The sequence below is a fragment of the Amia ocellicauda genome, chromosome 6 (assembly GCF_036373705.1).
Source record: "Amia ocellicauda isolate fAmiCal2 chromosome 6, fAmiCal2.hap1, whole genome shotgun sequence".
NCBI lineage: Eukaryota > Metazoa > Chordata > Actinopteri > Amiiformes > Amiidae > Amia > Amia ocellicauda.
In genome coordinates, this window is record NC_089855.1 from 48613826 (window position 1) to 48667018 (window position 53193).

Sequence of the window (53193 nt, forward strand, 5' to 3'; positions counted from 1 at the left end):
GGAATGTCCTACTGAGCGACTGAGGAACTGAACCTTTTCACCCTGGAACAGAGGAGACTACGTCGGGACTTGATCCAAGTCTTCAAAATCATGAAAGGCATCGACCACATCAAACCAGAGGAGCTTTTCCAGATCAGCAGGGACACACGCACCCGGGGACACAAATGGAAATTGGGCTTCAAGGCATTCAAGACAGAAAACAGGAGACACTTCTTCACACAGAGAGGCGTCACAATCTGAACAAACTCCCCAGCGATGTGGCTGAAGAGACAATTTGGGTTATTTTTTTCAAAAAGTGGACTTTTTTGCAGTTTTTCCCCTCATTTTGTATTTAATTATGAGGTTCAAATACTTAATTTTGGTTACTTTTTATGCACTAATTGGCGCTGGATTAGCTTGGCTGCTGGTATCTTAACGAGGACGCTTTTTGATGCACCAATGTTGTCAAATTGCTTACCATGTACCACCTTTTTCAGTCCAAACACACACACACACGTGAATGGAGCACCGACACAGAGGAACACACATCACACATATTCAGGGTAAAAACCTTCTGAATCGGTCACTGTAGCTAGCTAGTTCCACTGGACGGATAATGGTCAGAATTGACTGTGTTGTTCCTTGACCCATGCTACACCCATGCTGATTTGTGAAAATCAGTCTTGTAGTTTTTGCGAAATCCTGACAGACAGACACACACGAGTAAAAACATTAGCTACCTTCTGCTCCTGTGGGGTTGACGACTGTTAGCTAGCACGTAGATAGCATTAGCCGTCTCAACTGTTAGATTAGGTAGTAAATATAACAACCTTACCCTGTTTGGCAGTGTTTTTGAACATATGTTCAATATTCTGCGACAATGACGCTGCTGCCTGCTTTCTCTCCCGTCTCTCCTGCTCTTTTCGCCCCATACTCACTATCCAGCTGGATGTCGTTGGCCTCACAGGTTTTGCTATGAGTGCATAACGTCAGTTGCTGCACATCCACTCTGAAGGTTTAACTGGTGCCCCCTGCATCGCAGTCAGTTCCACCACAGATCATTGTGTTCATACACTCACAGACTGCATAGCTTTATGTCTTTGAGATTTTCTTTATTTTAGAAACAAAAAACCCCACACAAACAGTATAAAAACAGTATTAAAGAAACAAGTGACATAAAATGAATTATAAATACAGAATAAAAAAGTATTGCACGAAAAAACGATATTACAGACACCTTCGTGCAATATGCATAATGTAGCAATGTTCTACAGCAGGGGTAGTCAATTATGTTGTGTCAGGGTCCACATTTCTTGGTCAAGGTATAGTCAAGGTCCAGACATGGACTAAATCTGTGAATTAGTAATATACCCCGTTGCTTATATTTAGTACATTCATTTCACAAAATACAAAAATAAAATGGTTAAATAAATGTATATATTTGTATTAAAACTGTTTGAGACCACTTACATTTTAATTTGTTAAAGATTAAGTCATATAGATAAACATAATAGAAACTTTCAAGCATTTTGTGTCTTAATAGATTAAAGTCTGTACCATTTCCCTTTGTCCCACTGTGCACTGCACAAAATTAGTGTTGAAAAATGAGGGCGAAGACGATTGAGTAATTCAGGGTGCGGGTTCTGGGGGTCTGGGGAAGATTTTAACAACTGGAGACGTGATATGGCGCGAATCTGAGTCATTTCGAAGTCAAAAAACAGCTCAAAATCTCCATGAAATCAGGCAGATTTGGACTCAAACATATCTTTGCTTCACAACCACACATCAGCAGCGGAAAATCCCATATCAAGCAACATTATACACGCAACCTGGACGCGGTGCCGGTGCTGCTCAGTCACAGATCTGTGCCGGCGGGTCTGATGGACACGGGGAGGAGCAGCTCTGACGTGTCGCTGCTGAAACCCGCCGTGTCCGCCGCTGATGGACGAGTTTCTATGTGATCACAAAGCTATGGCACTGGTCGTGTGCGCACTTTTATATTTTAGAGGCGAGGTTGACAATGTCCAATTTGAGCTGCTTATGTATAGAAATCAGCAAAACCCAATAGCTGTGTTTGTGTTGTTTTTGACAGTACAAAGTGCCGCTGTTGCCCAGTGCAGAGAGAGCAGGGAATCTGCGCGCAGTCAACTCACTGACTGACTCCCTAACAGCAGCTCTATACAGGACATCCCATATTAACACTCACATCCTATTGGCTAATAACCAGGAATTGCTGTGACTTGGTTCCACACAATAACAAGCACTGAGTGCAACAAACCTCCGTAACATTACATTAAAAAATATATATATATATCTTCACTCATTCGTGCCCCTATGGATGGACGGCGCCTCTAGCATTTGCCTATTCCATCTATAGGGCCCCTGCCCTGGCTGTGCATGTAATACTCCTGTAAAGGATGATATTAATGAATACAAATAAACAGACTTAAATTCTGGACCTTTGGCAGTGAGGGTGGGGTCGTTTGAACTACCCGACCCCCCCCTGTCTACGGGCATGCAGACTGGATAGGCTGGATCCTTGGATCACTTCGTTATTAATGGACACCAAACAAGCACGATGGGGCGAATGGCCTCCTATCGTTTGTAAACTTTCCTATGTTTTTATGTATTTTGCTCTAACTATTCACCGGTGCAGAACACAGGCAATTAAGGAGCTAATTGATTCGTTTGGTTGTTCCTTATATATGCCGTGATGCAGGGAGAGAAGCGGTCAGGAGCGCATCCAGGATTGCAATCAGTGTTGGAGAGGACCAGCAAAGACGAGCGGCTGCGGCTCAGTGGAGTTTGTGGAAAGGAAGGAGACTGTTTGTGAATTATAAGGAAACGGGACTGGTGGGAGAAAGACCAACCGAAAAACGTAATGTCGTATCACTGTTTATTTTGTAAAGTGCTAGGAGTAACCAATTCACAGCAGGGCGGTCGACCTGTTTGTGTGTTGTCTATACATCTACAGAGTGGAGGCGGCTGTTGTTGTCCTTGTAGTTCCTCCCTCGGTCTCCCTGAACAATTATTTATTGCTATTTTGGTAGTGCACTATTAAGGAGAATATTAAGTTTTTAACTCGTTTTCTTTAATAAACTTGTATATTTTAATATAGTTTTAGCACAACAGACTATATCAAACCTAATATTTTATTTCTAAAGATCATCCTGTTTAGTGGTGGGGGCTGGTATTGCAGCTTTCTATTTATACTGTTATTATTCCTATTACAATCGAGGTGTATTTATTATTGATTTGTTTTACTTGGGTATTGTGAGTTCATAATTCTAAATTGTGGGGGTTTGTTTGTGTGTGATATTGGTGTTGTATATAAGTTAGTTTGTGTTATTTATATAGGAGAGCACAGCTACACTCCTTAGACCTCCACTTTTTGCATGGTTGTGATTTTAACCATATATAAGGTTTCTGTAATTCTGTTATTGGGTTTATTGTGAGGATATTGCAAACACCAACCTAATCAAGAGTGTGTGTAGAACACGTATAGATAACGCCAGGTTATAATCATAACCCTGGTTCCCTGAAAAAGAAAGACAATCATTGCCGAATGGGAAGACTGTTCCAGAGTCGTCGCGAAGTCCAGACACCTGATTTAAGCCAATTCCTATCCATGGCAAGCGCAGCAGAGCCTCACGGCACCTGAGGGCAAGCCACCTGCAGTACCTGAGTGCCCAGCATAGGGCGCACCTGGTCTGCAACATTCAGACGGTAGAACCTTGTGAAGTTTGACTATTGGAGCATGTCACAGCGTTGCACAGGTGAGGTGCCATGAAAAATAGCCCACGACATGGCCTGTCCCCCTTGTGGAGTGTGCCGAGATGTGCTCTGGCACAGGAACCTTTGCATTTTCATAAATTGGAGACGGATTGCATCCGTCACGCAGTGAGCCAGTTGTTGTTTTGTCACTGCCTGCCCTCTGGTGGTAGACCCATAGCAGACAAAAACTTGGTCTGAGCTGCGAAGTGCGCAGTCCTCTCCATATAACACCTGAAGGCCCAAACCGGACAGTGTGTGAATTCTGTGGACCTCATCCGACACGTGCGGAGGAGGGGGGGTGGAATGACTGCAGGACGATAGGTCGATTTCATGTGAAAAGCCGACACAACCTTAGATAGGTAGGCTGGGTTCATCCTCGGTGTGACCCTGTCGTTGCTTCCAGAGAAGATCAGACAGGCTTTATCCACAGACAAGGCATGGCTCACTGAGCCTCCTTGCTGAAGTTATTGCTAAAAGGAAAGAAACCTTAGCAAGTGAAAGCAGAGCTCCGTTTTGGAAACGGGTTCAAAGGGAGCTCCACTTTGCCCCTGAAGGACCAGCTCCAAGTCCCAGGCTGGAATTGTAACCTTCAATGTCAGTCTTAGCCACCTCACTCCCGTCAGGGTTAGTGTCACCAGGAAGTTGGCTCCTGGGGAGACAGTGTCAAACATATTGTGATGTGCTGTGATAGCAGCCAGATAAACCTTCAGAGTGGATGCAGATTTCCCTTAATCCAGCAGCATAGTCATCATGGGGCATGACACTGGATCCACGTTTCTGGATAGGCACCAGTTCTGGAAGGCTGACCACTTTTAAACATAATGAGCTCTGGTAGTAAGGGCTCTGGCACAGTTTCTCCACAACGCTGTCTGGCAGATCTAGTGACATTAGACGGAGCTTTTCAGGGGTCAGACCCACAACTGCAAATGTGCTGTGTTTGGGTGCTACAGGAGTCTGTGTACTTGCCAGGGTTCCACACTGAGCATCTGCACTAGTGTTGCGAGCCATTACTGTCTCGGCCACTGGGGGGCGATCAGGAGGAAGTGGCAGTGGAGGGAAGATGTATAGCAATTCCCAAGGCCAGGGGTGAGCAAGGCGTCCACACCAGGGGACCCCTCCTGTTTTCAGCACAGGGGCACTGAGTCGTTGCCTGAGTAGCAAGAGGTCGACTCGAGCTTAACCCCGCATCTCCCAGATCTACTCTACCACTTGAGGACTCAATCTCCATTCCAAGCTCCCAGAAAGAGCAGGTCCAAAGCTCTTTTGGACACACCTAGCAGGTGTTTTGCCCTGATTGATCGGAGAAGTTTGTACGCCACAAGATGTAGTCCGGGTGAGCGCGCGTGAGTATTCTACCTGTGTGGTTTACTGAGATTCAGTTACACAGACATTCAATAGGAGGGAGGGCTGATAGACTGTGTCAACATGATGACGGTTAAAAAGCTTCCAGGTTCTTGGTGGAGAAGTTCTGGTTCTGATTCCTTTCTGGGTTTCTACTTCAGTTGCATCTAATCTTGTTGTTCCACTCCACTCTGAATTGCTCATTTTAACTTTGTTTTTATACATTTCAGACAAAGATTCTAATCTCCACTCTTCACTCCACTCGTTTTAGATAATGCTTTTCCTTTTAAGACAAAACATGGCTGGTGCATGTTTTGTTGTTGAGAGAATTACATAAATGTCATTAAATTTAGTTTTAAGTCACCTTTTCTTGTTTGATATCAAACTGGGGAAGAAGCTAGATGAGGCTTCTGTTAACAGCATGTAGTTTGTATCTGGGTTGGTTGCCCTGGTATATGGAATATGTAAAGTACCTTGAATGTCTGTGTTTCACAAAAGAAGCGGGGAGGGGTGTCTTCCATCATGGATGCGTTATCTGTCGTGCTTTGGTGAACACATGTATCATAAAATGCAGAACTTCAAAGCTGAATCCTTAACTCCTTTACAACAAGCCAAAATGTCTGTAAGGAAGGTATATGAATTTGTGTACATATTTGCAAAAATAAGGTGATATTATTTACAGAATATTCACTGCCTCATATTCTTACATTAATTATGGAAGTATTGATTGTGTTTGTAATGTTCAGAGTCCCCACTTAAATAGGCCTCAATGACACTCACACAGCAGGGTGTGTTTAACTAATGTAAAAAAAACAATAACTTTACAAAACAAACAAAACATGTTAAAAATCAACTTATTGTATCAACCACAAGCAGTTATAATGACTTGAGTCCATGACTTGACTCGAGTCAGAATCAACCTATTTGGTGGCACGTCTCGTCATTGATATCAAAAGACTTGACTAGACTCGAGTCCCTGCAAGAAAAAAAATTATGTTCAAATATGGAAATCTGCATGCTAAAATGAATGTGTCTGCATAATGAATCTGCCTAGTCTTCCATTTTAATTGTTTTGTTTTAATATTCATTCAGAGGCAACAGCCCAGTACAGCATCAGTTAATCCACTGTCACACAGTTAATTATGTTGGAGCTGAACCTGAAATGTCAGATAATTACTGTTGATGTTAGCTAGTTTTTGTTCTTGTGTGTGTGTTTTTTTCTTTTTCAGGTTAGATTATCACACACACACTGACATATATTTAATGTTGAGAGAATGTTAAATTGTCCCCAGGGTTCGCATTACGGGGGGGATTGGGGGGTTTAACCCCCCTAATAAAGACTTGGGCACCCCCGAAACAGAGGTAAAAACAATAGGTGGGGGTGGGGGTCAAAACATTTATATAACGTAAGCACTAGCATGATGGAAACACGACCTACACCCGCACCCCCCACTACCACCGTGGACAAAACACCGTCTGCAACACCCCCCGCGCACCTCGTGGCACCGCAGACAACATTGCTGAGCCCCCCAATTGCCATTGTATATTTTGCACTGTGATTGTCCCCCCAAACAATGGTTGGCTGGCTCATGATTGTATTACAGTGGAAAAGTATTCACCCTCCTTGGACTTTTCCACATTTAATTGTGTTACAACATAAAATCAGCATGTAGAACCTAGGGCTGCCATCAGGCTTTGTCAGCAGTTTTTCCCAGATTAACTCCACATGAGATTAATGAAGAGCCACTAAATGAATCCCATCTACAACAGCATGTGTCAGACACTATAAATAATGGATCAGGTAGTGCTGTATTAAATCACTAATTTTTCAAGGTAGTTTCTTATTTCTGCAGTGGGTTGAAGACTTAAATTAAGATGCCAGTTATTTCTCAAATCAGTTGAAAAGGCAAATGGCAATCACGGTGGGCACAAACCACATGGCTTGGGTTTATGCCATTATCCAGAAAACTTAAATAGAATGAACATATTACATAATTAGAATTAACCAATTTAAAGTGTTTAATTTCTGCATATTTATACAAAAAAGTTTAAGTTTTAAAGTGACTAAATCTTTTCCAGTTCAATTGCTCTCAAGACAAATAATGGAACATTCCTTCAAATATTCAGGTTATCCTGTCCATGACATAACCCTGGGTTTAACGGCTGGACAACAGTGCTAGTGTTGAATAAAGTGTAATAAAAGTGAACTGGTTTAGAGAGGCCATGACATCAGTGGCCAGGCTCGTTACATCAGGCATCGGTCACCAGTCCCCCACCCTCCAACAAAACAGCAGCCAGACTTGTGCTTTTGTAACAAACAGCTGGTTTATTTTTCACTGCTCAGAGTTCCTGCTGCTTCCCTCAGGACCAGTCAGCCGTGGCGCCGCCCCAGTCAGAGGCCTGGGCCGTGGGCGCGGCAGACCAATCCTCGGTGGCGGGCTGGGCGCTCCAGTCCTCTGCAAACCAATCAGACACACAGTCAAGACTTACCCTAAACTTGGCTGGGCAGGATCTTCCTATGGATTATTAACCCAAAATCACAACACACACCCGCCTCCTCCCCCCACCCCGCAGCCCCTGGGGCAGCCTGGTCAATCCCCACACTGGCCCATTCAGATGCCTTCACCTGCCCAGGCTGCCTCCGCTGCCCCGCCCGCTCCTACCAGTAAAGAGATAAGAAAAAAAAATGAAGGCATTCATTTGCCCCGTCACTCACTATGTTCCACTTTCTCCCCATCTCGCTCACCTGCGAACGCTTCAGTGGTTCCAGGTTCGCGTTTGACAGGAGGACCTGGACAGAAACGGGGATGAGAAGGAATGACTTAACAGACGGGCAGCGCTGAAAGCAGCTTCTGCCCTGGTCAGGGTCCTGTACCTACGCAGCCCAACTGCGCAGTTGTGTGCGGCAGGGCTCACTGTGCTCTCCATCGTGCGGTTGCGTACTCTGCACTGGTGTTGGTCTATCGGTCAGGGCTGGTGTGGATGGGATCAGCACTGATCTGAGTTACTGGGGTCAGTAGGACTGCTCTGTGGGGTATCAGGGCAGTCAGCAGCAGTGCTGGGGTGCGTACCTGCGGGGAACTGCTGAATTGGCACAGAGGGCACCTGGACGCCCTCAGACCAGTCGGCCACCTCAGGCTGCGTGAAGTCGGCCACCGGTGCGGTCCACTCGCCCTGGAACTCCTCCTTCCCCACGGCCTTCTCTGCCGCGGCCTGCTCCTCCTTCTCAATCTGCAGGGACAGACAGGGTCAGCGTGTGTGCGTGCGTGTGTGGGTGGGTGAGGGTCAGCGTGTGTGCGTGTGGGTGAAGGTCAGCGAAACTCACCTCCTCTGGGTCCCTGTAGAAGTACAGATCAGGCATGACCTCCCAGGGGTGCTCCCGAGAGATGGTCCCCCTCATGCGCAGCACCTCACGGGCCAGCATCCACCACATGAGCCCCACAGAGTGAGGGCCCTGCAAGAGCAGCGCATTAACACCGATACAGCAACAACTCCACAGCATTCACACGCTACGGACGGCATTAAAGTCCCACTGTCAACAACTGAATGAATGTTAATGCATTAGGTTTCATTTGCAATGCGTACATTTTGCACAATTTCATTTCATATGTCCCTTCGAACATCAGCAGCAAGACCTTCTGCCATCGTGACTATCGCTCTGGTGACATCCAGGGATGAAGGCAGTTCACTGAACACAGATGTACAGGACAGGCGTATTCGGGAGAACTATTTGAAGTCTGATTCGCCTAAACGTATTGCAGCAGGTGGCTCTAACTACAGATTGTAAAAGCTTCCACCAGACAACCCTCAGGCTGAAGGGTTAGGCAGGATAGGCGAAACGCCGTCATTTTAGTACACAATCTGCTGGGGAGATGGCAGTGAAGACCCCACATGGGATTGTCTTTACACACAGCCCAGGTCACTAGGGCTGCATGAGCATTATTTCATAGATGGGCAATGAAATCCTCCACAGACCAATAACTACATTCCCATGAATAATTGTGGGTAAAAGTAAAAAATTTGATTTGAATGCACTAAAAGCACACAGCATTAACATGAAGAGCATCCACCACATGAGGGGGCCCTTGAGCACAGACCCCCAAAACTGAACTAATACAGTAGCACCCTGGAAAACACCAGTGAGCACTGCAGCACTATTCACACAGCGGCTCAACTGCAGCACAGCCTCCTGCAGTGGTGCTGTGGCCGGGTCTATACCCAACTCCTCCCGGTGCCCACGGGCGCGAGGCGGGGGGGAGAGAGACACGGCGTCAATGTAGCACACGGCCTACACCCAGAGATCAGCGGCCGAGGCCTCAGCACCGGGCTCTAACGGTGTGCAGAGACAAATAACACGCCACAACACGACAAACTGATCAGGGGTCACTGCGGTCAGGGTCCCGCCGTGCTCATGTCAGCCCCACAGTGTCCCAGTACCTTGTTGTTGCAGGGGATGGCGATGTCCACGTATCTCAGAGGCGAGTCAGTGTTGCACAGCGCGATGGTGGGGATGTTGACGTACGAGGCCTCAGTCAACGGCTGGTGGTCGGCCCGCGGGTCGGTGACGATCAGGAGGCGGGGCTCCCGGAAGGCAGCCTGGATCTGATTGGTGAAGGTGCCGGGTGTGAATCGGCCGGCAAAGGTGGTGGCACCGGTGGCCGAGGCAAACTTCAGCACCGCCCGCTGTGGAGGGAGAGTTAACGGAGGGAGTGAGTTAATGTGGAAAGGGAGAAAAAGGCAGACATTCTTCCTCCCGCACTCAAACTATTCAGGCCCAGGCACCGTCTGTGGCTCAGGTCACTATCAAACCCCCGTCATCGGGCCGAGCCCTCATGGCGTTAGCGAAAACCCGGCACTTCACTCTCGCACACTTCCGACACCCGCAGACCGACCTCGGCCCCGGGCTTTAACAGTGTGCTCAATAACTGTACAACAGCACTCAGATGCATAACATACTCCCACAGTAAGAGCTGCCTGGCCAGGTGTGGGCAGGGGCAATTACCTGGCCGGTGTTCCTGGAGGAGATGACGCACACATCAGCAGGGTTCTCGATGGCCACGATGGCACGTGCAGCCAGCAGCAGCTTCTCCCAGGTCTTCTTCAGGTTGACGATGTAAACACCTGAGAGACAGGCACAGCTCAGTACACACCGTAGACAGCTCGCCACACACCAGCACAGATCCGTGTTCATCTCACAGAAGCAGCAATTATATAATCTGCTCTTCACCCATCCCTGCTTCTTCCACTGGCAGACATTAACCCCTTCCCCCTCCACTCTTAACGCCCCACTCTCTCACCATCACTCTTCCTCTTGTAGACGTACTGCTCCATCTGGAAGTCCAGGTTAGTCCCGCCCAGGTGGGTCCCGGCGGCCAGGAACTTCAACACATCCTCCTCCTTCATCTGCAGCACGTCCAGACCTCCGGACATCGTGAGAGCTTCCCTGGACAAGTTACGACGGGAAAGCTGGAGGGAGGGAGGGAGAATGAGTACACCTGAAGGAGATGCTGCTGTCCTCCATGACCCCAGGCGGTGTCTGTGGCTCGGGTCACTATCAAACCCCCGTCATCGGGCCAAACCCTCATGGCGTTAGCGAAAACCCGGCACTTCACTCTCGCACACTTCCGACACCCGCAGACCGACCTCGGCCCCGGGCTTTAACAGTGTGCCCTAACTGCACAGCAGCGCAGCCGCCAGCTACAGCTCTCTTGGCGGACTCCTTATGCATGGAGATTTACCGAATATAAGGGATAGTACAATTACAGATCAAAATACAGTTACAGGTTGTCAATGACATGTGAATAGTTAAACAGGCAATATAAATGTGCTACATGCTAGATTGCAATAGCGCACGTCCTATACCCAGCTTATGCAGCCGGGCCTGGGCTGAGCTCTGATCCGGCATCCAGCATCCTGACCAGCTCTCAATGCATTTAAACGAGCCTGCAAATCCACATCAGCGCACCGGCAGCAATACAGCACTTTCACTCACGATCTGTTACTGTAAAGTATAGGGTAACAATTTATTGTCGAATCGGTCGATATTGCGTCTATTTTAGGTTTTTCAGCTTGATTTGACGGCCTAAGACGGGACGATGTCAGATGCATCCATTTCTGCCGGGGCCGCGTGGGGTGACGGGCTCCCTGCGTGACCGGACACGTTTCCAGGAAGCCGGCAACCGCAGTTCAGCGCACAAGCTCCCGCACACACTACGTGAACGCACATCCACACTGCCCGGAGAGACGGCACTTTGCCGCCGCCATGGCCTGCCACGCCAGCCCCAGGCTTTAGGCCTCACACGCGTCCCTCCCGTAAAACAGCATCTAAATCCGTAATATCGCCGCCTCGGCGACCTAAGACGCCATCGTGCGGCTCCAGCGAGCCCCAGCGGCGGGCGGCCGAGCCCGGGTCGGCGCGGTGGGTCAATTTCACACAAATACGGGACTCACCACGAGACAACGCCGTATGGAGATCCTCAGCACACGGAAATAAAGAGGCCGAGCGGAGGAAGTGACGCCTATTTATCGGCCTGCTTCCACCAATCAGCGCTCACTTCCTGTCCGCCAGGCGCAGGGATTCGGTAACTGCGGTCCTGTGTCCGCCATCTTGGCTCCCGCGCTCACAGGGGATTCCCGCGAGGTTTAGCACGAGTGTTGGAGAGCCAAAATGGCGCAGGTTTCCCACGAGCCGGCAGCACTGCAGACATCCCGCCTCTCCCGGCAGGTGCGGGAGTCTCCCGCATTTTAATAGCAGCTCCCTGACGCCCGCAAATTATATCCAACATCCTGGCTATGGATTTGTTTCGAGAGCCGGCGAGAGAGGCCAGGGGTGGTTTCAGACCCCGAGAGCGGCCGTGGGCACAGCGCGTCCTGATTGGCCTGTGTTTGTGCCGACTAACCTATCAGTGTTCTCGGTGGGCGGGCTTTACAGTCGCCCTGTCTCTCCAGGTGCTCCGTCAGTGCAGTGTGTGTGTGCAGTCCAGTGCAGTGTGTGCAGCTCAGTGCAGTGTGTGTGCAGTCCAGTGCAGTGTGTGTGCAGTCCAGTGCAGTGTGTGTGCAGCTCAGTGCAGTGTGTGTGCAGTCCAGTGCAGTGTGTGCAGTCCAGTGCAGCTCAGTGCAGAGTGTGTGCAGTCCAGTGCAGTGTGTGTGCAGTCCAGTGCAGTGTGTGCAGCTCAGTGCAGTGTGTGTGCAGTCCAGTGCAGTGTGTGTGCAGTCCAGTGCAGTGTGTGCAGTCCAGTGCAGTGTGTGTGCAGCTCAGTGCAGTGTGTGCAGCCGGGCAGGGCGTCCAGCGCACGTCACCCAGACTGCACTAAGTGTACATATGCATAATAGGGTACAAAACAACGACAGTGTAGCTCGCTGCACTGTTTGCAGCAGTGATTTCTCAATTAAATGACTTTAAAAGACATGTTGTGGTGAGTTTAATAGGTGTCATTCGTCCATTAGCATAGTTAATATTATTATTATTATTATTATTATTATTATTTTTATTTCTTGGCAGACGCCCTTATCCAGGGCAACTTACAACATAAGTGCAAAACAAAGTGCAAAAATACAGTGAAGTACAACTGTATTTTAACTAGCTGCTATAAGGAGCTACTGTATTGATGTCTAGGTGATGAGGCCAAACTCCCTGTAGACATGTGTAAAGTAGTTATTGAATAAAAAATGGCTCCATGAGTTGAATAATATAGTAATTAATATAATACAAAACAGTGTAAGTATATATTTTAATGTCACATTTTCTGCACAAAAACGAAGTATGTATGTAACCTGTTACATAAGGCAATATAATAAGGATACACCTTATGCTTTTATTTATTTTATGGACCACTACATATTAGGGAGGCTAAGCGCAGGGAGTATTTCACAGTTCTTTTCAGCAGAAAACCAAAGTCTTACAGGTGTACTTTACATCTTTCATTGTTGAGCATAACCTGCCATTCCAGGTGTGTAAGCACACAGACAAGCTACTCTGGAAAATGTTTCCAGATTCAGATATAGCAAAAAAAACTATGCCTACTCATCAACCAAGACAGCAGCTATTGTGAACATGGCACTGGAGCCTGAATGTTCAGAGGATCTGTACAAGTTCACCCGGACAGAAAAAAGGCCATACAGTATTTTGGTTGACGAAAGCAACGATATCATGTGTGAGAAGGAATGTGCCATTTTAGCCTGGTACTATAATGAAACACAGGATAAGGTAACAGTTGGATTAGTAGACCTGCCAGTGTGTAATGATGCCAAAGCTGAAAACATATTCAACTGCCTTGCATCATCCATGCATGACTAATTGTGTAGGATTTAGCAGTGACAACTGCAATGTGATGATTGGCAAAAACAACTCTGTATTGTCAAGAGTGAAAGCACAGGCCCCTCATATTTACAGTGTCGGCTGTCCAAGTCACCTGGTCAACATTTGTGTCAAAACTGCTGCTAAGGACCTCTCAATGTCACCTGAAGAACTGCTCATTGACATCTACCACTACTTTGAGAAAAGTTCCAAATGAACAGAAGACCTGAAACAGTTTCAGGAGTTCTGCAATGTTGCCCAGCAGAGAGTACAAAAGCATTATCCTACACGCTGGCTTTCTTTAGGAAAAGGTTTGGACCATCTGCTCCACCAATGGCCAGCTTTTCTTTCATATTTGGAGTCAAAGATTGAGAATCAGAAGTCATCTCATATGACTTTTTTTTCAAAACCTGTCCTCTTCAAGTTGGATCAGAGCGTACAAGAGCTGCTGCATGACATGGCAAGAAGATTTATTAAGCTGAAGCTATTGAGAGAACATAACATTCAGGAGATAGATGTAAGCAACACTGAAATTCACCTCCCAGATTAAGAGCTTTTGATTGGGAACCTGGCAAGGAGGCAGTTTGCTACATGAGGAAGGACAAGAGATGCCCCCTTACAAGACAAAGCAGTTATTTAAAGATGCCAGAGCATTCTATGTCGGGAGCTTTAATAAACATCTTAGAGAAGTTCCCAATGAGAGACCAAATCTTGAATCTGTCAGTGGTCAATATGAAGAACCAAGATGAGGTGAATCCAGAGCAGATTTTGATTTTGGCAGAGAGATTTCCAAATGTGATCAAGGCAGATGCCAGAGAACAGCTCCACTTGGAAGTCCTGGATTATGTCTCAACTAACCTTGAGGGACTGGTGTCAAACTACAAACGTTTGCCAGTTGATGAATTCTGGGGGAAGCTGTCCAAAGTAAAATGTGTGAGCACAGGGCAGTTGAGATGCAAAGAGCTCTGCCAGTTGATGAAGCTGCTTTTGGTGCTGCCGTATTGTGACTGTGATGTGGAGAGGGCATTCAGCATTGTGCGTCACATTAAGACGTAATTCAGAAGTCAGCTGTCTCACAAAACTCTTGTGAATCTGGTGTCTTGCAAAATTAACACATTTATTGACACAGACTGCTACGAGGTTGAGGCTTTCAGCAAAATGTTAAAATCCGCCAAACAAGCTGCTGCACAGTACAATGAAAGTTTGCAAAATAAGTAGAAAAGCTATTTGCATTAGTGTTTGTAAATAGTGTGTGTAAATAGTTGTAATATGTTTTTAAATAAATAGTTGTGTTCTGTCATAATAAAATGTCATGTCCTTGTTCATACATGTTTGGGTAGCTGTGTGTGTGTGGTTGGGGGTGGATAGTAGCCGGTAAAGCCACCTCCCTGTAATGAGTTTTTGCAGGTTGGGATGTCTGGCACCGTGTTATCAGGGTGTAGCCGCCAGAGGGCGCATGAACGGCAGTATTGTGCTGCTGCAACAACTACTGCTGACTCGGATACTGACTCCCACTGTCACTACTACTACTACTACTACTATTATTATTATTATTATTATTATTATTATTATTATTATTATTATACATTTGATGTTATTATTAATATGACTATACTGTGTACAGTTCTGGGCTCCACACTTCAAGAAAGATATCGCTGCTCTAGAGGCAGTTCAGAGGAGAGCAACCAGACTTATTCCAGGTCTGAAGGAAATGTCCTACTGAGAGAATGAGGACCTGAACCTTTTCACCCTGGAACAGAGGAGACTACGTGGGGACTTGATCCAAGTCTTCAAAATCATGAAAAGCATCGACCACATCAAACCAGAGGAGCTTTTGCAGATCAGCAGGGACACACGCACCCGGGGACACAAATGGAAATTGGGCTTCAAGGCATTCAAGACAGAAAACAGGAGACACTTCTTCACACAGAGAGGCGTCACAATCTGAACAAACTCCCCAGCGATGTGGCTGAAGAGACAACTTGGAAACATTAAAAAACAGACTGGATAGGATCCTTGGATCACTTAGTTATTAATGGACACCAAACGAGCACGATGGGGTGAATGGCCTCCTCTCGTTTGTAAACTTTATGTTCTTATGTTCTAACTATAATAGGTATTGTATTCATTGTGTGTGCTTATAGGTTCTTGCCTTATTTGGGGCCATTACCCAGGCGCTGGTCAGACAAGCTGAGTAACATTAAGAAACCCCGCTGCTCCCCGGCCTGTCCAGAGCTGTGGCTCCCGGGGGCCCCTGCGCTGCTCCAGCGAGGCATCCTGACAGACGGCCCGTGTAAATGCAACTCTCTCCGGGCCCGCAGTTCCCTGTGCCGCCATGAGGTGTCCTGCTGGCAGAGGCAGCGGAGCCCATATTTAGAGGAGCTGCAGTGAGTCAGATGGGCGCAGAGTTCACCGGCACTGTTACACAACCGGAGCACCCGGCCCTGCCCACAATCTCGCTGACTGCTCTATCAGTCTGAGAGTAGCTGACGTCTCCTTCTCCTCCTCCCTCTCTCTGCTTATCTCTATTGCACAGCTCTGTTCTATAGATAAGTACAGCATTGCAAAACTCCATGTGTGTTGTTTCAGTGTTGTGTGTCTCTGCCAGCAGCTATGTTGTGTGTTTCAGTGTGTGTGTCAGTGTCTCTGCCAGCAGCTGCGTGTTGTTTCAGTGTCTGTCTACCAGCAGCTGTGCGTGTCAGTGTGTCTGCCAGCACTTGTGTGTTGTGTGTCAGTGTGTGGGGGTTGGGTTGTGTTGTACGGTGGTAAGCAGCTTTTCCCAGTGTCAGTGTGTTGTCCAGTGTCTGGCAGTGTATTCCAGGAGGGGCATATCACATTGCCCCAGCACAGCACTTCCCCTCCCTGTCACTTTTCCTCTCTTCTTTTTCCAACCTTTTGCTCCCTCCATCTCCCTCTCAGCTCAGATGATGTTTATGTAATATTGCAGGACTTCTCTGCCCAGGATTCTCCAGTTTAGATTAATTACAGATCATTAAACCCCAGTCCCCACACACACACACTATATATAAGCGCAGTGTGTTTGTGTGGTCTCTCTCTCTCTCCCTCTCTCTCTCTCTCCCTCTGCCTGTATTTGCCAAGACAAGCTTGCAGGGCTGGTTTCCATAGTAACAGGAGACACATGGGCGTCCAGCACAGTGCCCGCTCTGCCCCCAGGCCCCCGTCAGCCAGGACCCACAGGCATCGAGAGAGGCAGCCCTGTCAGTGTGCATCAGCAAGTCAGACGCTGACTTACTGAACACACACACATTGAAACACTGAACAAACACACACAGACATGCACTTAGCAAACACACCGAAACATTGAACAAACACACATACACTCACCTAAAGGATTATTAGGAACACCATACTAATACTGTGTTTGACCCCCTTTCGCCTTCAGAACTGCCTTAATTCTACGTGGCATTGATTCAACAAGGTGCTGAAAGCATTCTTTAGAAATGTTGGCCCATATTGATAGGATAGCATCTTGCAGTTGATGGAGATTTGTGGGATGCACATCCAGGGCACGAAGCTCCCGTTCCACCACATCCCAAAGATGCTCTATTGGGTTGAGATCTGGTGACTGTGGGGGCCAGTTTAGTACAGTGAACTCATTGTCATGTTCAAGAAACCAATTTGAAATGATTCGACCTTTGTGACATGGTGCATTATCCTGCTGGAAGTAGCCATCAGAGGATGGGTACATGGTGGTCATAAAGGGATGGACATGGTCAGAAACAATGCTCAGGTAGGCCGTGGCATTTAAACGATGCCCAATTGGCACTAAGGGGCCTAAAGTGTGCCAAGAAAACATCCCCCACACCATTACACCACCACCACCAGCCTGCACAGTGGTAACAAGGCATGATGGATCCATGTTCTCATTCTGTTTACGCCAAATTCTGACTCTACCATCTGAATGTCTCAACAGAAATCGAGACTCATCAGACCAGGCAACATTTTTCCAGTCTTCAACTGTCCAATTTTGGTGAGCTTGTGCAAATTGTAGCCTCTTTTTCCTATTTGTAGTGGAGATGAGTGGTACCCGGTGGGGTCTTCTGCTGTTGTAGCCCATCCGCCTCAAGGTTGTACGTGTTGTGGCTTCACAAATGCTTTGCTGCATACCTCGGTTGTAACGAGTGGTTATTTCAGTCAAAGTTGCTCTTCTATCAGCTTGAATCAGTCGGCCCATTCTCCTCTGACCTCTAGCATCAACAAGGCATTTTCGCCCACAGGACTGCCGCATACTGGATGTTTTTCCCTTTTCACACCATTCTTTGTAAACCCTAGAAATGGTTGTGCGTGAAAATCCCAGTAACTGAGCAGATTGTGAAATACTCAGACCGGCCCATCTGGCACCAACAACCATGCCACGCTCAAAATTGCTTAAATCACCTTTCTTTCCCATTCAGACATTCAGTTTGGAGTTCAGGAGATTGTCTTGACCAGGACCACACCCCTAAATGCATTGAAGCAACTGCCATGTGATTGGTTGGTTAGATAATTGCATTAATGAGAAATTGAACAGGTGTTCCTAATAATCCTTTAGGTGAGTGTACATACACCGAGCACACACACTGACCACTGATGTATAATGAACACACTTATATATACTAAACACATGCACGCACACATACTGATAAACACAATGTGCACACACAGAGACAGAGACTCACAATTCAAAACACTGTTACAATGATTCACTCACACACTCATACAGTAAATCCAGCAGGCCAGGCGTCTAGAAAATAGGAATTTATTGTGAGTTGTGTGGAGCTGTGCAGAGAGAGACTACACACACACACACACACACACACACACACACAGCACTGCCCCCTGCACACAGCCTGAGGCCCACACAGCACAGTGGTGGCAGCATCAACAACAAACAACAGTGACAATAATAATGATAATAACAATATTGAGAATAATTACAATAAAAGATCCTTCACCTATTTATTGAGCCCACAAATCACAGTCAGTCAGTCAGTCAGTGTGGTAAGGAGTGAATCCACCACAGTCCAGCCCGGCCCAGTCCACCCCATGTTCGAGGAACACACTTGTGTCTAGTCCAGGATTGTCCACTAAAGCCTGAAGCAACCAATATTGCTGTCCAGTCCAGCCCAGTACACCCCGGAGTGACCCACTCTTACACAGTCCAGTGCAGTGCAGTGCAGTCCGGTCTGGAGTGGCAGACTGCCATCAGAGACACAGTGTCAAGGGTCAGAGGGAGACTGACAGGGACGTCACAGCCAGTGAAGCAAAACAATGGACATCATCATCATCATAATAATCATAATTATAATAATAATAATAATAATAATAATAATTATGAGAGCATGAGGAGGACAGACTCATGACTCAGGGAGATCAGTTTGCTACAGCCCAGTAAAACCTGGCCGGGTGCAGACTCTTGTCCAGTCCAGTCTAGTAAGACCTGGACAGACTGTCCAGACTGCTCTCTCGGGCTGGTTATCATCTCAGTTTAGGACTAATCCAGTCCAGTCCGGTTGAGTAAAGTCTGGAGTGACCAATCCTGCTGTCAGGTCCAGTCCAGTCTAGTCCTGGTCTCGTCTCATTCTCTCAGCACCTCCCCTCCCTCCTGCTCTGATCGCAGCACACAGTCCAGTCTTCCTTCTGCACTTCCCCCTGGCCCCTGTCGTTCCTCCCTCCCTCCACCCCTCCCTCCGTCCCTCTCAGGACTTCAGGCCCATCTTGGCCATCAGCTGCTCATAGACTGTCCAGGCCATGGCGGCCATCAGCGTCCTCCTCAGGGCACGAGGAACTGCACCACGGAAAAAACCCTGCACACCCTGAGTCTGAGGGAGGGAGGGAGGGACCGGAGTGGGAAGGAGGAAAATGGAGAGAGGGGAAAGGAAACAGTTTAGTATACACCTACTACAAGAACAATCTGCAAGTGTACAGTGTCAGTGAGTCAGTGTGGGTGTGTCAGTAAATCAGCGTGCATCAGTGAGTGCGTCAGTGCGTCACTGAATCAGCGAGTGTGTCAGCAAATCAACGTGTGAATCAGTCAGTGCGCGTGTCAGTGAGTCGGCGTCTCACCCTGTAGATGTGTGTGGCGGCGGCCCCAGTCCAGCGGTGCTGACCCGGCTGGACCTGCATGTGCGTCTTCACCACGTCGGCTGGCTGAGTTGCCACGGCAGCCAGCACCCCTGCAAACACACCGCAGCCAAAGTTCGCCAGCGGAGCACAGGGGGCGCTCGTGAGCTCTGCAGAGACACGGCAGGGTGAGGACCAGGGACTTGAAACCTACAGCAACTGCAAACACAGCCACACCACGAAGACACAGGGACACAAAGGACAACAAGCGCTGCTGCTCCAACAAGTGCAACACTTACGGCTCTGCACGTAGCCTAGTGCATGTCATCAAGAAATACAGCTGCCATTTACATGTCGTGCACAAGAGAGTCGTGCTGTCAGAGCTGTTGCCTGCACAGTATGCCCAGCTGTTTTCCTCCAACGGTTACCAAACATTTATTCTTTAACACACAATATCTGTTCTACTGCATCAGACATTTTTAAAACACTTTAAATAATAAATAAGCTCAGTAGGCCGTGCTGTGTCTGGGGGCGGGGCTTGTTGGCTGTCTGCCTCTAGCACTGGCTGTGCCTGGGATCACAAAGGAAAATGGACATTACTTTGTGGTTGCATGTTGGCATAGGGAAGGAGGCAAAAAATCCCCAAATTAAAAGAAATGCATCCATTAATAATCCACAGACCCACCCCGACCCGAACCCAAACACTTTTCACGTCCCACGGGCTCGGGTTGGGTAGCCAGGCTTTACAACTTGTGCCTTTATTAACCGTAACACAACAACACATAGAAACTCTCCACTGGACCTCTGACTGAGAGACGGAGTGAGCTGGGCTCAGGACTCAGTGGTCCGGGGTCAGTACCTGGGGGCAGGGCCTTCTTGGCCTGACTGTAGAACATGACGTAGATGCCTGAGAAGGGGGCGTCTCGGAGCAGCGTGGCGGTCAGGCCAGAGAACAGCGAACGTGGTCCCTCGGACAGGTACATGGTGCGCAGGGCCCCCAGGACACTGACATAGCCGTACCGCCCGCTCTGAAACGGAGAGAGAGACAATGACACACTGACACACAGCGGCACAGTCACAGCTCTTACGCCCTAGGCCCCGCCTCTCACCTCAAAGCGCGTCTTTACCACGGTAACGGGCAGCATGCACACCCCGGCGACTGACCGCGCCCCCGCCCCCAGCAGCACCGCCTCCAGGGCGGACGGAGCACGCTCAGAGAAGAAGTGCTGCTTCAGGGAGAAGAAGGTGCTGAAGTAGATCCCAACGCCGGGGATACAGCGCACACAAGACTGGGGGGGGGAGAGAGGATTTAATATTCACACTTACTACACACGGCTGTCCAATTATACTACACTGAGACAAGGCGTGATAGTAAGAGGGTGAGGGGTTTACCGGAGACACGCCCTTCCACAGCCCCAGCAGCTTCTCTGTGCGGACCACACTGAGGAACACGGCCACCATGCCAACGCGAGAGGACCTGTGCGGAGGCACAGAGTTCATTACTGTTATTGTTATTAATCAATGCAGTAACATAATGGGCTGTACGGTGTGTGTAGGTATATGGTGTGCTATATCAAACTGGGCTGTACAGTAGGACTACATCGGACCGGGCTGTATGGTTGGGTATATCAAACTGGCCTGTACGGTGGGCTATATGGGACCGGGCCGTACGGTGGGCTACATGGGACTGGGCCGTGCTGACAGCGCTCACCCCTGCTGCAGGGAGCTGTAGGTCTGCAGGCGAGTCTTGACCAGGTCCAGGGGCTGGAACAGCAGGGTGGAGCAGGTCCCGCTCAGAGAGCCGCACATGAACGCCTTCAATGCAGGGTGGGCCTGGGGGGCAAGTACACACTGTACAGTCACAATGCACTATACACACATATACAATACTCTCTGTACACACACACAATACATATACTATACTAACTGTACACACAATACATTATACACACACACATAGAATACTCGCTGTACACACAATACACATATACACACACGCAATAGTCACTGTACACACAATACACTATACACACACACATATAGAATACTCGCTGTTCACACAATACATATATACACACACACGCAAGTCACTGTACACAGATACACATCCAAAATACATTATATTCACAAACAACTCACTGTACACATGATACTCACTGTACACAAATCCACAATACACTATATTCACAAACGATACTCACTGTACACACAATACACTATACACACATATGATACTCACTACACACAAACAATACTCACTGTACACACACAATATACAGAAACAAAATTCACTATACACACACACAAACGCATTACACTATACACACTTTACACTTATTAACTGTACGTACACAATACTCACTATACACACATACACAATACATACCCTTATATAAAACACACATAATATACATAATTATTAGTTATTACTATATCTGATATATAACTGTACATCTCCATAGCAAGCCCTCCACAGAGAGAGAGTTTGCAGGGAAGGAGATGCAGGGGTTAATACAGCACACACTACAGACTGACTGGCACTTTAAACATTGCAGTTTACACACACAGGCTATAATTAGAGACAGACAGACACTGGAGGGGGGAGAAGACAAACATGCACACACACACGGACACAAAAAGACAGGCGCACACACAACACAATTACAATACAGACACCCACGATTCTATTATAGAGCACAGTCTCCAGCTCTCTCTCTCTCTCTCTCTGAGGTCCCAGGGTCTCTCCACCTCTCTCTCTTCATCTCTCTCTCCTACCTTCTCCAGTCTTGTGCGTTTCTTGTGCTGGTCAGCAGACTCCTGGCTGGCTTGCATCGCTCTCTCTCTTTCGCTCTCTGTTATTCTGTCTGTATTACTCCCCAGCCTCCATCCCTGACTGTCACACTACCCGACTGCCTGCTTCTCTCTCTCTCTTTCCCCTGTTATTTCCACCCCTTTCTCCCTTTTGCTAGATTACTCACAGCTCCCCTCTCTCTATTATCCCCCCTTTTTCTCTCCCTATACAGAGAGGCTTAATCCAGCAGCTTCCATGCCTCCCTCTCCCTGTGCCCGCTTGGTCTCCCTCCCTCCCTCCCTCCGCTGTAATAAGCCTGCTCTGTGCCTCTCTCTCGCCTCTCTGTGTGAACCTGCGTCTTTGCTCCTGTCTGTGTTAAACCTTGTCTCTCTTTTTCTCTCTCTCTCCGTCTCATTCGTTTTGTCTGTATGTCCCCATGTATAGGTGTGGCTCCATGAGAACACCGATCTGTCTCTCTCTCTCTGCATGTGTTGTTTGAACCCCAGTCTCTCTCTCTCTCATCAGTCTGTTCTATTTTCACCTCTGTCTGTCAATCTGACTCTGTGTCACATCCAGAACCATTTTTCTAGACAATACAGACATGGGCAGCCGCCAGCCCCCTACCCCCCTCTCTGTCAGCACTCATCTTTTCAGCCTGCCAGTGCTGTGACTCACAACCAAGGCACTCACTGTGCATCACTGTGTGTGTGTGTGCACATTAGTGTGCATCGGTAATAATTACTGAAGCTACAATACAGCTGACTACCCAGTTAACTGACTGAGACATTGGACTGAGGGACTGTTTAGGATCCTTCAGTCTGAGGGAGGCTGGGCAAACACACGGTGTACGGCACACAACACACACACACACACACACGATAGCAATGCACTAGGAGGGTATGAACACATTGCAAACTCCCCCTCCCTCCCTTTCCAAAGGTGTCTGAAGCAGATCCTCTCTCCACTCCTTCTCTGTTGTCTGCAAGACACCCCTCCCCCGCAGTGGGTGCCCTGGCAACAGCCAATCATAGCCCGCCTGTGACCTGAGCCCACCAATAGAGCGGTGGGTGTGACAAGGGGCTCGTCTGGCACCACCCCCTTCCTGCCTCCAGGCACACCCCTCAGCCCAGGCAACATTTAAGGTGGGCTGGACAAATGGAGCTGATTAAGGTGGACTTGGCTCTGCCTTCAGTTCATTTTCTGTGTTACCCTAAAGTTTTAAACCCTCAGCACTCTAAGGACACACTGACACACAGACAAGGCAGGCAGATGAACAGACGGACAGACAAATTTATGGAGACATGGAGGGAGGGACAGACTGACGAGCAGACAGACACAGAGACAGACGGGCAGACTGACCAGCAATAGCTCCATGTTGTGCAGAAGGGACAGTTGGGAGTCCTGGACCGCAGGACTGGGCTGCTGGATCATCCAACTCTTTACTTCTCTCTTCCTCAGTTTATCTTCTTCCTCCCGCTCACTCTCCTCTGTGTGATGTGTGTGTCCTGTGGTTTGGCTGCGTGCAGATCCTGATCAGAGAGGGATAGAGAGACAGCATGTTCAGAAACAGAGACAGACTCTGATTCCCATCGCCCTGGTCCTGAGCAATGGGCTTGTCTTTATAGAAAGAGTCTCAGACACACACACAAACACACACAGACATACCGATAAAGACAGACGCACTCGCGTTCTCCGTTTCTGTAGCTCGCAGTGCTGTGGCAGTGCGGGGGTTAACACGGCCCCTGTGTCGAGTGTCGGCGTTAATGATGCAAGGATTGTGGACTCTGAGCTTCAGCGCCGCAGCTGGGGAGGCGTCTGCCTGTGTTCCAATGAGAGCCGGAGCAAGAATCTCAGCCATCATCACCACATTCAATTATACACTTTTCACTTCTTAAGATGTCCAGAGTTCAAAACCATGGATGCCCTGATCCCTGACCCTGAAGCACAGTGGGCTGGGGGTCAGGTGAGTCCCCACCGCAACTGACATGCACGCACACACACAGATGCAGACACAATGATCTGCATCACCCGACACTCATACAACCTCAGTATAACTCACAGCACATTGTGTATTAACACACTGCTCCACATTAACACACACACATACACTCACACACACTGCTCCACATTAACACACACTGCTCCACATTAACACACACACACACACACACTCACACACTGCTCCACATTAACACACACTGCTCCACATTAACACACACACACACTGCTCCACATTAACACACACACACACTGCTCCACATTAACACACACTGCTCCACATCAACACACACATACTCACTGCTCCACATTAACACACACTGCTCCACATTAACGCTCACACACACACACTGCTTCACATTAACACACACTGCTCCACATTAACGCTCACACACACACACACTGCTCCACATTAACGCTCACACACACACACTGCTCCACATTAACGCTCACACACACACACACTGCTCCACATTAACACACACACACACACACAGCTCCACATTAACACACACACTCACACACTGATCCACATCAACACACACACACACAGCTCCACATTAACACACTCTGCTCCACATTAACACACACACACACACTGCTCCACATTAACACACACTGCTCCACATTAACACACACACACACACAGCTCCACATCAACACACACACACACAGCTCCACATCAACACACACATACTCACTGCTCCACATTAACACACACTGCTCCACATTAACGCTCACACACACACACTGCTTCACATTAACACACACTGCTCCACATTAACGCTCACACACACACACACTGCTCCACATTAACACACACTGCTCCACATTAACGCTCACACACACACACACTGCTCCACATTAACACACACACACACACACAGCTCCACATTAACACACACACACTCACACACTGATCCACATTAACACACACACACACAGCTCCACATTAACACACTCTGCTCCACATTAACACACACACACACACTGCTCCACATTAACACACACTGCTCCACATTAACACACACACACACTGCTCCACATTAACACACACACACACAGCTCCACATCAACACACACATACTCACACACTGCTCCACATTAACACACACACACACACAGCTCCACATCAACACACACACTCACACACTGCTCCACATTAACACACACACACTCACTGCTCCACATTAACACACACTGCTCCACATTAACACACACACACAGCTCCACATCAACACACACACACAGCTCCACATCAACACACACACACAGCTCCACATCAACACACACTGCTCCACATCAACACACACACACACACTGCTCCACATTAACACACACACACACACTGCTCCACATTAACACACACACACACTCACACACTGCTCCACATTAACACACACTGCTCCACATTAACACACACACACACTGCTCCACATCAACACACACACACTGCTCCACATTAACACACACACACACTGCTCCACATTAACACACACTGCTCCACATCAACACACACATACTCACTGCTCCACATTAACACACACTGCTCCACATTAACGCTCACACACACACACACTGCTTCACATTAACACACACTGCTCCACATTAACGCTCACACACACACACACTGCTCCACATTAACACACACTGCTCCACATTAACGCTCACACACACACACTGCTCCACATTAACGCTCACACACACACACACTGCTCCACATTAACACACACACACACACACAGCTCCACATTAACACACACACTCACACACTGATCCACATCAACACACACACACACAGCTCCACATTAACACACTCTGCTCCACATTAACACACACACACACACTGCTCCACATTAACACACACTGCTCCACATTAACACACACACACACTGCTCCACATTAACACACACACACACAGCTCCACATCAACACACACACACACAGCTCCACATCAACACACACATACTCACTGCTCCACATTAACACACACTGCTCCACATTAACGCTCACACACACACACACTGCTTCACATTAACACACACTGCTCCACATTAACGCTCACACACACACACACTGCTCCACATTAACACACACTGCTCCACATTAACGCTCACACACACACACTGCTCCACATTAACGCTCACACACACACACACTGCTCCACATTAACACACACACACACAGCTCCACATTAACACACACACACACAGCTCCACATTAACACACACACACTGCTCCACATCAACACACACATACTGCACCACATCAACACACACACACTGCTCCACATCAACACACACACACTGCTCCACATCAACACACACACACACACACACTGCTCCACATTAACACACACACACACACTGCTCCACATCAACACACACACACACTCACACACTGCTCCACATTAACACACACACACACTGCTCCACATCAACACACACACACACACACACACACACACTGCTCCACATCAACACACACACACACACACACTGCTCCACATTAACACACACACACAGCTCCACATTAACACACACAGCTCCACATTAACACACACACACAGCTCCACATTAACACACACAGCTCCACATTAACACACACACACTGCTCCACATTAACACACACACACACACTGCTCCACATTAACACACACACACTGCTCCACATCAACACACACACACTGCTCCACATCAACACACACACACAGCTCCACATTAACACACACAGCTCCACATTAACACACACACACTGCTCCACATTAACACACACACACTGCTCCACATTAACACACACACACACTGATCCACATTAACACACACACACACTGATCCACATTAACACACACACACACTGCTCCACATCAACACACACACACTGCTCCACATCAACACACACACACTGCTCCACATTAACACACACACAGCTCCACATCAACACACACACACACACACTGCTCCACATCAACACACACACACACTGCTCCACATCAACACACACTGCTCCACATTAACACACACACACTGCTCCACATTAACACACACACACTGCTCCACATTAACACACACACACTGCTCCACATCAACACACACACACAGCTCCACATCAACACACAAACACTCTGCTCCACATCAACACACACATACACTGCTCCACATCAACACACACACACACTGCTCCACATCAACACACACACTCACACACTGCTCCACATTAACACACACACACACACACAGCTCCACATCAACACACACACACACTGCTCCACATCAACACACACACTGCTCCACATCAACACACACTGCTCCACATTAACACACACACACACTGCTCCACATTAACACACACACACACTGCTCCACATTAACACACACAGCTCCACATTAACACACACACACACACAGCTCCACATTAACACACACTCACACACTGCTCCACATTAACACACACACACTCACACACCCTGCTCCACATTAACACACACACTGCTCCACATTAACACACACACACAGCTCCACATTAACACACACAGCTCCACATTAACACACACACACTGCTCCACATTAACACACACACACAGCTCCACATTAACACACACACACTGCTCCACATTAACACACACACACTCACACCCTGCTCCACATTAACACACACAGCTCCACATTAACACACACACACTGCTCCACATTAACACACACACACTGCTCCACATTAACACACACACACTGCTCCACATTAACACACACACACTGCTCCACATTAACACACACACACTCACACCCTGCTCCACATTAACACACACACTCACACTGCTCCACATTAACACACACACACTCACACTCTGCTCCACATTAACACACACACACACACAGCTCCACATTAACACACTCTGCTCCACATTAACACACACACACACACTGCTCCACATTAACACACACTGCTCCACATTAACACACACACACAGCTCCACATCAACACACACTGCTCCACATCAACACACACACACTGCTCCACATCAACACACACACACACTGCTCCACATCAACACACACACACACTGCTCCACATCAACACACACTGCTCCACATCAACACACACTGCTCCACATCAACACACACACACACACTGCTCCACATTAACACACACTGCTCCACAATAACACACACACACTCACACACTGCTCCACATCAACACACACACTCACACTGCTCCACATCAACACACACACTCACACTGCTCCACATTAACACACACACACACAGCTCCACATCAACACACACACACACTGCTCCACATCAACACACACACAGCTCCACAACAACACACACACAGCTCCACATCAACACACACACTCACACACTGCTCCACATTAACACACACACACACACTGCTCCACATCAACACACACACACACTCACACACTGCTCCACATTAACACACACACACACTGCTCCACATCAACACACACACACACACACACACACACACTGCTCCACATCAACACACACACACACACACACTGCTCCACATTAACACACACACACAGCTCCACATTAACACACACAGCTCCACATTAACACACACACACTGCTCCACATTAACACACACACTGCTCCACATTAACACACACACACACACACACTGCTCCACATTAACACACACACACTGCTCCACATTAACACACACACACTGCTCCACATCAACACACACACACAGCTCCACATTAACACACACAGCTCCACATTAACACACACACACTGCTCCACATTAACACACACACACACTGATCCACATTAACACACACACACACTGCTCCACATCAACACACACACACTGCTCCACATTAACACACACACAGCTCCACATCAACACACACACACACACACTGCTCCACATCAACACACACACACACTGCTCCACATCAACACACACACACACTGCTCCACATCAACACACACACACACTGCTCCACATCAACACACACACACACTGCTCCACATCAACACACACTGCTCCACATTAACACACACACACTGCTCCACATTAACACACACACACTGCTCCACATCAACACACACACACAGCTCCACATCAACACACAAACACTCTGCTCCACATCAACACACACATACACTGCTCCACATCAACACACACACACACTGCTCCACATCAACACACACTGCTCCACATTAACACACACACACACTGCTCCACATTAACACACACACACACTGCTCCACATTAACACACACACACTGCTCCACATTAACACACACAGCTCCACATTAACACACACACACACACAGCTCCACATTAACACACACACTCACACACTGCTCCACATTAACACACACACACTCACACACCCTGCTCCACATTAACACACACACACAGCTCCACATTAACACACACAGCTCCACATTAACACACACACACTGCTCCACATTAACACACACACACTCACACCCTGCTCCACATTAACACACACACTCACACTGCTCCACATTAACACACACACACTCACACTCTGCTCCACATTAACACACACACACACACAGCTCCACATTAACACACTCTGCTCCACATTAACACACACACACACACTGCTCCACATTAACACACACTGCTCCACATTAACACACACACACTCACTGCTCCACATTAACACACACTGCTCCACATTAACACACACACACAGCTCCACATCAACACACACTGCTCCACATCAACACACACACACTGCTCCACATCAACACACACACACACTGCTCCACATTAACACACACTGCTCTACATTAACACACACACACACTGCTCCACATTAACACACACTGCTCCACATTAACACACACTGCTCCACATTAACACACACTGCTCCACATCAACACACACTGCTCCACATCAACACACACACACACTCACACACACTGCTCCACATTAACACACACTGCTCAACATTAACACACACACACTCACACACTGCTCCACATTAACACACACACAGCTCCACATCAACACACACACACACAGCTCCACATCAAAACACACACACACAGCTCCACATCAACACACACACACACTGCTCCACATTAACACACACACACACTGCTCCACATCAACACACACACACTGCTCCACATCAACACACACACATACACACACTGCTCCACATCAACACACACACACTGCTCCACATCAACACACACACACACTGCTCCACATTAACACACACACACTGCTCCACATTAACACACACACACTGCTCCACATTAACACACACACACACACACTGCTCCACATCAACACACACACTCACACACCCTGCTCCACATTAACACACACACTGCTCCACATTAACACACACAGCTCCACATTAACACACACACACTGCTCCACATTAACACACACACACACTGCTCCACATTAACACACACACACACTGCTCCACATTAACACACACACACTGCTCCACATCAACACACACACACACTGCTCCACATCAACACACACACACACTGCTCCACATCAACACACACACACAGCTCCACATCAACACACACACACACACAGCTCCACATCAACACACACACACACACTGCTCCACATCAACACACACACACACACTGCTCCACATCAACACACACACACACTGCTCCACATCAACACACATCAACACACACTGCTCCACATCAACACACACACACTGCTCCACATCAACACACACACACACACTGCTCCACATCAACACACACACACACACTGCTCCACATTAACACACACATACACTGCTCCACATCAACACACACACACACTGCTCCACATCAACACACACACTCACACACTGCTCCACATTAACACACACTGCTCCACATTAACACACACACACACTGCTCCACATCAACACACACACACACACACACCCTGCTCCACATTAACACACACACTGCTCCACATTAACACACACACACAGCTCCACATTAACACACACAGCTCCACATTAACAAACACACACTGCTCCACATTAACACACACACACTGCTCCACATTAACACACACACACTCACACACCCTGCTCCACATTAACACACACACTCACACTGCTCCACATCAACACACACACACACTGCTCCACATCAACACACACACACACTGCTCCACATCAACACACACACACACTGCTCCACATCAACACACACACACACTGCTCCACATCAACACACACACACTGCTCCACATTAACACACACACACACAGCTCCACATTAACACACACACACACACTGCTCCACATCAACACACACACACTGCTCCACATCAACACACACACACACACACACACACACTGCTCCACATTAACACACACACACACACTGCTCCACATCAACACACACACACACTGCTCCACATTAACACACACACACACTGCTCCACATCAACACACACACACACACACACACACACACTGCTCCACATTAACACACACCGTGCTCCACATTAACACACACACACAGCTCCACATTAACACACACAGCTCCACATTAACACACACACACTGCTCCACATCAACACACACACACACTGCTCCACATTAACACACACACACACAGCTCCACATCAACACACACACACACACTGCTCCACATCAACACACACACACACACTGCTCCACATCAACACACACACACACACTGCTCCACATCAACACACACACACACACTGCTCCACATCAACACACACACACACTGCTCCACATCAACACACACATACACTGCTCCACATCAACACACACACACTGCTCCACATCAACACACACAGCTCCACATTAACACACACACACACTGCTCCACATTAACACACACACTCACACACTGCTCCACATTAACCCACACACACTCACACACCCTGCTCCACATTAACACACACACTGCTCCACATTAACACACACACACAGCTCCACATTAACACACACAGCTCCACATTAACACACACACACTGCTCCACATTAACACACACACAATGCTCCACATTAACACACACACACTCACACCCTGCTCCACATTAACACACACACTCACACTGCTCCACATTAACACACACACACTCACACTCTGCTCCACATTAACACACACACACACACAGCTCCACATTAACACACTCTGCTCCACATTAACACACACACACACTGCTCCACATTAACACACACTGCTCCACATTAACACACACACACACACACTGCTCCACATTAACACACAAACACACAGCTCCACATCAACACACACATACTCACACACTGCTCCACATTAACACACACACACTCACTGCTCCACATTAACACACACTGCTCCACATTAACACACACACACAGCTCCACATCAACACACACATACTCACACACTGCTCCACATTAACACACACACACTCACTGCTCCACATTAACACACACTGCTCCACATTAACACACACACACAGCTCCACATCAACACACACACAGCTCCACATCAACACACACTGCTCCACATCAACACACACTGCTCCACATCAACACACACTGCTCCACATCAACACACACTGCTCCACATCAACACACACACACACTGCTCCACATCAACACACACTGCTCCACATTAACACACACTGCTCTACATTAACACACACTGCTCCACATCAACACACACACACACTCACACACACTGCTCCACATTAACACACACACACACTGCTCCACATTAACACACACTGCTCCACATTAACACACACTGCTCCACATTAACACACACACACTCACACACTGCTCCACATTAACACACACACACTGCTCCACATCAACACACACACTCACACTGCTCCACATTAACACACACACACAGCTCCACATCAACACACACACACACAGCTCCACATCAAAACACACACACACTGCTCCACATCAACACACACACACACTGCTCCACATCAACACACACTGCTCCACATTAACAAACACACACACTGCTCCACATTAACACACACACACACTGCTCCACATTAACACACACTGCTCCACATCAACACACACTGCTCCACATCAACACACACTGCTCCACATCAACACACACACACACTCACACACACTGCTCCACATTAACACACACACACACTGCTCCACATTAACACACACTGCTCCACATTAACACACACACACTCACACACTGCTCCACATTAACACACACACACAGCTCCACATCAACACACACACACTGCTCCACATCAACACACACACACACACTGCTCCACATTAACACACACATACACTGCTCCACATCAACACACACACTCACACACTGCTCCACATTAACACACACACACACTGCTCCACATTAACACACACAGCTCCACATTAACACACACACACACTGCTCCACATCAACACACACACACTCACACACTGCTCCACATTAACACACACACACTCACACACCCTGCTCCACATTAACACACACACTCACACTGCTCCACATCAACACACACACACTCACACACCCTGCTCCACATTAACACACACACTCACACACCCTGCTCCACATCAACACACACACACACTGCTCCACATCAACACACACACACACTGCTCCACATCAACACACACACACACTGCTCCACATCAACACACACACACACTGCTCCACATCAACACACACACACTGCTCCACATTAACACACACACACACAGCTCCACATTAACACACACAGCTCCACATTAACACACACACACACTGCTCCACATCAACACACACACACTGCTCCACATTAACACACACACACTCACACACCCTGCTCCACATTAACACACACACTCACACTGCTCCACATCAACACACACACACTGCTCCACATCAACACACACACACACACACACACACTGCTCCACATTAACACACACACACACTGCTCCACATCAACACACACACACACACACACACACACACACTGCTCAACATTAACACACACAGCTCCACATTAACACACACAGCTCCACATTAACACACACACACTGCTCCACATTAACACACACACACTGCTCCACATTAACACACACACAGCTCCACATTAACACACACACACACAGCTCCACATTAACACACACACACTGCTCCACATCAACACACACACACTGCTCCACATTAACACACACACACTGCTCCACATTAACACACACACACTGCTCCACATTAACACACACACACTGCTCCACATCAACACACACACACACAGCTCCACATCAACACACACACACTCTGCTCCACATCAACACACACATACACTGCTCCACATCAACACACACACACACACTGCTCCACATCAACACACACACTCACACACTGCTCCACATTAACACACACACACACTGCTCCACATCAACACACACACTGCTCCACATCAACACACACACTGCTCCACATTAACACACACACACACTGCTCCACATTAACACACACACACACTGCTCCACATTAACACACACACACTGCTCCACATTAACACACACACACACTGCTCCACATTAACACACACACACACTGCTCCACATTAACACACACACTGCTCCACATTAACACACACACTGCTCCACATTAACACACACAGCTCCACATTAACACACACACACTGCTCCACATTAACACACACTCACACACTGCTCCACATTAACACACACACTCACACACCCTGCTCCACATTAACACACACACTGCTCCACATTAACACACACACACAGCTCCACATTAACACACACACACAGCTCCACATTAACACACACACACAGCTCCACATTAACACACACACAATGCTCCACATTAACACACACACACTCACACCCTGCTCCACATTAACACACACACACACACAGCTCCACATTAACACACTCTGCTCCACATTAACACACACTGCTCCACATTAACACACACTGCTCCACATTAACACACACACACACACACTGCTCCACATTAACACACACACACACAGCTCCACATCAACACACACATACTCACACACTGCTCCACATTAACACACACACACTCACTGCTCCACATTAACACACACTGCTCCACATTAACACACACACACAGCTCCACATCAACACACACACACAGCTCCACATCAACACACACACACTGCTCCACATCAACACACACTGCTCCACATCAACACACACACACTGCTCCACATTAACACACACTGCTCCACATTAACACACACTGCTCTACATTAACACACACACACACTGCTCCACATTAACACACACACACACTGCTCCACATTAACACACACTGCTCCACATTAACACACACTGCTCCACATCAACACACACTGCTCCACATCAACACACACACACACTCACACACACTGCTCCACATTAACACACACACACACTGCTCCACATTAACACACACACACACACTGCTCCACATCAACACACACACACTGCTCCACATCAACACACACACACTGCTCCACATCAACACACACACTCACACTGCTCCACATCAACACACACTGCTCCACATTAACACACACTGCTCCACATTAACACACACACACACTGCTCCACATTAACACACACACACACTGCTCCACATTAACACACACTGCTCCACATCAACACACACACACACTGCTCCACATTAACACACACACACACACTTATCCACATCAACACACACACACACACTGCTCCACATCAACACACACACACACTGCTCCACATCAACACACACACACTGCTCCACATCAACACACACACACACTGCTCCACATTAACACACACTGCTCCACATTAACACACACTGCTCCACATCAACACACACACACACTGCTCCACATCAACACACACACACACTGCTCCACATCAACACACACACACTGCTCCACATTAACACACACACACACTGCTCCACATCAACACACACACACTGCTCCACATTAACACACACACACACAGCTCCACATCAACACACACACTCACAGCTCCACATCAACACACACACTCACACACTGCTCCACATCAACACACACACTCACAGCTCCACATCAACACACACACTCACAGCTCCACATTAACACACACACACACTGCTCCACATTAACACACACACACACTGCTCCACATCAACACACACACACTGCTCCACATCAACACACACACACACTCACACACTGCTCCACATTAACACACACACACACTGCTCCACATCAACACACACACACACACACACACACACTGCTCCACATTAACACACACACACAGCTCCACATTAACACACACACACTGCTCCACATTAACACACACACACTGCTCCACATTAACACACACACACACAGCTCCACATCAACACACACTGCTCCACATCAACACACACACACTGCTCCACATTAACACACACACACACTGCTCCACATTAACACACACACACACTGCTCCACATTAACACACACACAGCTCCACATCAACACACACACAGCTCCACATCAACACACACACACACACTGCTCCACATCAACACACACACACACTGCTCCACATCAACACACACACACAGCTCCACATCAACACACACACACACTGCTCCACATCAACACACACACACACTGCTCCACATCAACACACACACACTGCTCCACATCAACACACACACACACTGCTCCACATTAACACACACACACACAGCTCCACATCAACACACACACACAGCTCCACATCAACACACACACACACTGCTCCACATTAACACACACACTGCTCCACATTAACACACACACACTGCTCCACATTAACACACACACACTGCTCCACATCAACACACACACTCACACTGCTCTACATTAACACACACACACAGCTCCACATCAACACACACACACTCTGCTCCACATCAACACACACACACTCTGCTCCACATCAACACACACACACACACTGCTCCACATCAACACACACACACACTGCTCCACATCAACACACACACACACAGCTCCACATCAACACACACACACAGCTCCACATCAACACACACACTCACACTGCTCTACATTAACACACACACACAGCTCCACATCAACACACACACACTCTGCTCCACATCAACACACACATACACTGCTCCACATCAACACACACACACACACTGCTCCACATCAACACACACACTCACACACTGCTCCACATTAACACACACACACACTGCTCCACATCAACACACACACTGCTCCACATTAACACACACACACACTGCTCCACATTAACACACACACACACTGCTCCACATTAACACACACACTCACACACTGCTCCACATTAACACACACACACTCACACACCCTGCTCCACATTAACACACACACTGCTCCACATTAACACACACACACAGCTCCACATTAACACACACAGCTCCACATTAACACACACACACAATGCTCCACATTAACACACACACAATGCTCCACATTAACACACACACACTCACACCCTGCTCCACATTAACACACACACTCACACTGCTCCACATTAACACACACACACTCACACTCTGCTCCACATTAACACACACACACACACTGCTCCACATTAACACACTCTGCTCCACATTAACACACACACACACACTGCTCCACATTAACACACACTGCTCCACATTAACACACACACACACACACACTGCTCCACATTAACACACACACACACAGCTCCACATCAACACACACACACTCACACACTGCTCCACATTAACACACACACACACACTGCTCCACATTAACACACACTGCTCCACATTAACACACACACACACTGCTCCACATTAACACACACACACACTGCTCCACATTAACACACACACTCACACACTGCTCCACATTAACACACACACACTCACACACCCTGCTCCACATTAACACACACACTGCTCCACATTAACACACACACACAGCTCCACATTAACACACACAGCTCCACATTAACACACACACACTGCTCCACATTAACACACACACAATGCTCCACATTAACACACACACACTCACACCCTGCTCCACATTAACACACACACTCACACTGCTCCACATTAACACACACACACTCACACTCTGCTCCACATTAACACACACACACACAGCTCCACATTAACACACTCTGCTCCACATTAACACACACACACACACTGCTCCACATTAACACACACTGCTCCACATTAACACACACTGCTCCACATTAACACACACACACACACACTGCTCCACATTAACACACACACACACAGCTCCACATCAACACACACATACTCACACACTGCTCCACATTAACACACACACACTCACTGCTCCACATTAACACACACTGCTCCACATCAACACACACACACAGCTCCACATCAACACACACACACAGCTCCACATCAACACACACACACACTGCTCCACATCAACACACACACACACACTGCTCCACATTAACACACACTGCTCCACATTAACACACACTGCTCTACATTAACACACACACACACTGCTCCACATCAACACACACACACACTCACACACACTGCTCCACATTAACACACACACACACACTGCTCCACATTAACACACACTGCTCCACATCAACACACACACTCACACTGCTCCACATTAACACACACACACAGCTCCACATCAACACACACACACACAGCTCCACATCAAAACACACACACACACTGCTCCACATTAACACACACACACTGCTCCACATTAACACACACTGCTCCACATTAACACACACTGCTCTACATTAACACACACACACACTGCTCCACATTAACACACACACACACTGCTCCACATTAACACACACTGCTCCACATTAACACACACTGCTCCACATCAACACACACACACACTCACACACACTGCTCCACATTAACACACACACACACACTGCTCCACATTAACACACACACACTGCTCCACATCAACACACACACTCACACTGCTCCACATTAACACACACACACACAGCTCCACATCAAAACACACACACACTGCTCCACATCAACACACACACACACTGCTCCACATTAACACACACTGCTCCACATTAACACACTGCTCTACATTAACACACACACACACACTGCTCCACATTAACACACACACACACTGCTCCACATTAACACACACTGCTCCACATCAACACACACACACACTCACACACACTGCTCCACATTAACACACACACACACTGCTCCACATTAACACACACTGCTCCACATCAACACACACACTCACACTGCTCCACATCAACACACACACACACAGCTCCACATCAAAACACACACACACAGCTCCACATCAACACACACACTGCTCCACATCAACACACACACTGCTCCACATCAACACACACACACACTGCTCCACATCAACACACACACACTGCTCCACATCAACACACACACACTGCTCCACATCAACACACACACACACTGCTCCACATTAACACACACACACACTGCTCCACATCAACACACACACACACTGCTCCACATCAACACACACACACTGCTCCACATCAACACACACACACTGCTCCACATCAACACACACACACACACACACTGCTCCACATTAACACACACACTCACACACCCTGCTCCACATTAACACACACACTGCTCCACATTAACACACACACACACTGCTCCACATCAACACACACACACACACACTGCTCCACATTAACACACACACACACACACACTGCTCCACATTAACACACACACTCACACACCCTGCTCCACATTAACACACACACTGCTCCACATTAACACACACACACAGCTCCACATTAACACACACACACAGCTCCACATTAACACACACACACAGCTCCACATTAACACACACACACACTGCTCCACATTAACACACACAGCTCCACATTAACACACACACACTGCTCCACATTAACACACACAGCTCCACATTAACACACACACACTGCTCCACATCAACACACACACTGCTCCACATCAACACACACACACACACAGCTCCACATCAACACACACACACAGCTCCACATCAACACACACACACACACTGCTCCACATCAACACACACTGCTCCACATTAACACACACTGCTCCACATTAACACACACACACTGCTCCACATCAACACACACACTGCTCCACATTAACACACACACACAGCTCCACATCAACACACACATACACTGCTCCACATCAACACACACACACACTGCTCCACATCAACACACACACTCACACACTGCTCCACATCAACACACACACTGCTCCACATTAACACACACACACTCACACACACTGCTCCACATTAACACACACACACAGCTCCACATCAACACACACACACTGCTCCACATCAACACACACACACACTGCTCCACATTAACACACACACTGCTCCACATTAACACACACACACAGCTCCACATTAACACACACACACTGCTCCACATTAACACACACACACTGCTCCACATTAACACACACACACTCACACACCCTGCTCCACATTAACACACACACTCACACTGCTCCACATCAACACACACACACACTGCTCCACATCAACACACACACACACTGCTCCACATCAACACACACACACCCTGCTCCACATCAACACACACATGCACACACAGCTCCACATTAACACACACAGCTCCACATTAACACACACTGCTCCACATCAACACACACACACACTGCTCCACATCAACACACACACACACTGCTCCACATCAACACACACACACACACACTGCTCCACATCAACACACACTGCTCCACATCAACACACACTGCTCCACATCAACACACACTGCTCCACATCAACACACACACACACTGCTCCACATCAACACACACACACACTGCTCCACATCAACACACACACACACTGCTCCACATCAACACACACACTCACACTGCTCCACATTAACACACACACACAGCTCCACATCAACACACACACACACTGCTCCACATCAACACACACATACACTGCTCCACATCAACACACACACACACTGCTCCACATCAACACACACACACACACACTGCTCCACATCAACACACACACAGCTCCACATTAACACACACACACACTGCTCCACATCAACACACACTGCTCCACATCAACACACACACACACACACACTGCTCCACATTAACACACACACACACTGCTCCACATTAACACACACACACTGCTCCACATTAACACACACACACAGCTCCACATTAACACACACACACAGCTCCACATTAACACACACAGCTCCACATTAACACACACACACACTGCTCCACATTAACACACACACACACTGCTCCACATTAACACACACACACTGCTCCACATCAACACACACACACTCACACACTGCTCCACATTAACACACACACACCCTGCTCCACATTAACACACACACTGCTCCACATTAACACACACACACAGCTCCACATTAACACACACAGCTCCACATTAACACACACACACTGCTCCACATTAACACACACACACTCACACACCCTGCTCCACATTAACACACACACTCACACTGCTCCACATCAACACACACACACACTGCTCCACATCAACACACACACGCACACACTGCTCCACATCAACACACACACAGCTCCACATCAACACACACACTGCTCCACATCAACACACACACACACACACACACACACACACTGCTCCACATCAACACACACACACAGACACACACTGCTCCACATTAACACACACACACAGCTCCACATTAACACACACACACAGCTCCACATCAACACACACACACTGCTCCACATCAACACACACACACTGCTCCACATCAACACACACACACTGCTCCACATCAACACACACACACTGCTCCACATCAACACACATGCACACACAGCTCCACATCAACACACACATGCACACACAGCTCCACATTAACACACACACACAGCTCCACATCAACACACACACACACACACACTGCTCCACATTAACACACACACACACACACACAGCTCCACATCAACACACACATACTGCTCCACATCAACACACACATACTGCTCCACATCAACACACACACAGCTCCACATCAACACACACACAGCTCCACATCAACACACACACAGCTCCACATCAACACACACACTGCTCCACATCAACACACACACACACACACACACTGCTCCACATCAACACACACACACTGCTCCACATCAACACACACACACTGCTCCACATCAACACACACACACTGCTCCACATCAACACACACACACTGCTCCACATCAACACACACATGCACACACAGCTCCACATCAACACACACACACACACACTGCTCCACATTAACACACATACACACTGCTCCACATCAACACACACATGCACACACAGCTCCACATTAACACACACACACAGCTCCACATCAACACATACACACACACACACACTGCTCCACATTAACACACATACACACTGCTCCACATCAACACACACATACTGCTCCACATCAACACACACATGCACACACAGCTCCACATCAACACACACACAGCTCCACATCAACACACACACAGCTCCACATCAACACACACACAGCTCCACATCAACACACACATGCACACACAGCTCCACATTAACACACACAGCTCCACATTAACACACACACACACTGCTCCACATCAACACACACATGCACACACAGCTCCACATCAACACACACACTGCTCCACATCAACACACACATGCACACACAGCTCCACATCAACACACACACACACTGCTCCACATCAACACACACACTGCTCCACATCAACACACACACTGCTCCACATCAACACACACACAGCTCCACATCAACACACACATGCACACACAGCTCCACATTAACACACACACACACACACACACACACACACTGCTCCACATCAACACACATACACACACAGCTCCACATTAACACACACACACACACAGTCTGTCCCTGTAGTGTCGGACCTCACCCGTGTCACAGGCGTCCCGGTGCCTATGGGCCGGAGCGCAGCGCCAGTCTGACCCGATCACGGGTCACCAGCGAGTGTCCTGCCCGGCTGACCTGCGGCTCCGAGTCAACTGCCTACCAACACAACAACAATAATAAACAGATTCGGTAACGAGAAGAATTATCCTGCAGCAAATCAGTGCGACAATCGGGGCACGCAGTTAGACACAACTACACACATTATTATTATTATTAATATTATTATTAAATACCACTGATATTACTAATTATAATGATCTATAGCGCAAAACGCGCACATGACTTCCTGCCAGATGGCGTCTCACAGCGATGACGTAGCGGCCCGTGCTGCGCTTACCTGTGTCGCGGTGATGACGCAGCTGGTAGGAGGTTCACCCGTCCGGCCGCCACTATACTTTATACGGACTTTTCTTATTATAATAACTATTCTTTTATAGGGGTTTGTTTCGAAAAGACGCCTGTCTTCCCTGACGACCTCCGTCCGGCTGTGTGTCCTGCGTGTCCTGGGCCTCTTATCAGTGTGAGCGGCTGTGTCGCCTGCAGTGCGCCGCTGCGATAACGTCTCTGTCTCCTCCGTCTCCTCCCTCTCTCCCTCTCTGCCAGCTGAGGTCAAAAACACCGACCGGTTACCAGCCGGTTTCATCTGCTTTTCCCCCGCAGTCATCACGAGTGCGGGAGGCGGAGCAGCGGCCCGGCAGCCCGGCAGTGAGCGGAGTCGCCCCCCGGCGGCAGCGCGCAGCCCCGCGGCTCACAGAGCGCAGGCGCGGGACCGGACACGCGTGGACACGGCAGCGCGAGTGCAGCGCCCTGCACAGCGATTCATGCGCAGTCATGTTCCACAGGTGAACATCATTTGGGATTATTATTATTATTATCTTGAATATGTTTAGCTGCCTTTTTGTATTCCTTTAAACTGCCTTTCGATACATTGTATTTGAACTGTTATACATGTCTATACACAATACATAAGGAAGCCTCAGGAATGTCGCTGAGATATTAAGCACAAGCAGGGGCGGACTGGGACCACAGCAGCCCCCCATACCGGACCACAAACACCGTCAACCTCATAGGTTTCTGTCAGCTGGTCCAGCGCTATCCTCAAACAGCTGCTTTCAGTTACATTGTTATTATCGGTTTTGTTTGTTTGTTTGGGGGGTAAATGATAAATGTAATAACAATGCTGACAATTCATTTATCATTTCTATTTGATGAAGGCAGAGCCGGCCCTAGCCTTTTGGGGGCCATAGGCGCCGCAAAACATTTTAGTGGTGCCCATCTTTATGGCGGAGAGAAAATGTTAGGTAAAACTAAGAGACACAAACATTTAAATAGTGCACGTCACAGAACTGTATTGCACTTTAACATACACTGCAATAGATTTAGTAATACATACGCATTTAAATAGTACACTGTGCACATTGAAATAACGGCAATAACTCCTAAAGAGTTTAGGTAAAAAAAAAAAATACCCACCTTAAATACTCAGTACTGAAAATACTATATTACACATTAAAACACAAAATGTATTTACCAAAATACTATACTATCAAAAATCATTAGCTGACAACTGGAAAACTACTAATCATTAGCTCTCTATCAAAGTGATCACATCACCAACATTTTCAAAACATGATTATTACTTCATCCGATTGAGCCGGATTATTGCTTTATATACAGTAGTTCATTGCTCACAAAGTGATGACACTGTACAGTCCCACTGCTTGCAATATACAAAACGGTTGTTAAAGTTGCAGTGACCTTCTCTTCATGATCTCCTCAGCAGTACACACTGATCCGCATCATATGTACACGCAGCACACAGACACACACATACACACACATACACACACAGACACACACATACACACAGACACACACATACACACACAGACACACACAGACACACATACACACACAGACACACACATACACACACAGACACACACAGACACACACATACACACACAGACACACACATACACACACATACACACACATACACACACAGACACACACATACACACACAGACACACACAGACACACACATACACACACAGACACACACATACACACACAGACACACACACACACACATACACACACAGACACACACATACACACACAGACACACACAGACACACACATACACACACAGACACACACATACACACACAGACACACACAGACACACACATACACACACAGACACACACATACACACACAGACACACACAGACACACAGATTGAAGCCCCTCTTCCTCTCAGGTTCACACGCTCTCAGTTTACTGCACTGGAGAGGATCGCTGTTTCCTGCGGCCCTGCAGAGGGCAAAGTGTCTCATTGCGCCGTGCTGCTGTTTAATACTTTGTTTGAATGATCTTACCGAGAGGTTTTTCACGTGAATAGACGTGTTTGATACAGTTAGTGAACAGTGCACCACAGAGGATCATGAGAATTGGAAACAAAAGCGTCACGCATTGCCATTAACCATGAAACGCACGTCAGCACTTTAACTTGAAACCCACAATAAACGGGCCAGTTATGTTGCAATTTTAAAATGTGACCATTTCAGGGTATATTATTTCAAACGGTAGCGTTTGCACATAAACTGCTTGCTGTGGAAATGAGCGTTTGTCCGATGTTTTGTGGTGGAGCAAAAATGTAACGCATCAATGACCAACTGCAGCAGCACTGAGAGCCGGTCAGCAGCTCAGTCTGTCTGCATTGCTGCTTAACATGTGGGTGGCTAGTTATCTGTTCACATAGTATGTTGTGTTGATTTCAAAGCTACTGATTCCGATTGAAAATGAGTTCAGTAATAGTTAGCTTGTTGCACTGAAGTCTCACACAAGCATCACTCGACAGGTGAGGTGAAATTATGAACAATTTGACACATGCCTCTATCTTGCGCCTGCGTGTCCTGGCCCTTTTCCCTGCCCCCACCCCCTCTCTCTCTCTCTCTCAAATTCAAATTCAAAAGAGCTTTATTAGCATGACAAGTTTACACCCGTTTTGCCAAAACAAGTACAGGGGGTTCCACTGCAAAACATAGAACAGTGCAGTGGGCAATAAAACTGTATACATACAATACACACACGTTTACAGACATTACATACATTAATATACATCGAACACAGCATTTACAAAACAATTCTGTATGAATTGGTACTATATATGTATACATAGTATACAGTGTATTTTACAATGTCTCTCTCATTTTGGGCAGGTAAGCACATAGTCCTCACCTACCGCTGTCTCGACCACACTGCACCAAGCTACCTTCAGACACTCGTCTCTCCATACACTCCCTCCAGACCACTGCGCTCCTCCAGTGCCAGAAGACTAACTGTGCCTCCTCTCCACTCTCCTTCCTCCAGAGCCGCTCCTTCTCATCCCTGAACCCTAAATGGTGGTACGACCTGCCCACCGAAGTCAAAACAGCAGAGTCCTTGACCTCATTCCGGCGCTTACTCAAGACACATCTCTTCCAACAGCACTTGTAATATTAGTCCTCTATCCCTGCTAGATAGCACTTCAGTTTTATTATGCTTCTCGCGTTCTTGATTGTTTTCCTCCTTGCTCCCTTTCCCGTAGCCCTCGTCTGTAACCATACATCTTGACAGCACTTAGCTTTACCGTCCAGGATGTAGGAAGTCTCTTACTGTACTTGTGTAAATTGGAAATTGGAATTTGTAAAATGTATTATTTTTATTTTTATAAAATTGTATATATTTTTGCACTTTGTTTGCACTTATGTTGTAAGTCGCCCTGGATAAGGGCGTCTGCCAAGAAATACAAATAATAATAATAATAATAATAATAATAGTCGGCAGCCAGCTCTGCTGTATGCTCATCCTCTCCTAACAGGATTTTTATTTTGCCTTCACCACTGAGCTCTTGGAAGCCTGTGACCTGGGCTGAGAGTTTCGGGAGGCGCGTGTCCCTGGCTGTGGAGTATTTGGTACAGTGCAGCAGGAAGTGCATATCGTCCTCCACCTCCCCCTGCTCACACTGTCCACACAGTCTCTCTTCTCTGGGCTTCCAGGTCTGCCTGTGTCACCCTGTTTCTATTTCCAAGCTGTGGGCACTGAGTCTGTACTGGCTCAGGGTTTGTCTCTGTTTGGGGTCCTTCACTCTCACCAGGTACGGTGCCAGGCTGTAGTCCCTCTGTAGAGAGCGCTAAAACTGCAGTTTATGCTGCTGTTCAGTTTCTGTGTGCCAGCGCTCAAGGTATTGTGCTCTCATCTTCTTGGTGATGCTGTTGATCCTGGTGCCCGCTGTCTGTCCGCTGGGGCTGGTGTGGCTCTGCTCAGTGAAGGGCTGTGCCAGGGTGCGAATGGCGCACTGTTTAGGGCCATGCTCCTGGCTCCGCAGTGCTGTGTGGCAGTAGGAGTGAGGGTGGCTGTTGTTGAGGTGTACCCAGTACTTCAGTGCCCTCTTGTGCACAGTGAGCAGCAGGAGGAGGTGGCCCAGCTCAGCTCTGCATGCGTTGTTGGCTGCGCTCCTGTGCAGCTGGAGCAGGTGTCTGCAGAAGTCCAGGTGCAGGCTCTCAGTTGGGCTGCTGTCCCACTTGCTGTGATCAGGGTAAGTTACTGGGCCCCACACTTCGCTACCATACAGGAGGATTGGAGACAATATACTGTCAAAGATTTTAAGCCAGATCCTCACTGGGGGTTTTAGGTTGTACAGTCATTTTTATTGCATAAAAAGCCCTGCATGCTTTTTCTTTCAGTGCACTTATAGCTGCATTGAAGCTCCCTGATGCACTAATGTCCAGACCAAGGTATGTGTAATTGGTTGTGTGCTGTACTGTGTTGCCATTTAGAAAGAATTGAAATTTCTGTGCCTGGTTCTTGGCTTTTTTCTGGAACACCATGATTCTGGTCTTGTCCAGGTTGGCTTCCAGGGCCCAGTCCTGGCAGTACTGCTCTAGTATGGTCAGGCTCTGCTGCAGCCCCTGCTGTGTGGGTGAGAGCAGGACCAGGTCATCAGTGTACAGCAGTAGTTTGACAGTGGAGTGGTGCAGAGTGAGGCCTAGGGCTGCTCCAGCACGGAAGCCAGCTCATTAATACAGATATTAAAGAGCGTAGGACTCAGGCTGCAGCCCTGTCGCACTCCGTGACCCTGGTGGAAGAACTTGTGGCCAACCTTCACACTGCACTGGTTTTCCTGGTACATGTTTTTGATGATGTCATAGGCTTTCCCTCCTATGCCACTCTCCAGTCGACGAAGTCGACGAAGCAAGCGAAGACTTTCCCCTTGTTGGTGCCGTGTACATGTTTGTTGAGGAGGCTGTGCAGAGTGTAGATGTGGTCGGTGGTGCGGTGTTTGGGAAGAAAGCCGATCTGGCCTCTGTGCAGCACACAGGATTGTGCTGTTCAGGATGCTGCAGAAGACCTTCCCCAGGCTGCTGCTCACACAGATCCCTCTGTAGTTGGAGGGGTCCAGCTTGTTGCCACTCTTGTAGATGGGGGTGATGAGCCCTTGGTTCCACAGAGCAGGGAAGCAGCCAGCAGTCAGCACCAGGTAGTACAGCTTCAGCAGGACCTCCCGTAATGCCAGGCTGCTGTGCTTCAGCATCTCATTGGGGATACAATCTGCCCCACTAGCTTTTTTAGATTTCAGGGATTTTATTTTTCCTTTAGTTCCTGCAGGGTAATGGGGGTGTCCAAATTTTGTTCTGGTGTTAGAGTTTGCTCTGGTATTTCTTGGAATAGATTTTCAAAGTAATTTTTCCAAATGTTGCCATTTTGAATTGCCAATCCTCTATTTTGCTTGGTGTAATTGAATTGGTTCCAAGTTTCCCAGAAGGTGTTTTGATCAATTGATTCTTCAATTTTTTCCAGTTTTTTTGGTGATTATAATTGTCTCTTTTCTTTCTCAGGGTGTATTTGTAGTGTTTCAGTGTGTGGTGGTAGTGATGTCATAGTGCGGTGTTATCTGGATCTCTGCGCTTCTGGTTGGAAAGAGATCGCAGTTCCTTTCTGATTTCTTTGCATTCAGCATCAAACCATTTTTCTTTTGACTGTCCCTTTTTATTCTGTTAGACTTCTTGGCTAGGATTTCAAAGATGTCATTTAGTTCTCTTATTGCTCAATTTACTCCATTTGTGTTTGATTGATAATTTTTATTTTGAAAGTTTTGCAATAAGTTCCCAGCCTGTGTATTGGAGTGCCTTCCCATACTCTGAGAGGCTCTGCTGTGTCCACTAATAGGAGGCAGTGAGGTTGAGGAGGTTGGAGGCGGTCTGCTGGCTGGGGTTTGGCTGGTCTGTCCTCTTTATGTACAGCACTGTGTGACAGTTGTCGGACAGGAGGGTTTGCTGCTTGACTGTAAATGCAATAAATAGTTTGGGTCCATGTCAGTAATTGCGTAGTCCACTATGCTAGTGCCAAGTGCTGAGTTGTAAGTGTATCTTCCTAAGGAGTCCCCCTGATCCGGCCATTGATGATGTACAGCCCCAGGCCTCGACACAGGCTCAGAAGCTCTTTGCCACTCTTGTTGACCACGCTGTCGTAGCTGTTTCTCTGGCGGGTCACACTGCTGTGGTACCATGGGCCATTTCCAAAGACATGGTTGTTTCCCTCTGTGGAGATGAAGTCAATCTCTTCGCCTGTTCTGGCGTTGAGATCTCCACAGATCAGCACACTGCCCAGTGTCTGGAAGTGTGCTGCCTCTGACTGCAGAGTGGGGCAGCTCTCAGGGTTGGAGTAGGGGGAGTCTGAGGGGGGGGTGTAGGCTGCACACAGGTATGTGTCACATTGGGCTGAGATCAGTGAGCCTTTAATTTATCCACAAGTGCGTTTCTCCTCTTTTTACCGGGGTAATGAAGTGAACGAGCTCCTCTTTATACCATATGATGATCCCGCCGGAGTCTACACACTGGTTACATCCGTCAGGTTTCATTTCCCCCGAATCACCCATTGCCCAATTAGTCAGGTCTTCTCCATGATACTTCCCAAGCTCACCACCAGAGGTCTCCAGTGTACACAGTCACGCCCTGTGTAGTTCCCAGTTCCCACTGATGTAACCCGTGACTGTACTAATGACTCCAGTCCAGTGCACCTCCACTCACCTGCTCCCTGTCACAGCTCATCACCTGTAGGTACACCCCCTGGCTTCCTGACATCATTATGAAGTCTTATTATTCCTTGTGTTGCACTACAGAGCGTTTTCCTGATTACCTGCTGCTGCATTCTCGGCCATACTTTTCATTCCCGGCACCGCCTTTTGGATTCTGCTTGCCTGTCTTGTTTGCCCTGTGCTTGACCACCGTCTGCCTTATCGACCTTGATTCCTGGACTTTCCCCAATGCACTGTTTGCCGGATCACGACTCTTGCCTGTCCCTGAATTTGCCTCTTGTTCCACACCTGGGCTTGCTACCCTGTAGAGTCTGTTTGGCACATTTAGGAGCATCTTCCTCATGAACCTTTTGTTTTTTTCCGACCCGTTTCTATTGAATCACTCCGTGGTGCAAAAGCTGGACTCGTGTGCATTTGAATTTGAATGAGAATTTACATAACCATAAGCTCAGCCTCCTCCTTAGCCAACCAGATAGCCAAGCTGGCTCATTTATCTTTAGCGTTGCTGGCCATTGCACACAGATCACCCAAATGCTCGTTATGACAGAACAAGAGTGCAAAAATCAAATATATTTGTTTCAAGTTCGACCAGCCCACCTATCTAAAAAATGTTGTGGCCCACTGAAAGGCCTGTGCGTTTCCACTCATGGTGATGGCTTCTTCACAGGGGCGGATCTACAGGGGGGCAAGGGGGGGCAGCTGCCCCACTTACTGTAGTGCTTGCCCCCCTGCTGCCCCCCTAATTTCAGTTCCTAAAATTATAGGCCTAACTGTGAGAAAAAGTTCATCATTATATTCATAAGCTGCTGAAACAACTGAAACAAAAAACAAATGTAGAGAAAATCTGTAAGTGTAAATTCCCCCCTTAGGCCCCCCAAAAACTTAGCTACGTCACTGCGCCAAAAGGGCACAGTGGGGTTCCCTCACATCACGTCTGTCAATCTAGAGGTGCGCTGTAGAGAGGAGTGACTGAGCTGCGCTGTATCAAAAGGTAAAGTCAGATGTGCTTCTCCATTTGAAGTTCTACCAAACACACACAAATTTAATGCTAAATTAAATTAGTAATTAATGCATTCATTGCATGTGGCCCATGAAAAGGGAAATTCATCCGAGAGAGCACGTAACATAATGTTAGCCAAAAGTAAAAAATGTTGGTGCTAGCTAAAAGGAGTTCATCATCAAGACGTGATTTGTAGGAGCACTTTGCCTTTTAATGACCTTTTTTTAGATGCTGTATATATTTTTGTTTTATATACAGTCCATAGTAAAGTAAAAATGAGCTGAGATGCACCGTTTTGCAGTGTTAAACGCTGCAATGTTTAGTTTGAATTCATAACGTTCAAGCAAAGTGTCTGCTGCCATTGTGCGGCTGTATAATCTTACAACTGACAGTGAGGATAATGCTTTGATCATTTTTATTGTAGGCTATTTATTAGTCTCGTTGTGGTCCTAGTACAGTGTATTTACAGTGTGGTCCTAGGAGTCTATGTGGACTCCTCACTTTCTCCATCCACACAGTGCGGGGAAGCAATAAAAAAGGCAAACAGAGTGTTAGGGTATATTGTCAAAAGTGTAGGATTGAGAACAAGGGCAGTGATGTTCAGACTGTACAATGCACTAGTTAGAGCTCATCTGGATACTGTGGACAGTTCTGGGCTCCACACTTCAAGAAAGATATCGCTGCTCTAGAGGCAGTTCAGAGGAGAGCAACCAGACTTATTCCAGGTCTGAAGGGAATGTCCTAGTCGGAGAGACTGAGGAACTGAACCTTTTCACCCTGGAACAGAGGAGACTACGTGGGGACTTGATCCAAGTCTTCAAAATCATGAAAGGCATCGACCACATCAAACCAGAGGAGCTTTTCCAGATCAGCAGGGACACACGCACCCGGGGACACAAATGGAAATTGGGCTTCAAGGCATTCAAGACAGAAAACAGGAGACACTTCTTTACACAGAGAGGCCTCACAATCTGGAATAAACTCCCCAGTGATGTGGTTGAAGCTGAAAGTTTGGGAACATTTAAAAATAGACTGGATAGGATCCTTGGATCACTTAGATATTAATGAACACCAAACGAGCACGATGGGTCGAATGGCCCCCTCTCGTTTGTAAACTTTCTTATGTTCTTATTTATATACATGGATTTTAACCAGATTCTTTTACTACTGTAGGTCAGAATTGGGCTATAAAAATGAAAAGAAAAAGTAAAAAGGGAGATATTTCCTGCTTTTTCAAAAAGAAAATGCCCAAGAGTGGACAGGAGGAGCAAGAGAGACCAGAAGACCAAAAGAATCCAAAAGATGAGGAAATGAGTGAAGGGGAAAAGAGAAAGCAAAATGAATATGAGGAGGAGGAAAGTGATTCAGAAGGAGGGACAGAAGCAGGGAGTGATGAGGAAGAGACAGATGAGGACAGGGAGGTGGCTGGTCCTGCTGCAGTTCCAGCCGGACCACATGGTACGTTTTCACTCTCTGTTTATATAAATTCCAGTGCAGTAACATACCATATCGGTCATTAAAATAACCTGAAAATGTTATTTTCTATTTTATGCATGTTCTATACAGCCATAGGGTTAGATGAAGTTGTATTGCTATATGTGCAAATGTGTACCGTTTCAACAGTAATTATGATCAATATCAATATATATTCCCATTCTGGACTCATTGAGATGGATAGACGCTTTTCATACTACAGCTGCAACATAATGAGGGGCATACAAGCTCTAAACCCATCAAACAATGACTTCTTAAAAGAAGAAATTGTTTT

The 53193-nt window shown here is 47.5% G+C and overlaps 2 protein-coding genes and 1 long non-coding RNA gene across 6 annotated transcripts; 1 reads left to right on the forward strand and 2 right to left on the reverse strand.

Moving 5' to 3' along the window:
• Window positions 1-7400: 7400 nt before the first annotated feature.
• rpsa (ribosomal protein SA) lies at window positions 7401-11668 on the reverse strand. Of its 2 annotated transcripts, none has more exons than XM_066707438.1 (8): window positions 11545-11668; window positions 10392-10560; window positions 10097-10215; window positions 9532-9777; window positions 8420-8548; window positions 8166-8325; window positions 7841-7885; window positions 7401-7550 (listed from the first exon to the last, which is right to left on the reverse strand). In XM_066707438.1, exons 2-8 carry the CDS (start codon window positions 10522-10524, stop codon window positions 7456-7458), a joined length of 927 nt encoding a protein of 308 aa, XP_066563535.1. In that variant the 5' UTR covers window positions 10525-10560; window positions 11545-11668; the 3' UTR covers window positions 7401-7455. The 2 variants fall into 2 exon arrangements, with proteins under 2 accessions (XP_066563535.1, XP_066563534.1); XM_066707437.1 differs by having other exon boundaries at window positions 7811-7885.
• Window positions 11669-18133: 6465 nt separating this feature from the next.
• On the reverse strand, window positions 18134-43923 carry slc25a38b (solute carrier family 25 member 38b). 3 transcript variants are annotated; one of them, XM_066707439.1, is made up of 10 exons: window positions 43678-43923; window positions 43324-43436; window positions 23910-24063; window positions 23604-23773; window positions 21165-21286; window positions 20846-20930; window positions 20563-20742; window positions 20313-20481; window positions 19457-19623; window positions 18134-19212 (listed from the first exon to the last, which is right to left on the reverse strand). In XM_066707439.1, the coding sequence occupies exons 4-10, from the start codon at window positions 23673-23675 to the stop codon at window positions 19090-19092; spliced, it is 918 nt and encodes a 305-aa protein (XP_066563536.1). In that variant the 5' UTR covers window positions 23676-23773; window positions 23910-24063; window positions 43324-43436; window positions 43678-43923; the 3' UTR covers window positions 18134-19089. The 3 variants fall into 3 exon arrangements, with proteins under 3 accessions (XP_066563536.1, XP_066563537.1, XP_066563539.1); XM_066707440.1 differs by lacking the exon at window positions 23910-24063; XM_066707442.1 differs by lacking the exons at window positions 23910-24063; window positions 43678-43923 and having other exon boundaries at window positions 43324-43640.
• A 120-nt stretch (window positions 43924-44043) lies between these two features.
• LOC136751655 (uncharacterized) lies at window positions 44044-47081 on the forward strand. Its single transcript, XR_010817045.1, has 2 exons — window positions 44044-44182; window positions 46720-47081. It is a non-coding gene; the product is annotated as an uncharacterized LOC136751655 (long non-coding RNA).
• Window positions 47082-53193: the final 6112 nt, after the last annotated feature.

Excerpts from the sequence above, each read along its gene's own strand:
- slc25a38b (XM_066707440.1), bottom strand. The coding sequence starts at position 23,675 with ATGATCCAGCAGCCCAGTCCTGCGGTCCAGGACTCCCAACTGTCCCTT. Across the intron at positions 20,743-20,845 it reads TGTGGAAGGGCGTGTCTCCG|TCTTGTGTGCGCTGTATCCC; the intron begins GTAAACCCCTCA and ends TCCCCCCCCCAG. Across the intron at positions 19,213-19,456 it reads CCGCCACACACATCTACAGG|ACTCAGGGTGTGCAGGGTTT; the intron begins GTGAGACGCCGA and ends TCCCTCCCTCAG.
- rpsa (XM_066707437.1), bottom strand. The coding sequence starts at position 10,524 with ATGTCCGGAGGTCTGGACGTGCTGCAGATGAAGGAGGAGGATGTGTTG. Across the intron at positions 9,778-10,096 it reads CCTCCAGGAACACCGGCCAG|CGGGCGGTGCTGAAGTTTGC; the intron begins GTAATTGCCCCT and ends CTCCCTCCACAG. Across the intron at positions 8,326-8,419 it reads TCTACAGGGACCCAGAGGAG|ATTGAGAAGGAGGAGCAGGC; the intron begins GTGAGTTTCGCT and ends CTGTCCCTGCAG.